The following is a 71,599-nucleotide window of genomic DNA, read 5'->3' on the forward strand; positions in this document are numbered from 1 at the left end:
CAGGACTGTAAATAAGATTAAGGTAAAATGTTCAAGAGTGCCTAAAGATCCTTAATCCCAAGTGATTCTCTATGAGATTTAGGTTCCTAGATGCCTAAATCACTTTTAAAAATAGGACAGACACATTAGCAACTCCAAAAAGGTTGCAAAGTGGCCAAGACAATGAAGGACAGTCTACCTTAGGCACAGAGTGAAGTTCAAAACCAGAGCAAGGAAATGCTGGAGAGCAAGAAGTATTCCAAAATGAAAGTCTCAATCACCCTCTGTCCAGGCACAGATAAGTGGATGAACTTCAGTGAAAGATGTCCGAATGCATCCAATTTTATTAAGAATACAGAGTCTCTAAAGGTATTTACATAGGTTATCCCTGATGCTCTCAGGAAAAGGATCAGATGTCCTTGAGGTAAAGGTAAATACAACTCCCCTTCTGAAGGAGGTGGCTATAATTAAACACTAAGCTTTTGGGAAAGTGCTGAAGCCAGGTTGGAAAGTGGGGGGCAGGAGGGGGGGAAAAAAGAGAGGAGGGGAAAAAAAATTCAGAATCTGAAATGGACATACCTACATTTTGCCTTTTGGGATAACGCTAGCCCAGGGGTGGCTGACCTATGGTTCCAGAGCTGCATGTGGCTCTTCAGAGATTAATATATGGCTCCTTACCTAGGCACGGATTCTGGAGCTAGAGCTATAGATGCTAACTTTCCAATGTGCTGGGGAGTGTTCGCTGCTGAACCCCCTGCTCTGCCCCAAGCCCTGCCCCCACTCCCCCCCAGGCCCCTTCCCCTGAGCCTTGCATGCCCTCGCTCCTCACTTGCGCAGGAGGCTATGGGAGGGAAACAGCTGATTGCAGTGGGCAGGGGAGTAGGCGCTGATTGGTGGGGGCTGCTGGCAGGTGGGAGGCACTGGGGAGCAGATGGGGGGGCTGCTGACCTATTACTGTGGCTCTTTGGCAATGTACATTAGTAAATTATGGCTCCTTCTCAGGCTCAGGTTGGCCACCCCTACACTAGCTGGTAGGAAAAACAGAGAGAGAGAGATTGCAGATTTCAATGAATTTATGGATTTTGAAGTAGCTGTCCTAGATATTTGAAATTAAGTATGTACCATTAGTCTGCTTTATATAAAGTCAACTTCAAAAACACTCAACTAAATACTGCTTCTAGTCTGGAACTATTTAACCCAAAATGTTTTGCAGGACCATGAAAGGCATTTTGGGAGCTTAGGTTTCTCACTTTAGGAGACTTTAAAGCAGCCAGGGATAGCGAGATAGCTAGCTCCTACCCATGTCAAAGTGTGGATTCAAAAGCTCCTGCAGCCCCTCCTCCATTTTAAATGGAGAATCCCAGGCACAGTTGGGCTGTGCATATCACTGCATTGATGCCTCTACTTCATTTGTTGCTCACTGTGAATTTGTAGTGTTTCAAATTCCAGAGCTCAACAACTAAATTGTTGCGATAACAGTGGACACTAGCAGCTAGCACTAGCAGCTGACAAAGCTACTTAGCTTCACTGCAAACATTAAATTAAGGTACAGTGAAAAAATCTAGCACTCCCTCTAAATGTCCTCTATCATAAACAGGCAGGAATTGCTCATCAGCCCTGTATCTAAAGGCTGAATAATTTCTGCACTCCACAGCTCCTCCAAAATAAACTGCATTCAGGGGACAGAAGATGAAGTATAGGAGAGGATGCAAAAAAGACAAAAGAAAGTGGTTAAGAAATAAAATGGCAGACGGAAATATATTAGAGACAGTGGCGGGGAAAAAAAAAGAAAGATAACTTTAAAGAATACAATCACACCAACATTAAATTGGCAATTTTCCATTTTGGTAGACTGACCTACTTGGTCTTCCAATCCCCACAATTAGAATTCAAATGCTCATGTGAGTTTGTATTTTAAGAGATGTCATCAAGGGAAACTCCTATTTTCTAATTCTCCCATTCCCAAGCATAAAGTTTTCTCCTTGTTTCACCAGAGCCTGGATTTGGTGACCTCTAGAACATCCTGGAAGACCTGTTTTTCCCTCAGGCATCTCCAAAGGACATGGTTGGGAAGATATTGTAGATGATCTCTATTCTTTTTATGATTATGGGTCTAATTTGAGTGTTCTGTATTGCTATTTTATGGAAGCTTAATATTATAGAAATATTGGCAGCAACTCACAGCTAGGACTGGAATCTGAAACAGGTTTGAAATGGGGCATTAAGTAAATAGTTTCTCTATATGTAGCCTTTTGACAGCATTAGTGTATGAAAACTATTTTTCTATATAGTTACTTTGGTTTCTTTTCATAAATTTAATCAGTGTTTGAAATTGGTCTGTCTGAAACTTGTCTATGATAGACTGCTATCTACACAAGTTAGTAAAAAGGGAAAGTATCTGGTAAAACAAGTAGATTGGACTGAATTTTTAAAACTACCTTTTTTTTATTTTACTAACTATTCTCATAACCTTTCAGTTATCTTTTAGCAGAGGCTAGAGCAGGGGTGGGCAAACTTTTGGGCCTGAGGGTCACATTGGGGTTGCAAAACTGTACGGAGGGCCGGGTACGGAAGCCTGTGACTCCCCAAACAGCCTGGCTCCTGCTCCCTATCCGCCCCCCTCAGAACCCCCAACCCATCCAACCCCCCAGCTCTTGTCCCCTGATCACCCCCTCCTGGGACCCCTGCCCCTAACCGCCCCCTGGGACCACATCCCCTTATCCAACCCCCCCACTCCCTGTCCCCCCGACTGCCCCCCCGCCTCCCGACAGGCCCCCTGGGACTCCCACTTCCAACCCTTCCTGTTCCCTGTCCCCTGACTGCCCCCCAGAACCTCCGCCCCATCCAACTGTCCTCTGCTCACCAACTGCCCCCTGGGATCCCCCGCCCCCTTACCATGCTGCTCAGAGCAGCAGGAGCACGCCGCCTGGCCAGAGCCAGCTGTGCTCCCTGCGCTGCCCAGTAGGAGCTACAGGCCAGAGTGCTGCCTGCGCGGCAGCATATCTACAGGGAAGGGCCAGGGGCTAGCCTCCCCGCCCAGGAGCCGGGCAGGATGGTCCTGTGGCCGGATGTGGCCTGCGGGCCATAGTTTTCCCACCTCTGGGCTTGAGGATAATCCTTTCGAGACCATTCTTCTTTCAGAGAAAAAAAATCAAAGAATGGCACTTGATGGCCACTATCTCCCATTTTCTGAGCCCACAGGCTACTCTTAGTTAAGAGTATGACCATTTCCCTTCAATATGTGCAGGAGGCTCAGGCGCCCCTTAGTAAAGAAAGGCCAAAGGGAGTGCAATCAAGTTGCCCTCAGGGAAGTTGGCATCTGTTTATGCTTTCAAGAGATAGGTTAGTGTGAGGAGCAGGAGAATGAGAAGGGGACAAGATGGGAAACTGGGGGTGTGTATGTGCAAAGACTGTGGAGGACAGGAAGGGAAACAGAGACAGATGCAGGAGACACCCATTGAATACAGACAACTGAGAGCATGATGAGAGAGGGACAGTGTGGTAGGGGAAAGGATGAAATAAGAGGAAAGATGCCAGCTTAACCATTTTAGCTGTTGGGGAAATGGAAAGGCTCATAATTTGTTTAATTTAAAATTCAACCTGAAATACGTGATGATCACATGCTGGATCTGCATCTTTTTTCAGTCTGCTCAAAGTGACTTCCATCCATGTAGGGAACACCATGTCTCCACAATAATCCTTCCTACACAATACTCAGCCCTTGTTTACCAAGTCAGAAGTCAAAATCAGGTTTCTCTCTAAAAGGGAAACTGCAAACATTAGACACCAGTCTACTGGGACAACTTCCAGTTCAATATTTTGATGAACTGAAGACTAACTCAAAGCTCAACAACACTTCATATTATGTACCAGTTTTTTTTTTTGTTTTTTAAATTGAAGTATCAATATAAAGGAAGAATATAAAACTATTTTATTGACCACTGTTCACCAGTATTTACAATAAAGTAAACAATATACAGTATGATAACATTCAAATTACTACAAAGTTAGTTTTTACCTGGCCTCTTTGGGACTAAATTACCTCGAAGACTAAAAAGAATGATTCTACATGTTACGGGGCTAGGTTGCGGTAAAGAAGATACATGCACATCAATAGCATAGAAGACTATAAAACATCTGTGAGTTTGTTTAAACATTTGTTATGATTCAGTAATAACTATGGAGGATCATGAAGGTTTATAAAAGCCTTTACCTAATATGGAGGAAATAGTATCAAATGTTGTCCTTTCATTAATGAAGCAAGTTGCAGAAAGCCTTTATTTACTTGCTGTTGATGCAAAAACACACTACTGCAAAAAACATATCAAACTCAATTCTCATTAGAATGTAGAGGTTTCTAACATTGCTAATAAATCAAAAGAATAAAATCCAAATCCAGGTTTTAATATTCATATATATATATAAAAAAGCAATGCAAATGATTATTGTGCTTCATCTTCCGGACACGAATGCCAAGTTAGTCGCTCTTCATAAAAAGCAATTACAATCTGAGGACATTTCATGTTAGCTTCTTTGGCCAGCACCAAGTCTGCCTCATCCGAGTCTTTCCTAAGAGGGCAGGGTTTAAAAAAAAAACAAAAACAAACAAACACAAAAGTCTTGAGTTTAAGAGCTATTACTAAACCAGATGTGTTTGAAATTGATATTAGAATACATTTCATGATCAAGGAGCAGAGGTAGGAGTTTAAATTTTAGAAATATCTATCCCTGTTAATCACCACTAGCAACTTTCCAGAGGCCATCACTCTGAGAAGGTCCTCTTAAAAGGACATCAATTAAAGATCACAATTTTTAATTAATAGCAGTTTCAATACAGCAATCCCCAGTTTTCCCTGCCAATTTGTGTTTTACAGTCACATCTTCCCCTCAATAAAAAACGTTTTTCTTTTCTGTTTGAGAGATCCACACAGACAAGAAGGGAAACACTGCACAAAGAAAACACTGACGACACAATAACAAAGGATAACCTATCTAGTATTATGCATTGCTTCTAATCTCATGTAAAACTTTTCAGACAGGTGTCACAGACAGTTAAATTGACAGTGTCACTCTGGGTAAATCGGACAATCACAAACTATTAAATCCAATTGGAACATATGCAATAAACAATTTATCAGACTGCAATTTCTGATCCCGGGTCAGAGTGAGAGAAAATGCAAGACAGACACAGTTGATACCCCTGTATTTTAAAAACTTTTCCTGATTTCACATGCATGTTAGAAGTAGGCTTGTTGCATATAACAAAGCATAAGCTAGCCACAAAGACAGGAAATAAGAAAGAACAAGTTCTCTCATTTTCGTTGTATTTTTCTCTGGCGTTTCATTTCATAATGCTACAGAAATTCCAAATTGCAACAACCTGCATTTTATATACATCCCAAACTTCATGTATCCAATACTTGTGGTTTTTAAGAGGATGAGCAAGTGTCTTCTAAAGTGTAATCTTTAAGTGTCTCAATGTGGCAAACAAGTGAGACTCTGACATTTTTGGGGCAACTCAGTTGGACTTCATTGAGAAGAAACTTAGACATTTAAATAAAAGAATGGAAGCTACTATTGCACTGCCCACACTCCTCTGCAAAAAGCATAAATTCAATCTCTCATTAGTTTGACCAATGAATATTAGAAATGAGATTTCAATCTTACTCTTACCATTTGCTCAAGAAGGTTTCCAAACACAGAAACAAGTAAAATTGTCATCTTTCCTATCTCATTCCAAAAAGGAAAATGATTTCTTACCAGTTTAAAGACTTTGGATCAGAGTTGTCTGTACATCACTTACCATTTCATGAGAAACATAAGTTCTCCGCTGCTATCTGTGGCCCCAATTATCCGCTCAGGATCAAGACCTCTTGCAAACCCCCTTGGTTTATCAACCTATTAAAAAGGTTGAAAGTCACATCTAGTTTAACATTAATTTTACATAAATTTTAAGGCAAGTGTCAGACAAGTTACAGCTTACATCAAGTCAAGATTTATTTTGTCATTTTACGCTTTAGAATGAGCCACTGAATTAGTTAAATTTATATAATTAATATACACATTTATTTCAGAAAACTAGATAAGGCAGGAAGCATCTTTCTAGCGGAAGCTTAGTGTAAAGGTCAGGGAACATCGTAGCATCCCATAGTTCACCTGTATGATTGTATGAGTGACATGCAAACTGCAGCCAATTTCCTGAGTTTAGGAACGCGGCAATAGCTCTGAGTTGGAAGCGATTTCTGCAGAGAAATTAAAACCTAAGCCTGCAAACAGGTACTTTGTTGGGGGGGGGGGGGGGGGAGAATCTCAGTGATGTCAATGGTACCATGCAGGAATAACAGAGTATGCAGTCATTGTTTACACGACCATACCCTTAAGACTAAACAAAAAATCCCTCTTATTTTAAATTTCAATTTTTAGACTAATTTAATTTGTTTAACATTCAAATTTAAGGTTATTTTAAGAAGACTGCCTATCACATTATAAGTAAGGCTATGATTTACTAAAAACACCTGTCACTAAAAATCATGGACAGGTCACAAGCAATAAACAAACACTCACCACCCATGACCTATCCATGACTTTGCTGCTCCCAAAGCAGTGGCTGGTTCAGCTCACCCTGGGGCCGCTCCAGCTGCTTGGGCAGCCCTAGGGTCAGCCACACCGGCTGCTGTACAAGATATGGAGGCCCCAGAAAGACACGGAATCTGAGACTTCCAAGACCTCCATGAAAGACTCGCAGCCTTACTTATAAGATCTACACTATAGACCGGGGCGGGCAAACTTTTTGGCCTGAGGGCCACATCAGGTTTCCAAAATTGTACGGAGGACTGGTTAGGGAACACTGTATCTCCCCAAACAGCCAGGCATGGCCCGGCCACTGCCTCCTATCTGACCCCCCTGCTTCTCACCCCCTGATGGCTCCCCTGGGACTCCTGCCCCATCCAACCCCCCCTGTTCCTTGTCCCGATGGCCTCCCACTCCATCAACCCCCCATTGTTCCCTGTCGGCCCTGCTGGGACTCCTGCCCCATCCACCACCTCCTGCTTCCTGACCACCTCCAGACCCCCCACCCCGACTGTCCCCTGCCACCCCATCCAATCCCCCCCCCCCCAATTCCTGACTGCCCCCGAGACTCCTGTCCTATCCAACCCCCCTGTTCCCCACCCTCTGACAGCCCCAACCCCTATCCACACACCCCCCCCCCTGAACTCCCCTGCCCTCTATCCAACCCCCCCACCCCCGCACCACAAAGCACTGGATCAGGCTGTGGCTCTGCAACTGCATTGCCCAGAGCATTGTGCTGGTGGCATAGTGTGCTGAGGCTGCGGGGGTGGGGGGATAGCAGGACAGGGACCAGGGGCTAGCCTCCTGGACCAGGAGCTCAGGGGCCGGACAGGAGGGTCCTGCAGGCCGGATGTGGCCCACGGGCTGTGTTTGCCCACTTCTGATGTAGACAGTTTTACCAACTTAAGTGTCTCATGTCAAATAATTTTGTTTTATTGCAAACTAATGCCCACTGTGTACTTTTGTGCATCAGTAACAAAAGGTAAAGAACAGCTCTAGGAAAAGATGACCAATTAGCTTTTTCTCCCTTTGCCGGTCTTAAATGGCAATGGTATCTTTTCCTCTACCCCTATTTTCAGATGCAGACTTGGAAGGATTTTAGCCCAGTCATTACCCATGAGATAATTACTTTGAAATTAGGTTATTTAAGGCCTAAAATAATCAACAGCATCCCTTTAAAGCAGAGGTGGGCAAGCTATGGCCCGCCCAGTCCCAGAGCTCCCAGCCAGGAAGGCTAGCCCTCAGCCCCACCCCTGCAGCCTCAGCTCACCATGCCACCAGCGCTCTGGGCAGCGCGGCTGGCTCTGGCCGGGTGGCGTGGCTGCGAGCTCCTGCCACTCTGAGTGGCATGGTAAGGGGGCAGAGAGTTGGATAAAGGGCAGGGGAGTCGGGGACAGGGAGCGGTTGGATGGGGCAGAGGTTCTGGGGGGTGGCAGTCAGGGGACCGGGGGTTGGATCGGTGTTGGAGTCGGGCAGGGGGGCTGTCAGGAGGTGGGGGTGTGGACAGGCGTCAGGGCAGTCAGAGGACAGGGAGTGGGAGGGTTGGATAGGGGGTGGGGTCGGTCAGGGTACAAGGAGCAGGGAGGGTAGGAGGGGTCGGGGATTCGGACCAGGCTGCTTGGGGAGGCACAGCCTTCCCTACCTGGCCCTCCATATAGTTTTGCAATGCTGATGTGGCCCTTGGGCCAAAAAGTTTGCCCACCCCTCCTTTCAAGTTTGGTACATTTAGAAGATGTGAGAACAGATCCTGATATGCGAGTTGATTTCTTTGACTTTCAAGAGTTATCAACTTTTACTGTTTTAGTTCATAGGAAAATAGGAATTGCCATACTAGATCAGATCCAAGGTCCATCTAAATCCACTATGCTGTCAGACAATGGTCAATACCCGATGCCTCAGAGGAAGATGTAAAATCCCCACAGTAGGTAGACATAATAGTTACTTTAGAATCCTGTAAGACATTTACCTTTTCCCCTCCAATATGCATTATTTTGTACTTGTCAGTAATGAAATCATTCACCATCATGTTGCCCATTTTTCTAGTTTGTTTAGGTCTTTCTGAAATTCTTCAGCCCTCTCTGGTCATGACTAACCTAAACATGTTTTTCATTTGCAAATGTTAGTAGCAACACTCACCTCCCTTTCTAAATCATTAATATATTAAAACATTGGACCTAGGACAAAACATTGAGGCACCATAACCCATGATGAAAATTGACCATTTAATCCAGGTGTTCTCAAACTGAGGGTCGAGACCCCGCAGGGGGTGGTGAGATTAATACATTTGGTGGGGGGAGGGGGTGTCGTGAGCTGCCAGCCTCCACCCCAAGCCCCGCTTTACCTCCAGTATTTATAATGGTATCAAATATATAAAAAAATATTTTTAATTTATGGGGGGGCGGGGGGTTGCACTCAGAGGCTTGCTGTGTGAAAAGGGTCACCAGTACAAAAGTTTGAGAACCACTGATTTAATCCTATTCTCTGCTTCAATATCTCCTAGAGCCATAATAATATTCTCACCCAGGAATACTTAGCTTCTTTAGTGAACTGCAGCCAATTTCCTGAGTTTAGGAACGCGGCAATAGCTCTGAGTTAGAAGTGATTTCTGCAGAGAAATTAAAATCTAAGCCTGCAAACAGGTACTTCCTTGTGAAAAAAAGGAAGACGTGACTATTTATTCACTACTTTGTCATGTTCAAATATATTAGACAACTTTCTTTTGCAGAAGCCATGCTGGTTAGACCCTATCATGTCATGATCTTCCAGGTGTTTTGTTATTCTGTTTTTAAATTATTGTTCTAAACCAATTTGCTAGGTATAGATGTATGGCTTGTCTATAATTCCCTGGATCACTCCTAGAATTTTTTTAAATTTGGGTACAAACATTCAACATAAGAAAAAGCATTTGTATAGCAACAACTTCAAAATACTTACAGAATCCCTCTTTTTCTTTGATTTACTGTCATCAGATTCACTATCTGATAAAGATTTTCTTTTACCACCATCTGTTTTTTCTTTACCAGCTTTCTGGGAGTTCAGAAAGGCTTCGATTAACTCCGGACAATCTAAGTTTTCTTCAGGCTCCCATGTGTTGTCAGCACTGAAACATACATACAGCTAGCTCATGAAAACCTAATTTAGCCACGTAACTCACAGTAAGCAAAAGCTTCTTCCCCAGTACATAAAACAGGCTTCTTAAAGAAGAGGGGAGTCTACTTTATATTCTTAAATTACCTTGCAATCATCAGATATGCACTTAGAGTTATGCTCTATTCTGTTATTGCTGCAGACCAACTGCTGACAGAAGATACAGTACAGACACCCCCATTTTTTTTTAAATCCCTACCAACCCACCCAGTAGAAGCTGGCTGACCCTCAAAACTCTACTCTCTTCCTATTTAAACACTTTCAAATATCGATAGGGAACCATATAAACCGTCTGGGGGCATAAGAAGAAACTAAGTCTGAAAACTATACAAGTGTGCTTAGTTTTATTTGCTACTTAATGTCAAATCTATTAACTGTGTCCCTAGACAGTACAAGTGCCTTCTCAGTCGATCATATGCACCAGTAACAAACATTGCACAAACATGGGAATCCAAGATATTTTCAGTTACTGAAATATGCTGGGATATCTTGAGGCAAGTCCCATAAACATCCAGACTAAACAAGTTACTGCTATGTACATCTGAGCAGAATATGCACTTTAGGAGATGATAGTCACACTATGGCTGCCTGTCTATTTCGAGCAATATGCAATTATAACAAATGTATTACTCTTGAGGGAATTCTGTGCTACAAAGTAAAAATCCTGTGCACATTTTAAAATTCTGCAGTTTTTTATTAGTCAATATTCCCCAACTCTTTCCCATCCCCTTCCTAATGCCCCTCCCCAAGCACTATCCCCCCCGCCCATCAATCCCACATGCCCCTCTCCCAGCTCCTTCCTCCCACTCCATGCTCCCTTCCCCCATGGACACTCACTGGATGGCTCCCAGCACACAGAAGGGGAGCACAACTAGCACTAGAACCCAGGAGGCAGTGTCCAGCTGCAGAGTCAGCGGAGCCAAGCAGCACCCTCCTTCACCCGGCCAGTTCTGTGCTCGCAGAAATAGAGGGGAAGCAGTGGCACAACCCCACATCTTTGGGGGGCAATGCCTCAGTGAACTATGCCCATGGACATCCCTAGGTGCCCACCTTCCCCGTTATTTTCTGCAGGGAAGAAAAGAAATCTACAAAGGGACATGAATTCTGTGCGCATGCAGTGGCGCAGAATTCCCCTAGGAGCAATATGTGCAAGACTGTGGATGTGTTCTAACAGTAGGTAGGATACATGTTTAAGGGAAATTTTTTTTTTTTTGCGCAGCTGATGAAGTGTAATCTCCCACAATTAACACTGAGCAGAGTGATTCACTACTCAAGCAAGCCCAGAGTTCCTCGAGTGAATTTAGCTTAGTTATCCATGTCTTAACTATATGGGGTCAGAGTTTCTCTTTAGTGCTTTAGCACCAACTTAGCTATCTTTAAAAAAAAAAAAGAGTTAAATCAGTGCAACATCTAACGTGCATGCAGTTATATCAATAAAATGTGTTCATGTATACATCTATACTGAGAAACAGGAGCAAAGTACAACTATTAGTGAGGCCTTATTGAATATTACAGTTACTTCAGATTTTCTTCCACCCTGGTCTCAAAAAATCCTTAAGACGTTAAGTTAGAAGAATGAATACATACTTAAAATAGATCTGCTTGTTTTGAAATGCTATAGGCTACTGAAGTTTGATAAGCAACCAACAGAAGCTCCAGTATACAATATCCCTTTCCCTTTCCCAAGTTTAAAATATCAAGGGCATGGCTACACTTGCAGATGTAGAGCACTTTGAGTTAAACCAGCCTTCGGAGAGCACAGTAGGGAAAGCGCTGCAGTCTGTCCACACCGACAGCTTCAAGCGCACTGGCCTGGTCACATTTGCATCACTTGCAGCGGCACATTATGGACAGCTAACCCAGCACGCAAGTGACTGCAACATGCTTTTCAAATGGGGGGTGGGCGGAGTGTGACAGGGAGTGTGTTGTGTGTTTTTGGGGGGGCGGGGGGGCCGAGAGCATGTCAGCATGCTGTCTTGTAAGTTCAAACAGCAGCAGACCCCCTCCTCCACATTCCACACTAATGGCTTGCTTTGTTTCAGAGCAGATAAACAGCTGGCTGTCAGAAACAGAGCTTTCAGAGGGCATATCCACATTCCTGCTGCGATTCAAAAACAATGACAAGAGTGGCCACTTGACTTAAGGGATGTTTCCAGAGGCTTATTAACCTAGTAACCACCTCTTGGTGAGGTGGAGTTTTTCCATTGGCATAGGTAGTCTTCCCTGAAGCAATGCAGCTGCACCACTGCAGTGTTTGAAGCACAGAAAAGCCTTTACTTCGACAGGCAATAATACAGTGGAAAGTATCTAATGGATTTTAGGGGCTATGAGAAAAATATACATTTGGAATTCCTTACTCTGTAAATCCTTTCCATTTCAAGAAGTATTCAACCTTCCCATTCACTACACGTCTGTCCAGGACTTTCTCCACAACAAATTCTTCAGGCTCTGCTTCTTCAACTTTTTTACCTTTGCCATTCTGTTTCTTTCCCATTTTGTGCTAAAAAGAAGTTAAAATTATATTTATAATATATTTTATACTGCTTTATGTAGCTATTTCAATGATCCTTTACAACCTTTACTCACTACATAGCAGAAAAATGGCAACTTATTCATACTGGGTCCAGGGCTCAAATTCCTATTAGGTTAGAGCAGGTAATCTGAGTGCCATTTTTTGTAAGTTGCTGAATAAAATACCCAAAACTGAGAAAACAGTTCTTTTTAAAGGCATAATGTTTTGCCTATGCAATCAATGCCTCCTTTCCCTTAATTGTCATTCCACTCCTTCCTCTAGTGCCAAAGACTCAAAATTTACAAGAACTTCTAGAGTAAACATAACTGAACACCCACAAAAAAGGCAGTGGGTAAGGAACAGCATGAAGGCATACACAAAGAAGTAATCATTAAAGGAACTGTGGGGAGATGGACCAAACAGAAAGGGAATGATATTCTGGCTACTAAAGAAAGAAAACCAAAGGCAATTAATTACTACTTTTCTCTCACTCCCTCCAAAAAAAGGGAAAGTGTGGAGGGGAGAAGAGCTAAAGACATATTGCTATACCAATCTGGATGCCCAATAACAGCTGCCAGCAGAATGTGTTACTTGTAACATTCCATAGCTGCCATTCTCCCTCCATCTTTACCCATGGACCAATGTACCTTTCACTCAAACATATTACAGAGGTTCAAAAACCCAAGATAGCTAAGCTTAAAGAACAGCACTTAATGTATAAAATTTATCTTATTAAAACTTTACAGAGATGTTGTATTTAAGTGTACATTAGATATATTATTGTATAACATCCTTTAAATGCTTAAAATAAAAATTAATTACATCCACATCATCCTCAAGGCATTCCAAGTTCAATAAGGCACAATTAAAATGTATTAGAAGGACACAAGGTATTTTTCAAAATTTCCTTGTTCATAATCCTAAAAGGCTTGAAACAAGCCTAGTACTAGTTATAGAGTAGCAGCCATGTTAGTCTGTATTCGCAAAAAGAAAAGGAGTACTTGTGGCACCTTAGAAACTAAACACATTTATTTGAGCATAAGCTTTCGTGAGCTACAGCTCACTAATGCATCTGATGAAGTGAGCTGTAGCTCACGAAAGCTTATGCTCAAATAAATGTGTTAGTCTCTAAGGTGCCACAAGTAAGCCTAGTACTGTCACATTGAGTGTTTGGAGCTCTATGGGATTAAGTGCAGAGTTTTGGTTGCCATTTTGGATGCGCTCCTTATGGGAAAGCATTCAAAACGGCAGAGGGACTTTGAAGCTCCCACAATGCAGTCCTATGGGAGCATTAAAATTAATTAATGCTGTCACATTTCCCTTACCAATGTATTTTCCTACTGAGCACAGGCCTGCTATTATAGCATTGGTCATGAGTACTATCTGCATTTTGAGAAAGCAATGAATCAGTTTGTTTTGAAACTCTACATAAGAGTTAGATAGACTTTCTAGAGTTTGAGGAAGGGTGGGTGTTTTGTTTTTTAAAGGGGATATCATCAAGTATGTCAGGCTCAAAGTTAGTTCTTTCCACTTTTTGTAATTCTTTTCAAAAACATATGTAATCCTTGAGGATCCTTTTCCTAATTAGCCCTTCCCAAATGCCACCAACTTCAGACTCCTGGTTAGAAACGTACAAATTGAAGGTTCATACAGCAAAATACAAAAAAGGGAATAGGTTTCAAGATTTCTATTCTAAACAGTGAGTTTATACATATAAAGATACCAAACGTGGTGTTTGTTTGGGGGATAGGGGGATTTAAAATAGAGCAAGCATTTACAGTCAGATTTAAATCTTTATTTGTATGTCCCAGAGATGATATTTTGAGCAAAGCACCAATGTCTGAAGAGCGCCAACTTAATCACAGGTATTTTTTGGCTGAGAGAGAGAGAGAGAGAGAGAGAACACAAAAAGAGAACAAGGATGCAAGAACAAGACAGAAAGAAAGGAAAAATATGAAGATGTCAAGCTATCCTGTGAAGGCAGTTTCCTTTAAAGGAAAGAAAGGAGTGGAGGACAGAAGAGCGAAATAGGTAGAGATGGAAAAATAGCAAAAAGTGAAGAACAAGTGAAATAATGCTCATAGCACAATAGTAGCAACATTACAGTTATAATTGATGAGTAAACATGTATTCAAATGAATATAACTTTCTGAAAGATTCTCCTTTGGGCTTTGACTCAGTACCAAGGGAAATTATTTTGAGAAAGTGGAAAAAAATTAATTCACCCTCTTATTCTCATAATTTAAGTACAAATGCTTTTTAGACCTCTAAATCAATTAAAAAACTTAAATTTGGCGGGCACAAAGCCTTCCATGGAAGCATACGAGCTTTGTTTTTTTAAAAAAAGAAGCTTGCTTGAAAAATTGTCATGAACACTTGAAATTTACTGGACATTACTGATTTAAGCATGCCTCATATGTACACGAGGACAGATGTTCAAACTTGTCGTCTTGGCCCTCACTACATCCTATTATGCCTATCTGACTGCATGGCCTGAAGAAAAATTGTGCATTCATCTCAAATTTTGGATGCTCTGTGGATGGATGCTTCTACATGCACTTCTCCCAACAAAAACACACGGTATCTGAAGTTGTTAATGGAAAGAATTGTCACTAGACCCATTTGGCCTCTTTTTCCGAGTCCCATATCTGAGAACACCATATCCTGGGCATTTTAATGTTGCATGTTCGAATAAAGTGTACTTTGCTACTTTCCCATATTCAAAATTCACATAAGTAGAATACACACATTTCCTTCAGTGTATCATCACTCACCTTTTTAAATTTTATACAAATGAAAGATTATAACATTAATGTAGCATTGTGGTAGATGGTTCAGATATACAAAAGTCAGAAACATCAAAGTTACAGTTTCAAGAGAAACACTAACTGTCCCCCTCATACACTCAGAGAAGCATGGTTCCTATGGAAACCATTAGCTGATTTTCCTGACCTGTGCAGCTAAGTTCCTAAAAAAAACACCACTGACTGCATTAATAGGTTCTCTTCCCCTCCTCTGAGCATTTCGGACCTGATATTACTCTCCCTCATGTTAGAGAGTTGGGGCACTAACTTGTAATGGAAGGTTCTTAGCTTGATAAAGTGTTTGCAATGTCATTGCTTACACTGTCACAGTCCAGTGGGGGGGGGGGGGGGGAAATGAGGCAGTTAAGGGACAGGAGGTGATGATATTAGTATTTAATTTGTCTGGATATGGGATAAATTAGTATTTATTGACTAGTAATAAGTTTAACAGCAGGCTTTTTTTTTAGTAAATGTCATAAGAGTACACAATTCTCCCTCCTTCCCCACATTTAGGCTACATAAAAATCTGTTTGCCTATTATTTTTCCACCAAGTAAACCTAGCACTAGAGTTCTGCACTTCTGTCCTTTACAAACATGTACTGCCATTAGGTAAATGCATATTAGAGCAACTACTGTGACATCCATTTGTCCTTAATTTCAGAGTTTTTTGGCTCATAATTTAATATCAAGAAGTTTCACAGTAACTTGATACCTGTCAAAGCCCTGTTATAATGGCCCAGGTGGGGGGAGACATTTAATAATCTCTGCTCCTCTGAAATCGAAGTGAATTGTTATTTACTAGTAATAGTTCCAACAGCAATTCTAACTATGCCCCGTCACATCAGTATTAGGTATTAGTACTGTTCCTGTAGTTGCAATATTTTTTCCCTGAATGGCTACGGAGAAGTTAAAAATGAATATGTTTTTGCCCTTTTTAAATACACAATGAATTACATTGGGTGCTGAAAGGAGGCTAAAAAATTCAAAAGTGTTTTCTGTTAAAGGTTATTAAAACAATCTTCACTTTAAGTCAGAGAGCTGAACTGGAGCACAGACCTCCATTATAGAGAGACATTCTTTTGTTTTGTTTGTAAGATGGCAGTTTTATTTAAGCCAAAGTTAATGTCCTTTCTATTAGCCTTACTTTCTGGATCTGAGATTTTAGTCAGAATAATGCTGGGGAGGAGAGATGTGGATGTATCTTCTACATGGAGATGCCAAGTTATAGTTTTGAAGAAAAATACTTCGCTTAAATCCTTATATATTTTAGTGCTCATGAACTTACCAATGTAGTTTTATTGGAGGCCATTTTTATTGCAGACTTGCAGAGCTTTTACTAGAAAAATGCATGACAATTAAAAGGAAGTTTACATTACTCAGTGAAAGGCATCCCAATACAATAATGGTCCTTGTTCCAACCCCCATGTGTTCACTGCACATAACATTTGAAGTGTGGATTAAATCCAGAGAACTAGATTACTAGTTTCTCCGACAACCCACAAACACACCATTATGCTAGCCATCACTCTTGCTACTGATTGTGTAGGAAGGGTTACAAGAATGTCCTTCCACCAGCATAAAGCAGAGATGTTTCAGAGAGAGGCTGGGAGAACCATTAGGATATACATTTCCTTAAACCCAAACGGGAAAAAAGTGTTCGGATTCTAGCAGTTAACCAAGAGATATTTAAAAGCACTTTCAAGATGCAAAAGTTAGATTTTAATTAGCATCAGCTAAGTATCTGTAGTGTAACATAGTAGTGAGTTACCAGTAACCCTGACACAGCAAGAAATACATATAAACTGCAGATTATGTTAAAGCAATTGTAATGTTGCAAATTTAAGGATCAGAAGGGAAGAGTTAAGGCTAATACAGACATTAACTCTGCCAAATTGCACACATTGTATATTGAAGACTAAAATGCTTAATTAAGAAATATACATTTCATTAACCTAAACAGATTATACAAAAATATGGTCTGGATGAAGCAAACTCATCCCCTTTCCCATACAATTTCTCACACTAATCACCTCTGGGCACAGATTTCACCACCCATCTCTGCAAACTACAAAATGAGCAAGACAAAGGTAAACCTTTATTAAAAGGCCAGAAGAGGCCTTTGACTCAGCAATCCCGCCCAATTCTCATCTCCTAGCAGCCAGAGAGGTGGTATTGTAGCCAAATCCGGTGGGGGGGGGGGGGCAGGCAAAGGGTGAGGGTTGGGCCCTGCTGCTGGGCACCTCATCTTGTCTCCATTGAGATGAGGGGAGGGAAACAAAGGCCCGTGGTAGAGGAATGAAGGAGTAAGGCTGCACCCACAGGCTTGTGGTGGGTGCACATAAAAGGCCTACGTGACCTAACGGGACTAGGCGAGCCAAATCCGGTGGTTTTGCCCCGAGTAGGGCCAAGCCGCAGCCCAACATAGAGGGGGAAGCCCTGCGCCCCTTTCCCCTTGTGGGGGAGGGAACCGCTGTGGCCACACGACAGCCGGCCCCGGCAAGTCATGTGCGCTGCCCAAAGCCGCCCGCCACCATTTCACACAGCCACCCTGAAGAGAAAGCGACGGCCCCTTCCCAGCGCCACGTTGCCCCCTCGCCAAGCACGACCATTGCGCGCCAAGGCCAAGCCAGGCGGACCGCGGAAAAAACCGCCCCCCATGCGGGGGGGGGCTTCGCTTTGTCTACTGAACGCGCCCGCTCCGCCTCCACGCTGGGTGCTACCGCGTCTCCCCAGGCTGCCCCCCAGCCCCAGCGACTAACCGCTCTCCTCTCCACCCCCCTCGCGTTGCACCCCGCCGGGGCCCGAGAGCCTTCCTCCTACCTCGGGGGAAGAGGCACCCACTAGAGATCCCGGGGCTCAGCTCCCTTTTCTCCCGCCCAGCGCCGCCGCCACTTCCTTTCAGCTGGGGCGGCTGCTAAAGGCGGGCAGCGGTGGCGGCGTTGGGGGGGCAAGGACCGCTGCAGTTACACCAAACACGAGCCCAGCTGCAAGGGATTTGGGGCGCTGCCCAATTCACGGCGAGGTTAAATTGGAAGCGAGAGAAAGAGAAGGATACAGACTTCAATGGTGCCCGGCGGCTCGGGTTTCCCGTCTCCTCCTCGCTCCCTGCGCGCACTGAGCAGCAGCAGCGACATCTGAGGGGGGTGGGGGCAGCGGCTGGGGCGGCTACTGCGGGGTGGGAGCGCTGAGCTGAGCTGCGCGCTGGCTGGCGGCGGGGCACAGCGCACAACGCCGCCTACACGCTCGCTGCAGCCTCCTGCCGCCGCCACTGCTGCTACCGCGTCGCCAGTGCGGGAGCGAGAGGGGGGCCAGCCAGGGCTTCTCTCCGAGACGGCAGCTTGAAACACGGGGACGCGGCCTCAGCGAGCGCCTGGGCGAAGCAAGATGCCTCGCGGAGACAGAGAGAGCGACTGGGTGAGTCCCGGGCCCCCATGAGAGCGCGCTATGGCCGCCTGGCGAACGGCCACCGCCGGCCTCTGCCTGGGCGCGGCTCCGAGCCGGGACGGGCCCAGCGCCCGAGCGCAGCGCCGGCGGGGGAGAGGCCCCGCGTCGGCCGAGGGTTGGGGGTTCGGTGACGGAGGGGAACGTGGGGGCCGGTGGGGCGAGGCGGCTCCCGCGCGGGGAGCGGGGGAGGGGGGGAGGCAAGTAGAGGAGCTCGGGGCCCTTCACTCCTTTGCCCGGTGGGGGGAGGGGGGAAGATGGGGCCATGCGGCCACTTTCCCGAGGGCGGGCGGTGGGAGAGCGCGGCCATTTCCCCACTGAGCTCGCCGCGGGGGGGGGGGGAGCCGCCGAAGCGCCATTTCCCCGGCGAGGCGGGGGCAGCACTCACCCTTTGTGGCGGGGTCTGCTCTTCTCGCTCGCTCTTGGGCCTGGCTGGCGGCGTCTCAGGGCTGGCGCCCAAATCTAGCCACTTCTCACTTCCTCCCAGGCCGCCAGAGGCGACGGGGCCAGCCTGCCAACAAAGGGGATCTCGGGGGCGCACCACCCAATGCGCTCCGGGTTTGGCCCACGGGCTCCTGCCTGCCCCACAGGTGGGGAAAAGGAGGCCTTTGGCTAATTCTCTCTCTCTCTTGGGGCGAGGATCAGTCTCCGGGCAGCTTCGGCAGTTTCCGGGGAAAACCCGAAGCGGGAGCAGACCCCCGAGCCGAGCAGCTTCGGCTTCGTTCGGCCACCAGAGGCTCGGCGGCTTTTTTGCCGGAAATTACCGAAGAAGCCATTTTAGGCGAGGATTCCTGTTTCGGCTCTTCCCGGAAACTGCCGAAGCGCAGCGGATCACGGTCTGCGCCAGTTCGTTTTTTTCCGGGCAGTGCCGACGTGGAGTAGGTCCACGACGACGCCTGCTTCGGCCTTTTCCGGAAAAAGCCCTCGCTAGCGGCGTTGCTGAATTTTTACTACGTTATTGAAACACAAAGAAACATCCCGCAGAACTGCGGGCGCTCTTGGGGGGGGGAGGGGGTGTTTAATTCGAGTCGAGGCCAAAACAGCCGGAGACTATTATGAGTGGGAAGGGGAGCGAGGGACGGATCAGTGCGTGGCGATGCATTTAAAAAGACGTCATAGTTAAGGCAGCCACTACTGGGAAGGTTGGGTCGTATTCTCAAACAGGGTTACGTAGCCCACGAGGTGTATGGCACGCAAAGTCGGGTTGTCCAGCCGCGAAAGGTGCGTTTTAGTTTGTAGCATTTAGTACATTTGCGTAATAAAACGCTTATTCGCAAGCCTGTGCGCTGTTAGCGCAGCTCTGGTCGTTGGAACTTTCCCGTTAGCGGATGCGCTTGGTGGCGCAGTGGGCGAGACTTGGTGGTTTTCCGTAGCAGAGACGTTAGAGGGGAAGGAAGGTTCTGGAAGCGCCGGCGGCGGTTGGGCTGGTGCGCGGCACAGGGAGGCGGGGGTACGCGCTGCGGCAACGGCGCAAGCGGAGGCGAGTCCTAGAGCCGCCCGACAAACCGTTTAGCCGAGCTCCCGTTGCGCTAGCGAGCCGCGCGCGCCCTAGGGGGGACCATGGAGGGCAGTAAGCGAACCGGGTCTCTCTCCGGCCCTGCGAAGCGCCGGGATCAGGCCGGGGAGGCACAGATGGTAATGGCGCTAACGAGGGGGAGGGGTGAATGGGCCGGGGAGGGAAGGGAAGGCGGCTGGGTCCTGCGGCAGGGAAGCTCCGCCGGGAAATAGCTAAGAGGGGTGGCGGGCAGGGAGAGGAGGATGCGCTGAGTGGAGCGCCCCCGTTACCTGGTGCTGCATCTCTCCGTGGCGGGAGGGGTGGGGGGTGTCTGGGAGCAGGTGGGTTGGCCGAGAAGGGCGGTAGCTAGTTCTCCTCCGGCCCGAGGGAGAGCGGGGGCAGCCGGGGGCCCTGTTCCCGAGGGTGGGCGGCTGGTGGAGCGGCCCTAGCCGGAGAAGATTTTCTCCTCCTCCTCTGCGGCATCGCTCTCCCCGGCGTGGGCGCGCGCCCCAAAGCAGCAACCATTTTCCTTCTCCGTCCACGGGCGGCTGCCCCTGCCTCCCGGCGCTGCCACATGGCGGGCTCGGCGCGGCCGCCGCTTTGCGCTTCATGATCTCGGGCCTTTGCGGCGCCAGTCCGGCTGCCGCGTTGGGTGGGGGCGCCGAGGAGGACTCGTGGAGTCGCACACGAATACGACTAGCTCCTTTTGAGCAGAGTCTGCGCGGTGTTGAGGGAACGGGGAATCTGACCCCCTCCCGCATCATCCCGTAGGGGCCTCGTGGCTCGGCGCTCCCTTTTTTTTTTTTTTTTTTTGGCGGGCACCCAGTTGTCGGATGTTGAGTAGAAGCGTCCGCTCTCCTATCTCTGGCCGCCATTTTTGCTGATTATGATTTTTAACCTGCTTGAGTTTGCAACAGTTCTTTCCCTGCCTCTGTAGCTGCTGTTCTGTAAAACACATTCCTTGTCATTGGACGCCGTCCTCTCAAATAGAGATTTCTTCACCCTTTGTAAGTTCGTGGGACATAATAGAAGCTCAACTGGCAGACTCCTAAAAAGAAAAGCAGTACTTGTGGCACCTTAGAGACTAACAAATTTATTGGAGCATAAGCTTTCGTGAGCTACAGCTCACTTCATCGGATGTGAGCTGTAGCCCACGAAAGCTTATGCTCTAACAAATTTGTTAGTCTCTAAGGTGCCACAAGTACTGCTTTTCTTTTTGCGAATACAGACTAACACGGCTGCTACTCTGAAACCTGGCAGACTCCTAGTCACTCATTCAAATCTTACCCATCATTCGCTCCTGTGAGGGGAGGATGCATTATGGGAAGCTTTAAAGACCACTTATACCCTATTTTTCTATTATAATTTGGGGGGGGGGGAGTTTTCACCAAGAGTATCTATCATAGAAGGTGGGAAAACCATCAGATGGTTTGTGGCATGTGTATTTTATACCAATTAATGTTAACTTTGGTATTGATGGTATTTCATTTTACCTGAAGGACTTCTTTTAAGTTGCCCTATGAGACTCTTAGGCCTTGCTTTTCACTACAAGCATTAGACCAGTGTAGCTATGCTGACTGAGCTCCCTAGTGTAAAGAGTCTACTGGTGGGAAGTGAGTTTCTGTCAGCAGCAGAGTAATCTGTGTGCTCCTCTTCCCCCTTCATTCCCTAGAAGTCTCAAAACTCCAAATCCATGTGCTATCCAAGGCAGGGCATGGCACAGAGTCAAGTATTTGAGCAAGTCAGTACTGTACTTTGGGTGGGACATGTTATTTTTGATGTACTACATTGCAGTTAAGAGTTGAGACTCCAATGGCAAACTTCAGAATATTATTTCTGTAGCTCATCCTTAATGGAAGTGTGTGGTCACGGTATGAAAACTTTAGTACTGAAACTTATTTTATTTTTAGGTTGCAGCATACATTTTTTGTTGTTTGTTTTTTTTTTCCTTTTGGCTGAAACAGTTCTTTGCATATAAGGTTCTCAAACTTAAATTGATGTTTACACAAAGGAACAGGGGGACTAAGCTGTTAACTGGGCTATCTCCTTTTTCCTTCCTGGTCATGCTGCCTGCCTCTTGTCTCAGTAACGTATTGCTTGTATGGTGAAAATATAACAAAATTATATATAATTTTTAGCTGTTCTGCAAGAAACTAGTTACCAAGTGTTCTGCAGATCACTAGAAGTTTCATGTCATAGATTCTAGTAGGTAGACAAGGTGGGGAGGCATTATCTTTTATTGGACCAACTTCTGTTGTCTTATCTCATCTTTCTAATGTCCTAGGCCCAATATGGCTACAACAACACTGCTTATTTCAGTAGTTATTTACAGGGCTTGAAATACCTTCTGAAGATCATCTGTTGCCAATACATGTAACTTAAAAATACCTGGTTTGGTAGTCTGCTTGCATGCCAAATGATAGTGATTTGATCTGTTTCATTAGTATTCCATTTCTGCCAAATACAGTCTGTTTTCTCCCCCCAGTTAAGAGTTTGAGGTAAGAGGATGTTTTGTGAAAAATAAAATGTTTTATGCAAATATCTTGTATCATAATATAGTGGCCCAAATATTCCCATTCACTAATGGTAGATTCGGGTCCTTTATCTTCCCTTTCCTTCTCTTTTAATTGTTCGCAACTTGAGGATTGTGGGGTTTTTTGTGTGCTTTTGTTTTTTAAGGGCGAGGATTTTGGGGGCCTGTATATGGGTTAGTATTGACTCCGCTTTTGATAACTGTGTGCCTGTTGCTTTCCTCAGGCTTTGCAGATTGTTTTGCAGCAGTGCAGTAAAGTAACTAGAATGATAAAATTGAACAGTAAAACTTTTTACATCATTGATGCAAACCTATGTACTGACCGCAGAGCCTGAGAGAGGCAGCAGGATATGCAGCTATATCAAAAGCAGATTTGGTATTCTTTCTCCAATTTCATTCAGCTATTGGGGCACACTATGGAAGTCTTGCTTTAGGCAAGATCAAGAAGCTTTTATTGGTCAGTGTGAAAATTCAACTGGAAAAAAAATTAAAGGGGATACTGCTTTTAAAACTATTTGGGAAAAAAAATCTTATGTAATTTTTTCAAATGCTCAATGTTAGTTTTTGATTACCTGTTAGACTACCTTTTCTTTCTCTCAACATGAATAGTGAAACAGATTAGCCAGCTACGCTTTTGTTGTTAATCTCGTTCTGTTCAATATTATTGGGTTCTTGTACCCTAGTCTAATGCTCCATTGTTAGCAGTATAATATATACAAGTTGTTTTTGAAGCTATTTCTATTAAAATAAAAAAAATCGAAGTATTCGTGCATGTGTGTATGTAAAATCTCAGTTTTTACAAATTCTGTATTGGAGCAAATTTGACCAAGCCAATCCTCTCATGTTCTTGAAGACTTGAAAATAACCCACTAAAATTTATCAGTATTCCCAAAATTTACCATTAATAAGTGTCTCTTCATCCTAAACATGATGATTCTAAAGGAAAAAGAATCTAGCCTTTCAAAATTACTTACCCAAGTGAGTGGGAAAGCAGAATATTGTGAGGAAATAATTAAGTAGCCAATATTGGGGCAAACAAGTGTGACAAGGCATTCATTCCATCTTTTTGGTGGTGTTAACTGCTCTGGAAACTTTTACTGACTTGAAATTTCTAATTGTGCTAATAGCTGCTTCCTTTCCAAGGTAGTGATTCTTCTCCAATTTCATAATAAACTCTTCAGTTGTTAATTGAGCTCTTCATAACTTTGGCTATTTTGTGGTAGCATCTTGGTATCATCATGCTAGCCGCAGTCACACGCAGTGAAAATTGTCCCTGATTCAATAAACTTCAGCTATTGGCCGTTTTGTTAAGATAAATTGCTTTCATTCCTCCTCTTTATATATTGCTGTTTCAGTATCATACAATATTTAATGTACTGTATACCAGGGTGGCCAAACTTACTGACCCTCCAAGCCACACACTAGAATTTTCAGAAGTTTGAGCTCCAGGCGCACCTGTCTAAACCCCACTCCTACTGAAGCCCTGAGCCTTGACAGGTTTTCCCACAGGGCTGAAGCCCAAACTCCCTTTGCCCTAGTCTGGTAGGTGGAGGATGGTGGGGGGCTCAGCAAGCTGCCCTTAGTGCAAAAGTGCTGTATGAAGCTTGTGAGCCTTCCTTTGGACATCCCGGTATATACCTTAGTTTTCTGATATCCTTCATCACCTGACGAGCAAAAGGTAAACTTGTCTTTCTGAAGGCTAGATTTTTTTTTTTTTAAACTAAACTATTGAAAAGCTGGTAAAATAAAATATATTGTATAAGAGCTTACTGTTGCTTAGAACTACAAAACATAAAATCTGTTTGCCTTCACGTAACTTTCCCAGAAAACAGCCCCTATATCTTACTCTAAAATACCTACTTCCTTTATTGTATGCCTGATTTTGAAATTTTTTTTAACTGAGTATGTATCAGGTCCTGCCTATTGTAGAACACTAGTTCAGAATATGTAGTCTCCTTTTTTTTTTTTTTTTTTTTTTTTTAAAGTCTGTTTTGTGTAAATTTTGCCTGGGATAGGCATGGCCACAACTTTCAAGCCTCTTTTGATACAAAATAGACCTCAACAGTAAATGTTGAAAATAAATAAATGTTTGTCTTGGAAGAGTACTTAAGATACAATGAGGAAAGAAATGGTAAGCTGCTTCCCACTTGGGGCCTGATCCTATTCATATTAAAGTCATTGGCAAAACTCCAATAGCTCCTTAATATGCACCTCATGAGAGCTTTAATTGTCCATATGTGAATGAATTGATGAAAGATACTTAATAGCTTAAGGTTTTTGGTGTCTGAGCCTATAAGTTTTTATTTTATTACAAAAGATGCTCCCCCCACCCCCATTTTGTGTATGCGTCATATAGAAGCTTTCAGAGTAGCAGCCGTGTTAGTCTGTATTCGCAAAAAGAAAAGGAGTACTTGTGGCACCTTAGAGACTAACAAATTTATTAGAGCATAAGCTTTCGTGAGCTACAGCTCATGAAGTGAGCTGTAGCTCACGAAAGCTTATGCTCTAATAAATTTGTTAGTCTCTAAGGTGCCACAAGTACTCCTTTTCTTTATACAGAAGCTTGTTTCTCCTTTTTCTGGTTTGTATTGGTGAACATCAATTCGAGCACAAACACTTCTTTATATTTAAAAAAAAAATAACCTGCGTTTTGGAATGAACAACATAAATCAATATCTTCTTATCTGGTCTAGTAAAGAGACCACAGCTCATCTATTATAATCTATGGGGGGGTTTTAAGACGATGCTATTGCAGGGAGGAAAACTTGATGGCATTTTAGTGGACGTTTCTCCAGTTCTAAGAGTACTTAAAACCTAATTTTAATTTTTAATGTATTTATGAGGGGAAAGAAGGTAACTTTAAAAAACACTGAAATTGTAAAGAGCTACTTTTATAATATATGGGTCTGTATTGAATGGCAATAATATAACTTCAAATAAGCACAATCTTTTGTTGAAAATGAGTATTTGTTGACATTTTTGAACATGTCTGAAGACTTAGTCTGACTTTAAACAGTAGTATGGGAGAATTGCAAATGACATCAATACTATATTTTCTAAATTAGAGAGAAAAGGAGCAATTTCGCAAACTGTTCATTGGTGGCTTGAGCTTTGAAACAACAGAAGAAAGTTTGAGAAACTACTATGAGCAATGGGGGAAACTTACAGACTGTGTGGTAAGTTGCGTGAACTAATGTATGCTGATAAAGTGGACTTAAAAACTTCGTAAAAATTGCATACCATTTTCTGAAGTATTGGTATAGCAGTAGATTACTGTTGTGACATATGTTGAAGTATTTAGAATTTTAACTGAAAATATAAATTGGTGGGTACTTACATAACCCAGACACCTGAGGCTCTTGGCCTCAGTCTTGTCTTTTTGCAGGAGATCCACAAGTTAACTTCGCATTATGCATGTTGGGAAGGGTAACATTTTAATAAGAGGGCAAATGGAAGCATTTAGTTGATCCCTGTATGCTTCATGTGAGATCTTTAGAAAGCTTTATGTATAAATTGCAGTTGAAGTCAACAATTTCATGAACAATATGCATGATGGAGGGTAAAGCCAAGTTTTCACTGTATTGCAGAATTATACAGTTCAAATACTTACTTTAATCATATGAGTAATTGGGTTAAAACATCTGCTTTTGTGTAGAAAGCAGGAAAAATCTAAATTAAAGATATGTAAACTTATTCTGTTCAAGGCCCCATCACTTTTGGTTTTTATTTTGTTTTAAATTTCTCAGAAATCTATTGGTGTTCATTACAAAATATACAAAAGGGGTAAAAATTGGTGCAACCCTCCCCTGCCCCTCAAAACTGAGAATTTAAACTTTGGGGGATAGGAGGACAGAAAAAAGGGGGGGGGTGGGCAAATAGAGTATTTATTTGTAAGAGTATTTAAAGTAAAACAGATTTGATCTCCGTCTGGAGCAGGTTGCCGGAGCCGGAAGGTTCTGACTTTTTTTTTTTTTTTAGGACTTGAACACACACGGAGAGAAGCAGGTGTTAATCTTCCACTACATTGCCTTACTTTAACAGACAGCTTCACATTTACAGAGTCCTGGTCTACATCTAAAATTAGACTGACTTAACTACATTGCTCATGGTGTGAAAAATTTTGTGCCCCGTGAAACATTTACCTAACCGCCACTATAGATGCAGATAGGTCAATAGAAGAATTCTTTTTGGAGAGGTTGATTAACAAAATCAATGGAAAAACGCTTTGGTTGATGTAGGAAGCATCTGCACTAAGGCGCTATAGTGGCACAGCTGTAGCATAGGCCTACCCTTCGATTAACTTATTAGTAACGCATCTACCTAATGTATTGCGTTTTCTTAACATAACCAGTATTTTCATGTACTTGAGTGGTCCAGTAATTAGGAGAAAATTTATTAAAAACCAAATAGCAGCGTTTGTAAAACTGGGAAGTTTTTTAGTAAAAATTTGTCAAACTGAAAACGAAGTGCCTTGTTTATACTTAGCAGTAGTATGAAAACTTAGTAGTGAAACAGTAAAACTTCCTGATTTCTTTTTGCAGGTGATGAGGGATCCTGCAAGCAAACGATCGAGAGGGTTTGGTTTTGTAACATTCTCCTCTATGGCTGAAGTTGATGCAGCAATGGCTGCAAGACCTCACTCAATTGATGGAAGGGTAGTTGAGCCAAAACGAGCAGTAGCCAGAGAGGTGAGCAAAGTACTGAAAAGCAAAGAGGCTTTTTACATTCTGAAAGATTAATGTCTCTGATTTGGTGAGAAACTAGCTTATTCTTACTGATAGACATTTCAGTGCTTACTTTTTTGTGTAATTAAGAGTCTCTGGTTAGGGGCACGTGCCTTTTTCCTTTCTCCTTTAGCTTGTTACCACTTTTAGAAGCTTTACAGCAGTACACATGTAGAAGTTGACTTCTGCCAGTTTGAATTTAGGACTTGATTGACAGAAGCCATTTCAGTTTTTTAGGTTGAATGACTGCTGCATTGCTGGGGGGTTAAATATCAAAAGTTTAATCCCTACTGTTGTAGGTTGGATATCCTAGTCAAAGAAGAAGCGTTTGGGGAGCTGTTCTTTTTGAGACTACAGATCAAGGGTGAGATTCTGGCCCCATGGAAGACAATGGGAGTTTTGCTAGTGACTTCAGTGGGGCCAGGATTTCACCTAAAGTTATCTGGCGCTTAAAAGATGAAGTTGTCTGGAATGTGAATATAATCAGTTAAAATGAAAAGGACCCAGTCAGTTTATAGATCACAGTTCTGTCTGGAAAATTTGTTCCTTGCTATTCTTGAAAGTAAATGAGATTTCTCTTAACTTGTCAGTTTTATCAAAATATATTGATCTATTTTTTTAACATATCTTTTGATTACACTTCATGTATAATTTTCATTCTTTCTGCAGCATAGTCTGTTTCCCCTCTTGCTTGTTTAGAGCTTTTCGCGTAGCAACCAGAGGTAGTTGCTTTAAAAAAATAGAAAATGATTGTAAAATTAAAAAAAAAAAAGGCAGAGGCATTCCAGATAATACGCTTTACCTGAAAACACTATAAACTAGCTTCTTGATACTGATTAGATTTCAAGTTGACTGTCTTTTAAGATCTTGAGAAAGAGTCCATATGCAAAACTTTCTTCCACTAGTAGTTTTGGAAAAAATATTTTTTAATTCTTTCAAGGAATCTGGAAAACCTGGTGCTCATGTTACTGTGAAAAAGCTGTTTGTTGGTGGAATTAAAGAAGATACTGAGGAACACCACCTTCGAGACTACTTTGAGGAGTATGGGAAAATTGACACTATTGAAATAATTACAGATAGACAATCTGGCAAAAAGAGAGGTTTTGGCTTTGTTACATTTGACGACCATGATCCTGTGGATAAAATTGTATGTAAGTAAACTTCATTCAACAATTTCATCTAACAATATTGCTACTTAAGGTCCCGATATAGAGAACACATAAGCATGTGAGTAAGTTTTTTTGAATGTAATTTGGATTAATTCCATGCATAAATGTTTGTAGGAACATGGCCTTAGTTTTGAATCTTCCATTTATAAATTTGATGGGATCATGCAGTAATACTACCTGAAATTATCCTCAAAAAGAAAAGGAGTACTTGTGGCACCTTCTGGATGATTGGAATTGGTATTGCAAAAATGTGAGGAGGGAAAAATTATTTTATCTTTGGCAATTTAGCCATTCCTGAGTTAAACTCCAGAAGCAATGTTTACTGCATGTAATTTCTTCTTAAATTTTTATGATTTACAGTGCAGAAATACCACACCATCAATGGCCATAATGCAGAAGTAAGAAAAGCTTTATCTAGACAAGAAATGCAAGAAGTTCAAAGTTCTAGGAGTGGAAGAGGAGGTATTTGAGTTTCACTTCATGCTCTTAGGTTCAGTTTTCCTATAATACATACATTAACAGGAATCTAAAATCCATCCTAGGTAACTTCGGCTTTGGGGATTCGCGTGGAGGTGGTGGCAACTTTGGTCCAGGACCAGGAAGCAACTTCAGAGGTGGATCTGGTAAGGCTACCAGGCTTATCACTTTTTTTTTTTCTTTTGGATTTCAGTTTGCTCTGTAGGTTACTACCATCTACTGTAGTATTGGCAACAAAAAAACTTCTTTTAGGAAAGACTAACAAACCTCTTATTAAAAAGAAACTAACCTTTGTTATTAGAAATAACACAATGGAAAAGAATCTATAAAATATGAAGTCAGTGTTTTTGAGCTGTTAGTTCACGTAATACAAAGAAGCACTGTAACCTCGTCTGAAGTAGTCAGAAGTTTTTATAAAGAAAAAAGCAAAAGTGGTCCATTTTAGAGAATGTATACAAAGTAATATAACAGATTGTTAGAGTAAATTATTACAATTTCAGAGTGAGCTTTTAAGTATACAAGTAATTGGCAACCAGGAAACTGCTACCTTGACAATCTTCAGTTTGAGTCCAGAAATGCAACTCCTCTTTAAGAGAAGAAGATTATTTAAGGTGATGGTTGTATGCTTTGTTTCTGACAGATGCACAGTTCTTGGTTTAGGGTGCATATGTCTGAAGTTTTAAATTCAAATGACCAGAAAGCTTAAAATATTTTCTTAAGTCCATTATACTTTTCTCGTATAAACCCCCTAGAAATGGCTGTAGGTCAAAAAAAAAATTAAGGTTTAAAAATAAGAGAAATACCAGTCCCCAAAGGGATTTTATTTATCCTTGGAGAAGGTTAGTCACAGTTTGGAAACTACAGTTACATTTTGAAATTTGTATTTCAGATTAATACAGCAGTTTATAATAATGAAAGTTCATGATCTGTGTTTAGGGTATTAGGTTTCTCCTGCAAGAGTGGTGTCACAAATACCATATTTGACATCTAGTTTTTGAAACGGACATACACAACTATAACTTGCTTTAAATTTTTAAAATTGAGGTGACATCTTTATATATTTTAAAAATTCCACCTTACTATTAAGAGTAAACTTTTTTCTAGTTCCGTACAGATGAACTAAAAGAAATACTTATTTCCAACAGATGGATATGGAAGTGGTCGTGGATTCGGTGATGGATACAATGGATATGGTGGAGGACCAGGAGGTTAGTGTAGGCTAGTGGATTTTTGTAACTTCTCATACTTGAAAAGGTTCTGTATTTTCTGTTACTAATCATGTTAAGCAGTAGAGCCATATTGATCTGGTTCAGGAACAATAAATAACTGCTGATGTGTTTTTAATCCTTGGTCTTTAACTGTGTGGTTTGCCATGCATCTAGGGATGACCATGTCTTCCCTCATTTCCTGCCCGTGAAAACTTGGTGGTCCTATCTGCAGTTTTTCTCATTTTCTTTTTCAGCCCTAATCTCCAGTGCTAGATTGTTCTACACCCAGATACCTGCACTTTCTGATTAATGTATGCAAGCATAACCAGTCTGGTTGTTTTCCCTAAGGCCTTCTTGCATTCAAATCCATGTTTCTGATTTTGGAAGTATATAATACTGTTGCCACACTACTCAAAGTAATTAATTCATCCTGATGGCTCATGCTTATGTACAGTTTACTCCCCCATGCCAGAACCACACACTCAGTCTTCATCCTAGTAAAAAATCATGTCTTACACTGTGGTTTTTCCTTTCTATACTAATGTTTTGTTCTTTTGACTTTGCAGAAAGTCTGTCAAAAGAATTGGTAAAGAAAGTTAGTGACTTTTTAAAGACTTGAAAATGTGGTACTAGCTTCGACTGTGTTGCTCAGCAGTGCTTTTCTAAACTATTAAGCTTTCTGAAAAATTTAGGATTTATGTAAAGAAAACTCTTTAGACCTAAATATTATATATTGGTAACATTTCTGTTTTAATCGTTAGGCAAAAACTGCAGTTAGGCTAAACAGTTAAGGGGGAGTATATAGCTTTAAAAACTTCAATTATTTGTAGAAATCGCCCTTCAAAACTTCCTGTTGGCCTTTTTGGCCTTCAGTAGACTGATGCTGAAGAAAATTAAAATCTTAGTTTTGGCAGAACACTGTGCGATCTGAGGAATAGTACAACTAACTTTTTATAATGTAAAGTTACTATTTAAAGGCTTATTTCATAATAGGTGGCAATTTTGGAGGTAGTCCTGGTTATGGAGGAGGAAGAGGAGGATATGGTGGTGGAGGACCTGGATATGGCAACCAGGGTGGGGGCTACGGAGGTGGTTATGACAACTATGGAGGAGGTAATACATTTGCTTAAAACATTTAAGTGAAAGTTTAGTTTTGGACTAGCCTGAGCAAGATTATTGACTTGAGAACGTTTCACTTCATAAGTGTTGTCAAAACCAGTATGCCATTTTCTATGGTCAGTGAAGAAAAATAATTGACTTTAGTGACACATTCCTCTTTCTTTCGTTTTTTTATCTTGATTTGTTGTGTTTGTAATAACATAGAGAAATAATTCTTACATTTAGCTCTTTTTGTGTCAATAATATAGGCAATTATGGAAGCGGAAACTACAATGATTTTGGAAACTATAACCAACAGCCCTCAAACTATGGTCCAATGAAGAGTGGAAATTTTGGTGGTAGCAGGAACATGGGGGGACCATATGGTGGAGGTATTGTATATGTCATGGGTTGAATTGGGACCAAACTTTTCAGTGACCTTTGATCCATTGTAGAGACCAGGGGACACCTACCAATTAACCTGTGTAGAGAATTGCTGCATAGTCTTTTATAAATCCAACTTGCCAGCAGAATTTTAGAGCCAGTAAGCAGTAGTGCAAAGAGTGGTGGTGGTGGTCTGTGAGTGCGCCCAAAAGAAAAGTAAATTGTCTGTCTGCATTAAAACAATGTGGTGGTTTCAAAGATCGCTATTTGGTGTGATGGCCAGTTTTCTTAGAGCTGGAACAGTTAGGTTTTTTTGTTTGTGTGTGTGGTTAAAATTGTACTTGGGTCAGGTATGAACTCTGTTATCTGATCAATATAGAGTTTGTTTTTGGGATACTAACTTCATGTACATTAAGTCTGTTTGTAAAATATGATGTAATATCACACTTCTTCCCTGCCTCTCCCAAATTTTAGTGTTAGTAAATGTCATAGGGATATCAGTCAGACAATAATTTAGTTTCGGTAATGGGTTAATAAGTCTCCTATTTAAATTCTTAAGCATTAGTTAGGGTGATGTGAACAAATTATTTACTACGGTAGTAATTATCACCAACTCGTTACTCGCCACTAAACTGTTTTTTCTCTCACATATTAGGGTCATTATAAAATTTTTGCTTTTTTTTTTTTTTTTGGTCAGCAGCTTCTAAGCAGTAATGCTTTTATATGTGGAAAGCACGCAAAGGGAAAGTGACTTCAGACCAGTCCTTCTGTAAGGTGTAGTGTGTGGGTGGACTGCTAAACCCACATAATACATGTTGCAGGATCAGGCCCCAAGAGTGCAGCATTATTTTCCTTATTTGATTATATGTTTAAACCATTGGAATTTCTCTTGCTGCAAGAATCTAGTGTTCTGTTTTCAAAATGTGGTTACCATGGCAGTTCGGGGGGGGGGAAGGGGGAGAGGAAATAATCTCTCATACAGGACAATGACAGGTTAGCTTTATATTCAAGATGGTGCGCACATTGTCATCTTGAGTTAAACTGAATATAAATCTTCTTGTAAATGTACAGTAAATGTGCCTTTAAAAAATAAAGATGTAAATGTCCTCTATCCTGTTCCACAAATGCAGGAAACTATGGTCCAGGAGGCAGTGGAGGAAGTGGTGGATATGGAGGGAGGAGCCGTTACTGAGCTTCTGCAAACTTGCCATGGGTAAGTATCTTTATAAGTGCTAAAATTGCAGTGTTTCTTGAGACTTAGCTGCAGGAGTAAAAGCTTTTTAGGATCATATTATCTTTCCTTTAAAAATTCATTAGATGGATAATTTCATAACCTATTTTTTACTCTTTACTTCTGTTGAAACAGGCTTCACTGTATAAATAGGAGAGGATGAGAGCCCAGAGGTAACAGAACAGCTTCAGGTTATCGAAATAACAATGTTAAGGAAACACTTATCTCAGTCATGCATAAATATGCAGTGATATGGCAGAAGACACCAGAGCAGATGCAGAGAGCCATTTTGTGAATGGATTGGATTATTTAATAACATTACCTTACTGTGGAGGAAGGATTGTAAAAATGCCTTTGAGACAGTTTCTTAGCTTTTTAATTGTTGTTTCTTTCTAGTGGTCTTTGTAAGAGTGTAGAAGCATTCCTTTGATAATGTTAAATTTGTAAGTTTCAGGTGACATGTGAAACCTTTTTTAAGATATTTCTCAAAGTTTTGAAAAGCTATTAGCCAGGATCATGGTGTAATAAGACATAACGTTTTCCTTTTAAAAAATTTAAGTGCGTGTGTAGAGTTAAGAAGCTGTTGTACATTTGATTTAATAAAATAATTCTAAAGGAAATACTGTGTAATTATAGATTATTTTTTTTAAAAAAAAATATTGTAAAATAAGGCAAGGAGTGGGTAGTATAAGGTCCCACAAATAATACAAAGCTGTTTGTTGTACATGTAAAATTAAATGCTGGTCAGAAAAAGTATGTTGTCTGTAAATTATCAGGTTTAAAATATCTAGATAACTTAAGGGATATCTCTGCAAGGAGAAACACCTTTTTAGATCTTTTAGATGCTGCTTCTTCAATGGCAAGGAAAGGAAATATCCCCAGCGAGGTACTCTTCCAGGGACACAGGTCTAGTACAAGAGAACTCTTGAAAACGGCACTAAGTTCAGCCAGTCTTAAAAAGCTGTGCTGTATTTCTGCAAAGCTTTAACTACCGTAGTTTTATAAGGATGCCAACGAAGGCTGAGGGTGTAGAGCAAAATAGTTCTAAGCTTCAGTTAAACTTCTTTAGGTAAGATCTTATTTACTTTTCCTTTCTTAATGTTCCAAAAACAAGAAACTAATACTATATGACAGTCTCTTTCAGTATAGTGGTTATCATATGTAGTTTAACATAGCAATGAATTGAGTTAACCATTACCAACTGAAGAGAATTTTGTGAATCTTATATTTTTTTTCTTGTATTAAATTTTGACATCACATTTTCTTAAATTTCAGCTACTTAACATATTTTTTTCCTACTGGAATCTAGCTTTGATATGAGCCATGGACAAGCACTGCTACTGTACACTGCTACAGTTGAACAAATGAGACCTGCAAGTGTCCATTAGTAAAGTTTTGCAAGGGTTCCATACCCGATGTTGGTAGTTAAAATGGTAGGTCGCAAGTTAATTAAATCATAAAATGTTCTTTACACTTTGAAATCTTTTTATTTTTCTTAGGGATTTTGATGGTTACAAGTGCAATGAAGATAAGAGTAGTTGTACAATAGCGTTAATGGTGTTGGAAGTGAAATGTACTGCATATGTCTATTTTGGATACTGTATTTTATGTAGCGCATTGCACCCTGAAGGATCCCAAGAAACTTTAGATTGTTTATATAATAGAGAATTTTCTTCGCTACTGAAATGCATCTACCTCTCGTAAGCAATATGAAACCCATTCTTCTTTAATGCTGCATGTATTTCTTTAGGAGGGCAAGAGGAAAAAAGTCTTCAGTTGTGACTACAGGTGGAATTTTATATACTGTATATGCAGACTGTTATTACCTAAATTGGAATTTGGCTAGGATACTGAGGTTTCCACTGTCTTTTATAGTTCTTACAGCTAATAACTCTTAACACCAGATTCTGTCACCCTTACACTCTTCTCATTGAAATCAGGAAGATTTTACATACATATGCACCTTGGCATGTGTAAATTGGTAGAATCTAGCCCCTAGTTTATTTTTTGTATTGGTTTCATTGCCTGAAACAGGCTGCACACCTAAAGAACGGGTATACAACTAACCAAAGGTGTATTCGTTTTGTGTTCTGCACACTAATGAATTGTTTATAATTTTTGAAACTGCTGAAGTTCTTCCATAGGTAATATGGATAGACCTACATGATAAACATCTTCAGATACACTTTATTTTTTTTTTTTTTTTTTTCCTTTGGCAGGAAGGTGCCATGCTGCAGGTAACAAATGAAGAAGTGGTCAACCACAGACATGCTTCAAGAAATAAGATATTCTGAATCATCAGAAAATAATTGCTTTTTCTGGCTTCATTAAAAATCTATAGGTTAAATGAATCCTGATAATAAAACATCTCAGTTAGTACAGTCTCCTGTAATGCTGGGGTTTTTAAAAATATAAAATGATAGTAATAACTGTCTGTAAATCTCTTGAATAAAATTCAGCAGGCTAGGAAAAGCAGACCATTAATGTTATGAAATAACAAATGTTATGTGAATAGAAACATTAAATACATATTTTCATAGCTATAAAATAAAATATTTTTATACCAAAGTAGTTCTAGTGTAATGATTAATAAGCATAATGTGTTAACACTGTTCCTATACAATTAAGTTGAGCCTTTGAGACTTTTAAAACATACATTTCATTTTGAGGGAGATTAAAACAATTTGACAACCATATTGATATAATTTGCATATCTGAGTAATCATTCACATGCGTGTACTAGTTCTCTGCTGGGAGAAACAGCATTTACGCAATCAAGAAGCTACTTTGATTTTGGACAAACTTTTTTCATTTGTTTCTAAATAAGTAGCTTTTTGGCTACAATTTTTATCACACTGAATGAAAGTCTCTTCTGATTGTCTTTGAAAACTAATTGCTTAAGACTATTCAGATTAGTCAAAACTTGTTAAATAGCTGTCTTATTTAGAAACAGCTTTGCATTTAGCATGTAAGATGTAATGCAAAACTGTGATCTACTAAAACCCAAGATGACTTTTTTTGTTTGTTGCTTACGGTGTATAATATTACACCTGGGGGAATTCTGTTCCACTGCGCGCGCACAGAATTCATGTCCTCTGTAGATCTCTCTATTTCCCTGCAGGAAAAATTTCCTTTCTGATGGGGAAGCAAAAGGAAGCTACAAGAACTGTCACATGACCCCTCCCCAGCAGCCAGGGTGAATTGTTTCAGGTGTCCAAAGCAGTCGGTGGAGAGAGAAATCACTGCGAGGCTGGTGGCTCCTACCCTGCCCGGGGCTCAGCTGCTAGTCCTGGCTGGGTTGGATGGGACTCTCTCTCTCTTCCCTTGCAATGAGGGGCTGGGGCCAGGTCAGACCCACCACCAGAAACATCCCTCAGCGGCATGAAATTCTGTGCACACACACCCTCTCCCCCTTCACCCCACTCTCCCTCCCAAGTTTCTGTCCACATTCTTCCTCAGACTCCTCCACCTGCAACTATATGGGGAGGTGCAACCCTTGTGCATCCAGGACTCCCATCCCCCACTGAGCCTCACCCTCTATATCCAGAGTCCAGTTGCACCTGCACCACCCCACCTAGCTCTCTTCCCCCCCCCCCCCCCTGTTCTTGAACCCCTATCCCACCAATTCCTATCACCCACACCACGCTGCTGAGCCCCTCTGCTGATCTCCAGCCATCTTCACCTGGGCCCCCTGCACCCGGAATTCCCAATGAGACTTTGTGCATCCAGATCCCTCTTCTGAACTACCTGCACCCAGATTGACCCAGCCCTGGATTCTTCCACACATGGATCCTGCCAGGCTAAGCCTGCTTACCCTGCCTCTGGATCAGGGGTCAGGGCTGGCCATGCATGCAAGAGACTTCCTCTCCCATGCCATTTTGGTGCACTTGGAGTGGAGGGGCAGGGCCAGCTATTGCACCTCAGAGTCACCATGGCGGAGCTGTAGAGTGATCTCTCACCTCTGTGCAGCCAGTGGTCTGTGCTGTCCACTGTCATACTGGAGCCTCCACATTTATTGACAAAATATGCAGAGTTTTAAATACTGTGCATGGAATTCTCTCATGAGTATAACGTGTATCCTCTGAATTACACATAAGAGGTTGAGATACGTTCCAGCTTAGAAGTTACTTGGAAAGCAAAGCATTTCAGCCTTGTATTGTTTGACTTTCCACTACATTGAGTTTAAAACAAAGTTGGAAGCTATTATGCTTAGCTTTTCTATAGTAATAGACATTGTCTTTATGCATTCTTGAAAATTATTAAAATGATGTTTTGAGGCTTTAGTATAAAATTCCTTTGGTAAAACAATGTAGCAAACCTTGAATTGCATAGTTAATTGCGGGGCTGCACAGAAGACAACAGCTAATCATGATTGACCTAGGTCAGACCTGTAGTCTCTTGATATGCTTTCTAATTACTCAGGAGGCTTCCTTCCCTGCTTGGACATGTAACATGATTTGAGCCTAGTCCAGTTTACAAAAATTGTTTTGCGTTTAGCAATTCTGTATTCGCATCTCAACTCACTTGGCAGCTTAAGGTGCAAATTGGAAGAAAAACATTTTGGGAGGAATTATGCATGCCACTGGGGAGGAATTCTTGTGCCTTTTGTGTTTGTATGACTCCTATTTTCTATTTGATATAAAAAAAAAATATACCAGTACTTCAGCATTGTGTGAATTTAGCAAAGGCGAAAGCATGATCTGTGTTTCTCTGTGAGGCTATGCCACTTTCCCTCCCTGTAAAGAGAGGGGTGGGGGGCAGTGGTGACATAAATGGGGAAAAATGCTAAGACTGTGGAAAGCTGCAACATTTTAAGGTGTCTCACTATAGCATACTTCATTTATTTAGGGATATTCTTAAGAATCTGGACAAACAAGATTCTTGTGTTCAGTGGCGAATTTAGTGGAAAGTTGTGGTTTGTAGTCAACATAATACTAATTCTAGTAATTCTCAATAAGTCCTGCAATGTGTGGTTATTGATCCTCCTCTATCTTTAAATAACCAGTCTTCCTTTTTTTCCGTCAAACTACTATGAAGTCACTTTTTTGCAGAGTAAATCTTCATTTAAAAATTATTTTGCCATTCAAGATACATGCTATGTCTCAGTAAAAGTGAGTATTACAGCTGGTACTTAGCTTTCATAAAACTGTACAATAAAGAATAAGGCAAGATCATATTCATTCACTTACATCAATTTCTGAAATTACCTGTGTCTGCCAAAGAACTTCCAATATGCTGCAGACAACTGAGGACCTGGTTGTAGATTTTGCGATTGGGTTACCCCACAAAACAGGAGGCATTTTAATCTTAAAATGGTCAAGAGTAAGTCTTTCCTCCTTCATTCTTCAAGGTGGAGGTGAATGAGTGCATTACTTTGGATGGCTGGAGGACCAAAGGAAAGCAAACTCCTACATTGTGCAGGAGTGTAGCATAGCAGTGATCAAAATTACAATTGATGGAGAGCCTGGCGTGTAGGCAGAGAAGCAGGAATTTGAGACCAGTTGGCCCCTCTCTTTCCAGCCTCCTCTTCTGTGTACCTCCTAAAAGATGAGTGGCATTCTTCAGATTCTCAACTACCCTTGCTCTAAAGGATGAAATTTACAATCTGGAGATCTGACTTGGGATCCTCTGCCACACATAAGCTGGTTGGTTGAGCAGCAGCACAAGGGGGGTTGGTCTGAGCTGCTGGAGAAAGTCAGCTGGGAATTCTGCTCAGCCCCTGGGTCTGCTTTTGTGTGCATCCCACAGGCCCCTAAAGTGAAGGTTCTGTGGTTCCAGTTCAAGGGTTGAAATAGCAGCAACCCCAATCTGGGACCAATGTGGGGTGAATTTTTGCCTGTAAATAGTGAGTTTGGGTAGGGAGTTCACTGCATAATTCAAATCTATTGTGCTATGTATGGCATATGCACATTGGAATATGTTAGTGACAATTCAGATTTCACATCTGTTCCTTTTTAGGTGCACTATGTTTCTATCTAGGCTAATATTCTGGCAACCTGATTGATTAGGAGAGGCAGATATTGGATGGGAATGCAGTGAGGCCTTAGGTGCTCCTTAAAGTGTGAAGCAAAGTGTCTGCAAGTAGAGGCACTTCCATCCCAAGGTGCATTGGAACTCAGTTATGTACTTCACTATAAAATTATCACACTGATATTTGAAACGCTCTTTCCCATAGAGGATACATGTTGGCTCAACATACCTTTACTTTGTCTTCAGGTTCAGGTAATAGTAATAGTCATTGTTTTGGTAAAATAGGGAAAAGAAATTACTGGAGTTGAAATTTAAGAGACACTAAGATTAACCTCTTCTAAAAGTGGTATAGGTAGTCGGCACTTTATTTCAAAATATCTGTATGACCTCTTCATTTCAATACTCCTTTGTTGCAGAAGTGAACAAATGAGGCATCAAAGATGGGCACTAGAGGGAAAGGAGCCCTAAGAGAATAGGCTAGAAACAGTGGAAAAGGTGAAGACATGGAATCTATGATCACTATGTAGTATACTTGTAAAACCAGATTTCAAATAACCATACTAATCTAGATTAGCTCATAGCTACCAAATAGATCAATTATCTACCATAAGAGATGTCACTACCTGATCAAGAAGGGGTTAAAGATTTAAGGGATAGAAGAAGCAGGTTAGTTAGATTTGAGGTGCAAGGGCAAACTTTTACAGAAGCTTGCTTGCACTTGTACTTAAACATATTGGGTCAGGTCAAATAAACCATTTTAGAACCTGACAGCCTTACCATTTTCCATGAAACTCCTAGGTATTTAATATCTGCCAGTCAGATTTTTGGCAAGCAACTACATTCTCCCTTTAAGATTCCTTTCTTCTGTGTGAATTTAACTTGTAATAAGTGTGTTTAAAGGGATTAGTCAGATTAAAAACTACTATATTGTAGGTACTACTGATAACTCTTTAAAAAGAGAAACCAAGTGTTAAACAATGAATTTAGCAAAGTAATAGTTACTAATGTTTCTATTTTGAGCTTGGCATTAGCCTTTTTCATGGTATTCTACTGAATTATACTAGGGAAAAGATAGTTCTCAGTGAAACTGGTTGAAGCCCAGAGAGAATTTCGTATATGTGTTATGAAATAAAAAGCCTTGAGAGACTTCAGTCATATATCCTCTTAAATGTTAATACGGGTTCCAGACTAAAATGGCAGACTTTTAAAGATCTAAAAGGGTAAAAGTTGTGGGTCTGTACACAGCTATTTTTAAATCGTATGGTGTGCCAATTAAATTCCTATTGCTGTGATCAATGCCAGTGATTAGCAGAGACTAAGATTTAATCTTCCTAACATTCTTCAACCCTCCAAAGTTTTTTGTCTTCAAGGCTGGATCAAATCTTAATCATTCCTTCAGAGATGCAGAATGGGACTCGGCTAATAAGTCACCTTTTGAGAAATGGAAAATACTTGTATAGGAGGAAGCGGCCTGTTTTGTCCTTAATGTTAGATCTTGCCTAGGAGCCAAATTGCTGCTGGCCGCTTCCGGGGCGCAGCACAGTCGATGGTGACAGGACAGGCGGGAAGCCTGCCTCTGCGCCCCAGCTGCGCTGCTGACTGGGAGCCACTGGAGGTAAGTGTGCCCCAATCCCCAGCCCTGAGCCTCCCCAAACCCCTCATCCCAGAGCCTGCACCCCAGATCCCTGACCCCCCTGTGCCAGCCCTGAGCCCCTCCTGCACCCCCAGCCCAGAGACCTGGCCCCCAACCTCTTGTCCCAGCCCAGAGCCCTCTACCACACCCTGAACTCCTCATTCCTGGCCCAACCCTGAGCCCCTCCCACACCCCCAAACCCTTCATCCCCAGCTCCGTTGGGTCACGGGCATCAACAATTTTCTTCAACTGGGTCCCCAGGAAAAAAAGCTTGAAAACCACTGTTCTAGGAGGTGTGACGGTTGTCCACTAAAAACTTGGACATGTATAGAAATCTTTTAATGCACAAATACAGTGTGAATGGAGCATTGTATAGGAGCAGACTGTTACTCTGTCGGGTAAGTTTTTTGCATTATGAGGAAAGTAGGTACTTGGTTAACAAAATATGAATGGATAGCCTTGCATCTGCTGCTCTAATTACTGTAAACATAGCTGCAGCAAATTTAACACTGTAGATTCATGCCATGATAAATGGCATGCCTCGTCCAATTTTTCTTTGAAATAGAAGTTATCTTGGCATTTCCTTTGTATGTACAGCATCTTACATGTTTCATATAGCACTTTTCTGAGTTACTGGACACTGCTGCTGTGGTGTGCTTATACTATTCTTGGTTTATTTAAATAAAAAAAGTCCCAATTTTTGTGTTAGGATACCAGCTAGCCGCATAACTACATTCTGTATCAGATGCTTATAATACTTAAAAGGTAACATTTTTGGTGTAATGACAGGTTTCAGAGTAGCAGCCATGTTAGTCTGTATTTGCAAAAATAAAAGGAGTATTTGTGTCACCTTAGAGACTAACAAACAAATTTATTTGAGCATAAGCTTTCATGAGCTACAGCTCACTTCATCGGATGCATCCAGTGAAGTGAGCTGTAACTCATAAAAGCTTATGCTCAAATGTTAGTCTCTAAGGTGACACAAATACACCAAAAATAAAAGGAGTAAGTTCTTTTCTTATCTCACCGCTACATAGTTGTTTCTTAAAATACCTTTTCAGACCTGTTTTACGATATGTATAAGAAAGGGAAAGTGATCTATTGTGAATAAGGATGTAAATACCTTTCAAGATTTCGTGGCACAGATAATCTAGTATGTCTTCATTCTAAGCAATCATAAGGCAAGTAATATAGTACAGTTGATTTTACCTGGAACGTTTGAGAAAACTCTTGGCAAATCTGACCTTTAATTTGTTTTTAAACAGAATTTTTAAGGTGCTTACAAAAGAATTTAGAACAACCTAAAAACTTAAAAAAAAAAATAATAATAATTTTCCTTTGGATAAAAGAGAAGAGTCAAGTTATCCAGACTGTAAAAAGACAGTAGATAGTACATCACATATTTGAAAACAAACAAATCATAGGAAGTGTCTGATTCACCACTGCTTTCTTTCATGTTTACATAGAAAAATGAATGGTGTTATACTGGCGTAAGACTAGTGTAACAGATTGTACCTGCTTCAATAATTTCAATATGTACTTAGAGGAAAAAAATGTCAAAATAAGTATCAAATTAATGAGCAATCCTAGTTTGTTTGAGACTATAAGTGTTTGTGTATGTGTGTATATATCTTGTGGGAGAGAGGAAAAGTCTGAATACCCTCCAGGACCTCTTCAGAAAACTAGTACAAAAAGTATAATTTATACCTATAGAAAAGAGACATAAATTAAATACATAAAACCACACACAATTTAAGCCAAACCTTTGCAAATCTAAGTCTTCTGCTTTTTAAAAAAAACTCTGCCAGTGCTAACAGACTCAATCAAAATTTAAGGCCACATTACCTTCCAAGAGTCATGTACTTAGGAAGAAAAATACGTTTTTCCCCCTCCATTTGCAACTCATCTCAATTTTGTACCGACCCCCCCTTTTTTTCACATTGATCCTTCAATTTCTCTACTAAATAGGGAGAACTCTCCTAGTTCCAACTGTGACAAAACTTGTATACCTGTCTGCCCCCTACAACCCTTTTTCCATACAATTATATCAATGTAATATTTATTTGCAAATACTGTGTGCAAACTCATTTTAAAGGCAACACTAAGTAGAAATTATACTTCTGCTGGTGGCCTGGCATCCTCCAGTAACTCTAATTACATCTCAACAGCTCAGTCAAACTAGCAGGTTTTTACTGCTGTAGCTTCTAAGTGTTCACAATTTACTATATTTTTATATGTAAAAACTTCCTAGTAATTAAAGATGCAGGCCACCTGCACAAGTCTCAAAATACTAGTTTGGGTCTCTTTTTTTTTTTTTTTTTTTCTTTAACATGTTCATATCCCCCCCCCCCCCCGTCATCAGAATGAGTTCTAAATAATGTAGCGATCTTATTTTTGTTTCTGTTCTGATGTGACCAGTCTCTTAAGTATTATCAAAACACTGCCATTACTACTGCAATGAAGAGCATACTGGCTTGGATTAACAGGTCTGCCCTGGTCATCCCTTAACCTATTGAAAACTACATGATAAAGGCCACTTAGTTTTTGCTTCATAAAGCTAATTGATTTATTGCACTGAAATTTCTGCTGCGTAAGGTTCTCTTTTTGGGCATGAAGCTTACACACATCCTCTTCCAAGTTCAGGATCACATCTAGTTTGTTTGCGGCAGTTCTGAACAGCAACCTTGTTTTTTCCTCTTCGCCTTATGTCATGTATAAGTGATATTTGAGTATCTGTCAGATAGAACTTTGATAACATGTTGTTGAACGCATCAATAGGCATGCTCACAATTTCATCTACAGAAAATGGAATTCTCAGGGCTTTGATATGGCATTCATCATGGCTAAGATTATCTGTGTTATTGAGGCACCTGCCCTTTATTTTGTTTGATTTCCCAGATGATGAGGAATGATGCTCAGAAGTGGATGCTAATTCATTTGGCAGCTGCGTGTAAGTGTGGTTATGAAGAATATGTTGAAGTGGGGATTCCCCACAATAGTTTGAATCGCTTTGATAGTCCATATGGCAATGTTTACTATGCTCTAGGTAATGACCCCCTACAGCTCCTAAGCCATCATGGGAAGTATATTCTATATTGCTACTGTATCCAACAGTACCTTCATTGCAGGTTGAAACAGATGATGAATCACAATTGCTTGAAGAGGTTGTGCTCTGGCTTGAAAGTCCAGAATCTGAGTCAGGTTTTTCAAACAGTTGAGAGACTTCCCTAGGATCAAAACCTTCCAATGCTAATGCCATTAGATTTATCTCATCAAATATGTTCTCATCAAGGTCTGAAAGAAGATTCTGGCTTGTTAGGTTCCTAATGTCAACAGATGTAAATAACCCCCAATTAGTCCCATTAAGTAATGATTCAGGGTTTATGATGCTAGAATTTAACTGCAGAAAGGACTCTTGTCTCTGTATATTCCTTATTTCTGGATTTACCCTACTGCTGTGGTTTGATCTCAGTAACATAGCTTCACGGAGGCTGATGTCATGGCTAATAGCCTGGATCAAATTTACAGGGTAGTGAGAAGATGATGAATTCATGCCTCTACTACTACTGCAAGCAACAGGTTGAGTAGCTCCCAGTGAAATTTCCTAAAAGGAAATGGAAAAAATATACAGAATCAGCAACTTTTCTCACCTCCGCACTCGCGCGCGCACACGCTTTTTTTTCTTTCAGTATTCTCCCTACTATTAGAATCTACAATACTACTAAACTTTTCTATTATCCTACTTGCACACAGGGTCTATCTAGTCTACGACTATAGAATTTCCCACAGACTTCATCCTTTAGCACAGAATTGTGCTCTAAAATTTAAGATATTAGAAACATGAGCAGAGTCCAGCCACTACAGTGCTGTCTTCCTAAATCTATCGACAGCTTGAAACAAGCTGTGTGAGTTATGAACTACCCCATTCAGCATAATGGCTTGATAAATGGTCCTGTTTAACTTTAAGATGTCAACATTAGCTATTTTAGTGATCATGCTGGAAGACATTCCCTAAGAATGAGAGAGAAGCACGTTGACTGGATATGTTCTCATTGCAGAGATAACTCAGGTGAGCGGTACCCAATAGAGCCTAGCCCAGGAAAGAGCAGCCATACTGCAAAGCTTTAGTCAAATTACTGCGTCCTTACTGGTGCTGCACTCACTTATGTGTGTTGCTGGGACTTCTGGGGCATGTCCCATAGTTCTTTGTGCCTTAGCAAGCTGAGCTACTGAGTGTTTCCCAGTGAATGGTGGGAGAACGTCTCCCATTCTGGACAGCTTGGGGAGGGAGTTGTGAGAAGGCACTGAAGGTCTACCAGCATTCTAGTGGCTTAGCTTGAGTCTTCCCTGCAAAATGGGCAGGGGTCCAGCCTCAGTGAAAGCATCACTTGGATTTCATTCTATACAGAAGGATGGACAGCTAGCCCGGTTTGAAAGCACCATCACACTTGGGTCAGATAGGGGGGGGTGTGTGTGTGTGTGTGTGTGTGGATTGTAAAGGTGTTAGCGGTAACACCTGCGTAACAGTGTGGGTTAACTGTACAGTAAAGACACACCTTTAAACTGCCTTCCTTCTCATCCACTAAAACAGTTTTCTCTCTCCTACTGTCAAAACCTCTAGGTTACGGTCTCCTTCAACATTTATATATAAAACTTCTAGAATTTCCAGCTAATGCAAAATATGGGGAAGCAAGATTGTATTACTCATCATATTGAATTCATTATTTTCTTTCAATGTAAATGAAGCTGCTGTATAACCTCCAATTTCCAAGTGCTAGTATGCCAAAGAAGCCAGGACCTTGTCATGGCATTTAAATCCACACTGTTGCAGAGTAGACAGGCCTTGGTTATATTTTGTAGCTCCTAACAGTACAAAATAATTATAACAGATTGTAATGTTCTGTTTATTGACTCAGCCTCTAGCACTCAGTGTAGCTGCTCTGATTTTTATCAAGTCCAAGGTTCAAACAATAGTCTTAAGAATAACTAAAAGCTAGTTGAGTTTTTTTTTTTGTTGTTTTTTTGTAGATGAAGTAGTTTTAAGCACCAGCCAAAATCTGGCAAATGTCATTTTAAGCCACATTTTCTTTCTTGGGTGGGCGGGAACAGCTTGCTATGCAAAAGACACTGGCAAATGGGAAAGACCACACTGCAGTCTCACTGCACACAAAATACTATCAAATGCACAAATTAAAAAAAAAATTGAAAAAATATTTTCCCCCTTTAATCTCTGTTATGTGCCAAATGTTAGTAACATTTATGGAAAGTCAGACAAAATATACTTTGAAATGTAAAGTAAGGTTTTAGAATTTAGATAAACTTTGATTCCTTTACAGCTTCATTTGATGAACAATGCTTCATTGTGAATATATCACAGTACATAAAGATAACACCTTTTTAGTAACATAGGATTTCTAAAACATTTAAAAATTAGCTGAGAAGTGGGAAGAGACCCTTTTATCAAAAAATGAGGTTTTAATATTTTCAGATGTCATCTGATATTCAGATTTAACTGTTTACATGCTGAAGCTATGCCTGTCCCAATATTTTGCATATTGTGAGGGCCTATTTCTGCTTAAGTTATGCAACTTCAACCCCCTTTGCAAACAGATTTACAAACACATAACAGAGCAAAATTCGACCTACCGAGCGGTTCACTAACAGAACCAAGTCTGGAGCCAGAAGCTGGATTTAAAACAGAAAAGTATTATAAATAAACTAATGAGCATATAACAGGTCATCTCTACCAGAACAGGAAAATGTTAGGTTATGAAGTTCTATCTGATGGTTATTTAGGGGGATGGTAGGAAGGATTTGTTTAAAGTCAGATGACAGATGCTTGGCTCCATCATCTAGCCAGAATCAAAGATGTTCTGTACCAACTGTGAAGTGAATGGCAAGGTGTCCCCACAGTTAAATCCTACATATTTTCACTTACAAAGGGGCTTATCAAACTGCAGCTCAGTAAGCAAATAATCTCAGATGCACTGGCACAAATCAGGGGGTGTGTGTGAGTGAAAATGAGTTCTTCTAAAAAATAAAGTTCTCTACTACACTTTCCTGTAACTCAGGTGACAGGAGAAAGTCTTGCCATATTTCTTCTATGGAGTTATCCCATATTAGCCCTGCTGTAGAGTGGGAGATAGAGCTGGTGTTTTCAATTATGCCCTTAAAAGAAACACAAGTTTTTTTTTCAAGATCAAGATCAGTTTTTTTTTAAACTGTTAGCAGTTAAAAGGCCCACAGTTGCTAAACACAGACTGTGAAAATACTGTCATAAGTATCCTGTTTTATATAGATAAACTGTCTTGTTGTGTATTACCAAGGGGCACTGGGAAGAACTGGAATTTTTAAACAGTTTTCAAATGATAAGTTGTATAATTTTACAGATTCAGGAAGCAGGTAAGTAATGACTATGTTAAAAGTTAATGACCAGAGTAGCTTTTTACAACAGAGTTTTCAGATAAATTACTGAACTACTTGTGACATACTCCCTGCTTCCTCTTTAATTAAATGGACTATCCCAGTTATCCAACTATGCCAGTTATAATCCATTGTTAATACAGCTGGGAGTTTTCTTATTTACCTCTAGTGCATTTTCTGTCTGTGATGACAGCAGCAGCAAATAGTCTTCCAAGAAGGGAGAGGAATCTATGGAATTTCTGTTGCTCTGCAGTGGAGGAAACAAAAACACTTTGAAAAGCACAATTTAGAGAAAAACAAGCAGTAAAGTAAGAGGTGCGGGGGAAGGGAGCACAGTCCCGTCTCTGCTGAAAACAGAGGGGAGAGCTCCCTCTCCTCCCACTCTGGTTTCAATCCAGTTGGCTCTAACCATCAGACACAAATGCAGATTCAGTGGTTTGTAATTTTAAGCAAGGGTCTGAAATATGCAAAAACTTAAGCAAATTTTGGCTTTCTATCACATCCCCACCATCATGCAGATCCCATACTAGCAGTCAGTGTATCTCTAGGTTGAAGTGTTAGGTGGAACACTAATCCCATTAAAATTTAAAAAAAGAAAAGGAGTACTTGTGGCACCTTAGAGTAACAAATTTATTAGAGCATAAGCATAATGCATCCGATGAAGTGAGCTGTAGCTCACGAAAGCTTATGCTCTAATAAATTTGTTAGTCTCTAAGGTGCCACAAGTACTCCTTTTCTTTTTGCGAATACAGACTAACACGGCTGCTACTCTGAAACTTAAAATTTAAAGTGTCTCTCAAGCCCCTGAGGGGGCTGCCAGAAGTACAAAAGAGCACAAGTGCTCTCCTTAGCTTGCTGCTCCCTTGAACCAGTGCAATATAGTGAAGAGCACTGGAGCTGTTAACCCAGTTAACATCTTCATCATTCACCTGCTTTATCTTCTCCCCATCTTGCGATTCTGATTGTTCACTTCCTTTATTCAGATAATAGTAATCCAAAGCTTCCTGACCAGTTTTCAAGTCTACATCCTGAAGAGTCAGAAAAAGTATATTCATGCCAAAAATAATCTTTAAAAAGACACCCCTGCTTAATTCAGCCATATTATATAATTTCCAGTGAAACATATATCTGATCATATTTAAATGTCATAACATGACAAGCTGAGAATAGGACTGAAGTAGGATAGAATCCTGCATGTGTAATACACTAATGTATGCTCTTTATCTCCAGTTTTATATGGGGATACTGAACCTCCTTATGGTATAGCTAGACATTCTTCTGCTTCACTCACCAGCAGGGGATAGTTGAATTGCATAGAGCTGCAAACGATGACCCACAATTGCACTGCATATAAAAGCAGACACTTCCATAATTTTTTAATATACAAACATGCTAAGCAGTGACACACAACTTGCATGAAATTGTGCTCATGGTGATATGACAGGAAGGGGTTTGCAACTGCAATTACAGTAACTATTTTGTTTCCATGTAGGCAAAGTCCAGGACGGAGGGGGTCAGAATAGTTACTTTTGTAATTGTCTACATATAACTTAAAACTCCATTGCACAGTAGATACATTGTGACTATTTTCCATCCCAGTGTGTTATTGTGGAATGACATCCAGAAGACACTGAAAGCAAAAACTTTTCAATATTCTGAAATCAGAATAATGTTGTTTCTGGTGTTTGAGACAAATGGATAGCAGAAGCAAACGTACTGGAACTTTCAAATGAGAACTAAAAAGATAATGTCTACAATGGATAACTCCATTCTCTAGAATGGAATGTTCTTCAACAGCAGAAAAGATAGGTTCCAATTGAATATCAAATGTTACCTTCTCTGTTCCAAAATCGTATGTTGGAGCACCATGAATTTAGGCTTCAGGCTTTGTTGATCTGCAGACATGAACTGTATAAATTCTCCAACTTGAATCAGTTTCTCTCCTATATAGAGCTTTTTCTGAACTTCAAAAAGTGTCTGTTTTTTTTTAAGTACAACTTGATACAAAACACAGACTCAAAATCATCAGAAATGTCAAGAAAGCTAAAAACATAGAAAGAAAAAGTATTTTAAAATATACTAAATGTTCTTTGGAAACAAAGTAACTTAGGACCCTAATTTTATTATACAACTTTTTCAAAAGTCATAAGGGAACCCTTAATTTTAAAAATAGACTTTTCCAATGGTAAACAGGCATCAAGTGCATTAATCAATTCATCTGATGCAAGTCTTTGCAGTGTAGATAATGCAAAGCTTTTGAAATTGCATTAGCCTACAATGGACATGCAACAGCTGATAACGTGCTATAAGTCTATTGTGTAGTTAGGCTAGCCTTTAACAGCTGTTCCATCATCAGGAAGACAACTCTTTTCTGATGCTTCAGAATGGTTAGTTCCTTTATAAGGGCAAAACCAGTGGTCAAATATTTCTACAATCTATAAAAGTCAGTAGTTTTCATGCCTTTACTGTCACCACCGGTTCAAAGATAGGAAAGGATCTGAAAACTATCACTTCAGGAGGCCAGGACCAGTTTAGGCTTTAGCGTTCACATCCAATGACATCAATGGGGTGGGAAAGTTCACACTTCTCAGAGCCATTGGTTCAGATTGTCCGCAGACTCAGGAAGACAACTCTGCAGAAGGCAACATTCAGTTCATATTTGGAAGATTTTCTATACAACCATAAGAGCTAGAGCCATATAATATTGCCTTTATATAAATCCATGGTATGCCCACATCTTGAATACTGCATGCAGATGGGGTTGCCTCATCTCAAAAGAAAAAAAAAATGTACTGGAAATGGAAAAGGTTCAGAAAAGAGCAACAAAAATGATTCAGGGTATGAAACAGCTTCCACATAAGGAAAGTAAGCATAAATATTAATATAATTCATTACTATCTATTATTACTTCAATAAGACTGGGACTTTTCAGCTTGGAAAAGAGAGGACTAAAGGGGGATATGATAGAGGTCTATAAAATCATGACTGGTGTGGAGAAAGTGAATAAGGAAGTGTTAGTTACTCCTTCTCATAACACAAGAACTAGGGGTCACCAAATGAACTTAATAGGCAGCAGGTTTAAAACAAAAGGAAGTATTTTTTTATACTACACATAGTCAACCTGTGGAACTCTTTGACAGAGGATGTTGTGAAGGCCAAGACTATTAACGGGGTTCAAAAAACAACTAAAGTTCACGGAGGATAGGGCCATCAGTGTCTATTAGCCAGGATGGGCAGGGATGCAAAACCATGCTCTGAAGTGTCCTTAGCCTCTGTTTGCCAGAAACTGTCAGTGGATAACAAGGGATGGATCACTTGATGATTACCTGTTTTGTTCATTCCCTCTGAAGCACCTGGCATTGGCCACTGTCAGAAGACAGGATACTGGGCAAGATCAGTGGTTCTGATCCTATTTATCATTGTGGGCCACATATGCAGCTCTCTATGTATTATGTAGGCTGCATCCACACAATATATATACTACCTGTATGACCCTGAGGATGTCACATGGGCCACAGCTGTGTGCTGATTGGGCTGTAAGCGGTCCGAAAGCTGGAGGTGGAGAACCACTGGGACAGATGGACCATTGGTCTGACCCAGAGTGGCAGTTCTTATGTAAAGACTTACTCTAAAAACAAAAAACAAAATAAAAATACCCTTCAGATCTATAGGTTTTAGAGTAGCAGCTGTGTTAGTCTGTATCCGCAAAAAGAACAGGAGTACTTATGGCACCTTAGAAACTAACAAATTTATTAGTTAAGCTCACGAAAGCTTATACTCTAATAAATTTGTTAGTCTCTAATGTGCCAAAAGTCCTCCTGTTCTTTTTTCAGATCTACAGGTTCTGAAAATGCTGCATCATGTTGAACAGGTTGAATGTTTGACACCTCTGGATTAGTGCACTAAGCACAATGTTGAGAGCCAGGGAATCCCAAATTCTATTCTCACCTCTGACGCTTGTTGATTTGAATTACACTAGATGATAGAATTTGGGAGTAAGTTTGGTTAGTGGATTAGGCATCAGCCTTGCATCTAGGAGGCCTGGGTTCTTAATCATGGTTGTGGCATTTGCTTGGTGTGCAACCTAGGACAAATCACTTAAACTTTCAGCTTCAGTTTACTAATCTTTAACATTGAAGTAACAATATGGACTTAGTTCATAACTAATGTTTAAAGAGTGCAAAGTATTAAGACACAGGTGGGAAAGAGGTCTCATCTCTAGTAGCAGCAGACAGTACAAACCAGCATTCACTGCCTTTCCACCCATAATTGCTTCAGAGCATGCATTTCACAGTGAGTCAGACGTTCCAAACTTGACCCCCAATTATTTGTGGACATTGTTTTTATTGCTGGTTATTCGCTTTCCATTATATTTAGTTTTAAGCCTGGACTGGAAATACTCACTCCATTGTTGTTGTTAATCTGTGTGTTGCTTTGCTATAGATGTTAACAGATTTCTCAAGCTACAGCTTGCTCTTAAGCTAACATGCATTCTCTGTCCTGCTAAATTGATTTTTTCACTAAGTTCTCTACACTTTAAACAAAGTCAGATTGCACTTTACACAAGTTTACACCACACAGTACAAGACAGACCTGTGCAAAAGAGCTACAGATATTGGTTACACAACCAGCAGTGTCTATTTTACTATGCTTTGATTAAGTAATAAAAATATCTAGTTCTTATACAGCTGCTTACTATCTGATTACTGCTGCTATTTGTCTGTGTACTATCAAGTCAGTTCTCTACATTCATAATGAAACAAAACATCCTTTTTTTCCTCAGACACAGATGTTGGATCATATTAAAGAAGTTCTGTATTAAAATCACAAATGAGTTTGATTCCCCATAGTTTAAATTCCAGGGTATTACTAATTAAGAGGGAGGTCTCTTGGTTTTTGGCTGCTAATTGTGTTAGTATATCCTAAAACAGGGTCTGTTCTCAAAACAATACTTTGTAACCACAACAACTCACACAGAGAGAGACTCAAAGTGATACTTTGTAACAACAGAAACAGCACACAGAGACTCCCCGCCCTTTTGTTGTATTTATCTCGCTTTGTTAACAATTGTGATTAAAATAGAGATAGAGGATGGATGGATGCTTGGTGTGGATAATAAATGAATGATCAGGGAGGTGCCAGTCTAAGAATCCAGTGTCGATCAGCCGAAGAAGGCGTCAAGTGGAAACAACTAGAGGACCCCCCGGAGGGCAGACTGGAATCCACCCAACAGCCTCAATGATGGGAGAACCAAAGAACCAGCTAACATCTGGCAGCATGGAGCCGTCAGGAATGTGCCATGTGCTGATTGATTCAGCAACAGCATGATGAAGCAATTCCCATAGACTGGCATAGGAATAAATTCCTATAAAAATGGACTCTAGAAACTGAGAACTTTGGGGTCCAATTCTTCAAACCAACTTCAAGGAGCATCAGATGAGCATCTGACAAGGCCCTGCTCCCTCCGCATGTCCAGGCCACCTGGCCAGTGGCTTGGCACGAGCAACTCTAAGGCTGGTAACTATGATAACAACCTTGCAGAACCTCTGTGTGTGTGTGTGTGTGTGTGTGTGTGTGTGTGTGTGTGTGTATGAATGAATGAATGAATGTGAATAAATATGAACTGAATGTTATAGCTATAACTAACTTCTTACTGGTTTCAGAGTAGCAGCCGTGTTAGTCTGTATTCGCAAAAAGAAAAGGAGTACTTGTGGCACCTTAGAGACTAACAAATTTATTAGAGCATAAGCTTTTGTGAGCTACAGCTCACTTCATCGGAAAGCTTATGCTCTAATAAATTTGTTAGTCTCTAAGGTGCCACAAGTACTCCTTTTAACTTCTTACTATGATTCTTTCTGTATTCACAATAAATGTGGCATTTTTCCTTTTCCCCTTTAATAAGATCCTGCTGGTTTTTATTTTATCGGTATAACACAGACGTTTAAAGTCCTCTGAAAGGGACATTATCCTTTGAAATATAATCACAGTTTAAAAAGTTTGGAAGATAAAACAGTAGCATGGGAAATATCAGGATTATGACAATCAGGCTGCCTTGGATTACATATTTTATGTAATGCCATGTCTAGGCATTTTATTAAGAGCCTAAATAACTCACTTGACTAATTTTAGCAAACTGAATATTACATCCATGGTTTCAAATGCTGCACCTGTCTAAATCTATTATTATTTTCAGTATCTCAATCCTGAAAATTTACTCTGGGCTGCAAATAGGCATACGCTATTGAAGATACCCTTGTTGGCTTCAGAACAGTCATGACAGTCTATTGGATCAAACACACTTGCGGGCTGGGGCGGGGGGGAAGTATTTACAAAGCACTGGGTCTATGTCAACCATCATGTTTACTTGAAAACACACTATTAAGTGTGTGTATGCAATATATCACACACATTTATACATACGACTCCTCTCCCAGAATGCAAATAGTGATGGACAGAATTAGAAGCAAAATACATAGCGCTATGGTATTTTTATTAACTTACTGCAGATGTGTAAACTACACAAATTCAGTTACCGTACAGTTCGTGACTTGAAAAATCACTGACATCCCTTTAAAACATTCAAAAATTAGTCTTTTAATGCATTTCTAGAAAATATTTAATAGACCTTTAGGTTTTCAGTCAAAGTGTTTGGGGCCACCCGGGGGGTGTGGTGGGGTGTGTGGAAGTAGGGCCATTTGCCCCAGGCCCTGGGCCCTGCAGGGGCCCCCACGAGAGTTTTCGATGGCACTTCAGCGGCGAAGGGTCCTTCACTCTGCTGAATAAACCCGGAGTGAAGGACCCGCTGCTGTTTCTTCTGCTCCGGGTCTTCGGCAGCAATTCGGCGGCGGGAGTCCTTCTACTCCATGTCTTTGGTGAAGTGCCCTGAAGACCCGGAGTGGAAGGACCCCCACGCCGAAGACACCAGGCCCCCTGAATCCTCTGGGGGCCCTGAAAGTGTTTGGCCCTGCATTGGCTCTCTACACCATGAGTTAATTTCAGCCTGAAGGAAGAACTAGTAATAGAAAGGATGAAGTGATGTGTAAAATTGATTTTGTTCTGTGTTTGTGCAGTGCCTAGCTCATTAGGAGTCATGGACCAGGAAGCCAGGTGCTACAGTAATACAAATACTAAATAATAAACCTTGTGAACTGTACAACCACTTGTTTATTTACTATTCTCTTCTAACCCACTGATGCATTCCTTCAAACTGTATTCCCTCCAGAGTTCTCTTCATCCACTACCTATGACCAAATCTGCAATAGAAACTTTTGCCAGTATAGCAATGTCAGTTAGGGGGTTGATTTTTGACAACATTTCTATTCTAACAAAAGCCCTCATGTAGTTGCAGTTATACCAGCATAAGAGTCTTTTGCGACTATAGCTTATTTTGCTCACCGAACCGGTTTAAGCTATACAGGCTTCTATATGCAATTTTTTGCCAGCATAAGCTGTCCACATTTCTAGTGTAGACCGTTAATCCTCACTTTCCCATCTACAGCCCCAATGCCCTCCTCTCTCCACCTCCACAGTCCTTCTGCAAGTCGTCTTCTCCCATTTCCTCAGTTTCCTCTCCTCCATCTTTCTCACTCATCTACACTTTGACTTCCAGCCTGTTGACTCCTCTAAGGCCATTCTCACTAGGTTCTCTGCCAAGTTCAAAGACCTTTTCTCTAGCCTTATCCTGCTCAAGCTGTCTGTTGCCTTTGACTATCAGTTACTCAATCCTCCTTGGGCTTTTGTAATTCTGTGCATGACAGGATTCTTCTGCTCTCTTTCCCTTGGTAGCTTCTCCTCTCTAATAGAGTCTCTCAGGGCTCCCTCCTATTCCTCTTCTACAACACCATACCCCTGAGCAACCTCATCCATTCTCATAGTGCTAATTACAGTCTCTATACTGAAACTCCCATATCTACCTCTGTTCCCTATCCTCTCCCTCTCTGTTCAGTCCTACATCTGCAAGTGTCTCTGGACATCCTGGAAGAAATATAGTCCTTCCCTCAGGCTGACCAAGTGAACAAGGATCTTCTCTTCTCCTTCACCTGTCCTCCTCTCCAAAAATACCCATCTCCCCAATCCCCTTTTTATCATGGTCAACAATGCCCTTGTTCTCCCAGTTGGTAAATCACACAATCTTGGTGCTATATTTGACTGCTCTCTTTCCTTTTCCACTACTCCCATCCACACTGTCACTAAATCCTGCCAGTACTTTCCCTATAAGAAAAACATCCAGGCTTTCCTTACCATCCTTACTGCTAAAACCCTGGTCATTTCTCATGTTGGCTACTGAAGTCTCTTTCTTTGATCCTTTCCAATTAGCAGTGTATCCTCCCAAGTCTATCTAACTTGCTGTAGAAAAGTCCTCTTCCCTGATCACTGCTCTAACTGGGTCACCTTCTCTTTGAATCACTGGTCCTGACTGCTGATCCGCTTCTACATCAAATTCAGACTTCTTTGACCTCACCTTTGCTCCTGTCTGCATTTCATTTCCTGCAATTTGCCCCCTAGCCTCTGCCTCCCTGGTAAGCCTCAGCATTTCCCTGACTCTCTCCCATAAATGCCTCTTATGGACCTCCCACACCCAGAGTGCCCTCCCACATTTTTGAGGTTGCATTGCACACATCAAGACACTTCCCAAGGTTTAGCCCTCCAACTCTGACCCCCACTCTACTGTTCTGGCCCTATTGCTTCACTTGGCTCTTTCAAGCCCTAGACACATTGCGGCTTGCTGTAAGACGCACAATCAGAACACACCATCACCCACTCTTGGATCCAGCATTAATCAATATTTTCATTGATGGAACAGAGAGCATGCTTATAAAATTTGCAGATGACACTAAGATAGTAGAGGGTTGCAAGCACTTTGGAGGACAAGATTAGAATTCAAAAGGACTTTGACAAACTGGAGAATTGGTCTGAATTCGACAAGATAAAATTCAATAAAGACAAGTGCAAAGTACTTCCCTCAGGGAGGAAAAATCAAATGCACAGCTACAAAATGGGGAATAACTGACTAGGCAGTAGTTCTGTTGAAAAAGATCTAGGGGTTATAATGGATAACAAATTGAATATGAGCCAGCAATGTAATGCAGTTGTAAAACAGCTAATACTCTGAGGAGTATTAACAGGAGTGTCATGTAAGACAGGGGAGGTAATTGTCCTGCTCCACTCAGCACAGGTGAAGCCTCAGCTGGAGTACTGTGTCCAATTCTGAGTGCCATACTTTAGGAAAGATGTGGACAAACTGGAGAGAGTCCAGAGGAGAGCAATGAAAATGGTAAAAGGCTCAGAAAAATCTGACCTATGAGAAAAGGTTAAAAAATGGTATGATAGTCTTGAGAAAGGAGGACCGCGGGGGAGGGGGTGGGGGGAAGAGGGGAACACCTGAAAACAGTCTTCAAATATGTTAATGGCTGATATAAAGAAGATGACACTCAACTGTTCTCCAGGACCACTGAAGGTAGGACAAGAACTAACAGGCTTAATCTGAAGCAAGGAAGATTTAAGTTAGATATTAGGAAAAATGTTCTAACTATAAGGGTAGTTAAACCCTAGAATAGACTTGCACGTGTTTGCAGTGTAGAAATCCCTATCATTGGAGGTTTTCAAGAACTGGCTGGACAAACTCCTGTCAGGGATGGTCTAGGTTTACTTGGTCCTGTCTCAGTGCAGTGGGCTGGACTTGTTGACCTCTTGAGGACCCTTCCAACCCTGCATTTCTATGATCATATATTGTTACCAGCAATATGAATTTAAGAATTGCATAACAAAAACTAAATCTGCATTACTTCACTGAAACGACAACACTCATTGGAAAAAGCAATTATACTGTACAATTCAAGTAGTTCTAATTCCATGTAAAGCCTTTCAATAAGTTTAAAATTAGGGGTCAGGCTATATCCTTACAGTAGCTTAGCTCCCTCAACTGCTCTTTTCTTAAAAAAAGATAGCAGATTTTACTGGGCACTATTAACCAGCCATATATATGCATCCAATGAAGTGAGCTGTAGCTCACGAAAGCTTATGCTCTAATAAATTTGTTAGTCTCTAAGGTGCCACAAGTACTCCTTTTCTTTCAGCCATATATAATTCCCTTAAAATAAGATCCCCAAACATGGACTTGTAGACAAGTATGAAAACAAACAATAACATTATTGAATTAGCACTTGCTTCCTTGACTTTCATAATTTATAAACAATGTAATTAAATTAATAATTAAATCAGGCATTTTAAAATTGTGTGTGTGAATTCAGTACTTGCATAAGGTACCAGACAAACACAGCCCTGGAAAATGGAGCTAAACTACACAGCAAATCCAGCTTGGGTGTAGGATACAGCTTTCCCAGCACTGCCAATGTGCCTCACTCCTGAGTTGGAAAGAGTTGCATACAGGAGTGAGTCAGGAGTTCAGCTTCAATGCTCACTCAGGTCTTCAGCATCTCTTCCAAGACTGCCAGCCATGGTGCTGATTAATGTCATCTGTAATACTGGTTTCTGTGATGTTGACCACATAGGCAAGTAATACAGCTATCACAAGGCTCCATATCCCATTACCGGTCTTCTGACCCAAGCAGTCCCCACCTGTTTCTCTTGAATGAAAAACAGCAAACCCCAATGCCTTGGAAAGGAAAGTTCTACTCTAATTCTTACATCCCACTCCTGCAAACACTTACATGAGAATACCTTATGTATGTACACAGTCCCGTTAAATTCAGTGGGGCAACTCTCATGCATAAGTCTTTGGAGAACAGAGCCTTAGATTGTGAACTTCTTTCTTAGACTGTAAGTTCCTTGAGGCAAGGATTGTGTCTTCCTGTGTGTTTGAGGATAGATGCTATTGCAACATGAATAATAAAAATAACACCATAACTTGCTGTGCTAAGATCTTTAAAACTCCATATTCACATCTTTTAAGGTGTTTTTGGAAAACGGGTCTGTAGTGTTACCTGATTAAAATATGGCCATATAGATAATTGTTGCAACCACTGATATATATTTGCAACAAATCTTGTACAAAATGTGGCATGTAATATGTCTATAAAATGGTTATAATTTGCTGGTTATGATCATGCTATCTGTATGCATGTATCGTTTTTGTATTTGAAGTTATGAGTATTGGCTCTATACCTGAATTTCAAATGTTTGCTCTTGGGGTAACACCCACAAAGTAGTTAGCCAGCACATCTTGGAGGGACTATGTAAATTAGGTGGCCCATCAAAAGAACACTTAACTCACAATGGACCACGGGAGATACCCATCTACACTGAATGGACTTTTCTGTGAACTTTTCCATTTGAAGTATAGGTAATGGTTCCCTGCAATGATTAAGCAAAATTATGCATGGACATGTGACTTGCTCATGTGACTCCAAACCCCATCTTTTACCTGTAATTTTCCACTACGTGCTGAGGGCTTTGTTTGAAACAATGGGTATCCCTCCACATGGCAGAAGCTATGAAAGGCCCTGCAAACACCTCCATTTTGTCTCTTTTCTGCTCAAACCTCTGAACTATGGACTTCTATTAATAGGAGCATTCTAACCAAGGGACTAAGGTATTTCCAATGATTTTGAAGCAACCAGAGACTTATCAAGCCAGCAGTTTATTCCATCACTGCTACAAGCCTAATGGAAGAACTTTGCATTTATTTTATGTATTTGATTCCTTTAACCAATTTAACTCTCATCTTTCTTTCTTTTCAGAGTAGCAGCCGTGTTAGTCTGTATTCGCAAAAAGAAAAGGAGTACTGGTGGCACCTTAGAGACTAACAAATTTATTAGAGCATAAGCTTTCATGAGCTACAGCTCACCTTCATCGGATGCATTTGGTGGAAAAAACAGAGGAGAGATTTATATACACACACACAGAGAACATGAAACAATGGGTTTATCATACACACTGTAAGGAGAGTGATCACTTAAGATAAGCCATCACCAGCAGCAGGGGGGGGAAAGGAGGAAAACCTTTCATGGTGACAAGCAAGGTAGGCTAATTCCAGCAGTTAACAAGAATATCAGAGGAACAGTGGGGGGTGGGGTGGGAGGGAGAAATACCATGGGGAAATAGTTTTACTTTGTGTAATGACTCATCCATTCCCAGTCTCTATTCAAGCCTAAGTTAATTGTATCCAGTTTGCAAATTAATTCCAATTCAGCAGTCTCTCGTTGGAGTCTGTTTTTGAAGCTTTTTTGTTGAAGTATAGCCACTCTAAGATCTGTGATCGAGTGACCAGAGAGATTGAAGTGTTCTCCAACTGGTTTTTGAATGTTATAATTCTTGACGTCTGATTTGTGTCCATTCATTCTTTTACGTAGAGACTGTCCAGTTTGGCCAATGTACATGGCAGAGGGGCATTGCTGGCACATGATGGCATATATCACATTGGTAGATGCGCAGGTGAACGAGCCTCTGATAGTGTGGCTGATGTGATTAGGCCCTATGATGGTATCTCCTGAATAGATATGTGGACAGAGTTGGCAACGGGCTTTGTTGCAAGGATAGGTTCCTGGGTTAGTGGTTCTGTTGTGTGGTGTGTGGTTGATGGTGAGTATTTGCTTCAGATTGGGGGGCTGTCTGTAAGCAAGGACTGGTCTGTCTCCCAAGATCTGTGAGAGTGATGGCTCGTCCTTCAGGATAGGTTGTAGATCCTTGATGATGCGTTGGAGAGGTTTTAGTTGGGGGCTGAAGGTGATGGCTAGTGGCGTTCTGTTGTTTTCTTTGTTGGGCCTGTCCTGTAGTTGGTGACTTCTGGGTACTCTTCTGGCTCTGTCAATCTGTTTCTTCACTTCAGCAAACTTCCTCGTGGCTGGACTTTACAAAAACTAGACAAGCCATTTACAAAACACACTTTGCTTCTCTACAAAAGAAAAAGGACACTAAGCTATCTAAACTACTATATGCCACAAGGGGCCACAACAATGGTTCCCGTAACCCACCCAGCAATATTGTTAATCTATCCAACTATACTCTTAGCCCAGCAGAAGAATCTGTCCTATCTCGGGGCCTCTCCTTTTGCCCCTCCACCCCCACGAACATGATACAGTTCTGTGGTGACCTAGAATCCTATTTTCGACGTCTCAGACTCAAGGAATATTTCCAACACACCTCTGACCAACATATTAACCCACAGAGACCTTCCTGCCAACACTACAAAAAGAAGGATTCTGGGTGGACTTCTCCTGAAGGTCGAAACAGCAGCCTGGATTTCTACATAGACTGCTTCCGCCGACGTGCACGAGCTGAAATTGTGGAAAAGCAGCATCGCTTACCCCATAACCTCAGCCATGCAGAACACAGTGCCATCCACAGCCTCAGAAACAACTCTGACATCATAATCAAAAAGGCTGACAAAGGAGGTGCTGTCATCATCATGAATAGGTCGGAGTATGAACAAGAGGCTACTAGGCAGCTCTCCAACACCACTTTCTACAAGCCATTACCCTCTGATCCCACTGAGAGTTACCAAAAGAAACTACAGCATTTGCTCAAGAAACTCCCTGAAAAAGCACAAGAACAAATCCGCACAGACACACCCCTGGAGCCCCGACATGGGGTATTCTATCTGCTACCCAAGATCCATAAACCTGGAAATCCTGGACGCCCCATCATCTCAGGCATTGGCACCCTGACAGCAGGATTGTCTGGCTATGTAGACTCCCTCCTCAGGCCCTTCGTTACCAGCACTCCCAGCTATCTTCAAGACACCACCGATTTCCTGAGGAAACTACAGTCCATTGGTGATCTTCCTAAAAACACCATCCTAGCCACTATGGATGTAGAAGCCCTCTACACCAACATTCCACACAAAGATGGACTACAAACCGTCAGGAACAGTATCCCCGATACTGTCACGGCTAACCTGGTGGCAGAACTTTGTGACTTTGTCCTGACCCATAACTATTTCACATTTGGTGACAATGTATACCTTCAAATCAGCGGCACTGCGATGGGTACCCGCATGGCCCCACAGTATGCCAACATTTTTATGGCTGACTTAGAACAACGCTTCCTCAGCTCTCGTCCCCTAATGCCCCTACTCTACTTGCGCTACATTGATGACATCTTCATCATCTGGACCCATGGAAAAGAAGCTCTTGAGGAATTCCACCATGATTTCAACAATTTCCATCCCACCATCAACCTCAGCCTGGACCAGTCCACACAAGAGATCCACTTCCTGGACACTACGGTGCTAATAAGCGATGGTCACATAAACACCACCCTATATCGGAAACCTACTGACCGCTATTCCTACCTACATGCCTCTAGCTTTCATCCAGATCATACCACTCGATCCATTGTCTACAGCCAAGCGCTACGATATAACCTCATTTGCTCCAACCCCTCAGACAGAGAGAAACACCTACAAGATCTCTATCATGCATTCCTACAACTACAATACCCACCTGCTGAAGTGAAGAAACAGATTGACAGAGCCAGAAGAGTACCCAGAAGTCACCTACTACAGGACAGGCCCAACAAAGAAAACAACAGAACGCCACTAGCCATCACCTTCAGCCCCCAACTAAAACCTCTCCAACGCATCATCAAGGATCTACAACCTATCCTGAAGGACGAGCCATCACTCTCACAGATCTTGGGAGACAGACCAGTCCTTGCTTACAGACAGCCCCCCAATCTGAAGCAAATACTCACCATCAACCACACACCACACAACAGAACCACTAACCCAGGAACCTATCCTTGCAACAAAGCCCGTTGCCAACTCTGTCCACATATCTATTCAGGAGATACCATCATAGGGCCTAATCACATCAGCCACACTATCAGAGGCTCGTTCACCTGCGCATCTACCAATGTGATATATGCCATCATGTGCCAGCAATGCCCCTCTGCCATGTACATTGGCCAAACTGGACAGTCTCTACGTAAAAGAATGAATGGACACAAATCAGACGTCAAGAATTATAACATTCAAAAACCAGTTGGAGAACACTTCAATCTCTCTGGTCACTCGATCACAGATCTTAGAGTGGCTATACTTCAACAAAAAAGCTTCAAAAACAGACTCCAACGAGAGACTGCTGAATTGGAATTAATTTGCAAACTGGATACAATTAACTTAGGCTTGAATAGAGACTGGGAATGGATGAGTCATTACACAAAGTAAAACTATTTCCCCATGGTATTTCTCCCTCCCACCCCACCCCCCACTGTTCCTCTGATATTCTTGTTAACTGCTGGAATTAGCCTACCTGCTTGTTACCATGAAAGGTTTTCCTCCTTCCCCCCCCTGCTGTTGGTGATGGCTTATCTTAAGTGATCACTCTCCTTACAGTGTGTATGATAAACCCATTGTTTCATGTTCTCTGTGTGTGTGTATATAAATCTCTCCTCTGTTTTTTCCACCAAATGCATCCGATGAAGTGAGCTGTAGCTCACGAAAGCTTATGCTCTAATAAATTTGTTAGTCTCTAAGGTGCCACAAGTACTCCTTTTCTTTTTGCGAATACAGACTAACACTGCTGCTACTCTGAAACCTTTAAATGGTTGAGAAAACAAGCTGTGCTGAATAGAATGTATGTTCCTGTTTTTGTGTCTTTTTGTAATTTAAGGTTTTGCCTAGAGGGATTCTCTGTTTTGAATCTAATTACCCTGTAAGGTATTTACCATCCTGATTTTACAGAGGTGATTCTTTTTACTTTTTCTTCTACTAAAATTCTTCTTTTAAGAAAACTGAATGCTTTTTCATTGTTCTTAAGATCCAAGGGCTTGGGCCTGTGGTCACCTATGCAAATTGGTGAGTTTTTTTACCAAACCTTTCCCAGGAAGGGGGGCGTGCAAGGTTTTGGTGAGGATTTTGGGGGGAAAGACGTTTCCAAATGGCTCTTTCCTAATAAAAAACCCGGTTAGACGTTTGGTGGTGGCAGCAAATGTCCCAGGGCAAAAGGTAAAATAGTTTGTACCTTGGGGAAGTTTTAACCTAAGCTGGTAAAAGTAAGCTTAGGAGGTTTTCATGCAGGTCCCCACATCTGTACCCTAGAGTTCAGAGTGGGAAAGGAACCTAGACAACCCTTGTCTTGGTCCCTTTTCCAACTTTGACTTTTCTCCCTCTCTGCATTCAAACCCCTCCTTACTTACTTCTGGAGCAAATTTTTCAGTAAGAATCCATGGGACGTCAATTTATAATTTTTGCATTGCTACAATTTTAAGTCTTCTGCCTATATAATATAATCTTATGTGTGTGATCCAGGAAAAAAAGACGTAAACTTGTTTAACTTTACTCATGTAAGTAGTATTGTACAGTGAACAGCCTACTCACACCTAAATAATGTCACTTTTAACATGCTAAACATAGTTCCATTAAGTTTACAAGGCTATTAGTCATTTATACCATATTTTACTTTACAAGCCATATGTTTTATTAGTGTTACTATTTGATTGGTTTGATTAGTAAGGCAACAAAACATTATTGTGAAGCCTATATTTTATTACAAAAATCAATTTAATGACAGCCTGGTTCCACAATAGTACATACCAAGGCTATGCTGATCTCAGTTTGTTGCGTAACAATCTAATGCAGAAACACATATACAGCTCTACTTGTTCTTAAAGACTGACCAGCCTCCATAATACTACTCTGTCTCTTCTCAGAGCACTAAAGAGAAAAACAGGTCAAACTGTACTATAAATGACTGCATGTCCAGATAGGACACATCAGCAACTGTACTTTTCATTTACATTTTTACATCCATTTGTCTCTCAGGCCCATGAATATCGAGTTCCCCAAAACTGATAAAAGAAAAGGAGTACCGGTGGCACCTTAGAGACTAACAAATTTATTAGAGCATAAGCTTTCGTGAGCTACAGCTCACTTCATCGGATGCATTTCCGATGAAGTGAGCTGTAGCTCACGAAAGCTTATGCTCTAATAAATTTGTTAGTCTCTAAGGTGCCACCGGTACTCCTTTTCTTTTTGCGAATACAGACTAACACGGCTGCTACTCTGAAACCTGTGATTATCCAAAACTGATATTGTCTGATCCATGAGAATCCACAGCATGAACTTTGCTGGCAACTCCATCCCCCAGTGCTGGATGAACAAAGTAAATCCAGTTGTTTTTCCAGTCAGTAGTTACCTAAGTTTCTTGACTTGTTTTTAAAACCTTACTAAACCAAACAAACAACAAAATACTTCCTTAAATCCCCTTACCTAGATTCCAAGCTCCAGTCCTGATTTCTGGTGGGGAGTCTAAGGCTATGTCTACACTGCCACTTTCAGTGCTAAAACTTTAGTCATTCAGGGGTGAAAAAACACGCCCCCTCCCCCCCCGCAAGCCACAAAAGTTTTAGCACTGAAAAGCGCCAGTATAGACGGCACTTTATAGCTGGGAGCCCAGTTCCTGGCAATAAAGCTACTACCGCTCGTTCAGGGTGGGTTTTTTTTTTTAATCGCTAGGAGAGCTCTCCCCCGGCGATAAAGCACGTCTACACTGCCCACTTCACACCGCTGCCATGGCCGCACTGTAACATGGGGAGTGTAGACATACCCTAAGAGTGGGAAGCTGCCAATAGCACTGGACTACCTTTCATGAAAGGCAGAAGTAAAAGCTACAAATTAGCTGAAGTGCCTTGTAATCCTATTTATTACTGCAGCCACATTTTTACAATACAGGTGGCCTTTATTTAAAGGTATGGAAATAATATTTTGTAAAAAGGCTGAAACTTCCCTTCTGTCTTTCACTTTGTGCGCAAGTGCTAGCCTTGAAAAGACAGCAGGAATTTCCTTAGAGGATTATTCAAAAACACATTAACAAAAGAGAAGATGACCATACATACTATTTTCAATATGTGAGAATGTCCCCAAAATCTGTCTGTTTATTAAGGTAACTACCATAATAAAATAAATATAAAGAGAAAGGATCTTTAAACCTATGAAAGAGTTTCAAATTACAATACATTTTATGCCTGTTAATTTATTAGGAAGCTAGATAATTTCGTGGAGAAGACACTAGATTTTTCATTCTAGGAACCCATTTATGTTTCAACTGAAGAGCATTGAGATTTGGGATTCAGTTTACTAGTCTCTCTCTCAACCACACTATACTTTAGGGAAGTAGGGCTCCAGAAAGGTCCAGAGCTAAATTAGCACAGAAAATGAATCATTCCTCACTCCAGTACAAGTGATCCCTTTAGGTTAGGGTGGAGAAACTAGTTCTGCAACTACCTACATAAATAATATCAATACAGTACAGAATCATAACCAAGGTAATCCTTGTGCAAAATTGTAATATTAAGAAAAATTAGGAGAGGTTTTTTTACAATATAAGTATTCTTAATAATCAGACAGCATCAGTTGCTGTTGATCACTGAACTCAAGTTATTGAAAAAATCTTAGCCCTCAGAGATTAAAATTTAGTATGCAATTAGTAATTTAGTATTATCATGTAAGTATTATTTTACTTTAGATTGCAAAATATGTCAAATATGTTTGCACAACTTAATGTTATTATTCATCTACGTATCACTGCTTGCCACCATGGTATTAGATAGTGGGTTTATAAATTATTTAAAAATCAAAGCACTGATTCTGCAAAAATTACACGAGTAACTTTACTCCTGGGTGTAGTCCCGTTAAACTGAATGGCTCTACTCACATGCATGAAGTTACATGCATGTTTAACTGTTTTGCAGGATCAGGGACATGGATTAAATAGGTTGCTGAAGTTAGTATAGGGACACATATTGCATGTGTCTATAATTGAACAATCTAAGATAAACTGATCATGATTATCAGGTACAACTATATGTTTTGACCTGGTTTATGTCACTAATCAACTACTGTAATAAACCAGAGACAGTTTGAAGTGTTTCATCTAGCACTGGTGAAGCTAGAGTTCAGCTCTGGCACAATAAAATGGCCGAGATTTATGGTGACAGTATTATAAAGATATTGACAAAACCAGCTATTAGACAGTGATGTACATATGGTCCACCACAAGTAGTACTGTATAGTGCAGTCCCAGTTTTGATGGATCATGGATAAATTACATTTAAAAGTGTCCATGTGCACACATTACGAAAATACTTAAAGCTCAGGCCTTAATCCTGCAACCCTGATTTCAATAGAATTTAAAATGAGTAAAATTAAGCATATGGTTAAATCTCTGCAGGATTGGGTCCTCATGGGTATTCATAAGTTTCAGAGTATCAGCCCTTTTAGTCTGTATTCGCAAAAAGAAAAAGAGTACTTGTGGCACCTTAGAGACTAACAAATTTATTTGAGCATAAGCTTTCGGAAGTGAGTTGTAGTTCACAAAAGCTTATGCTCAAATAAATTTGTTAGTCTCTAAGGTGCCACAAGTACTCCTTTTCTTTTTATGGATATTCATGTGTCCCTGATTATTTTGTTAAAAACTGTAGTCTGCTTGCTGACCCAGTTGTTCATCAGTTTTTGTTAGATTATAACCTTTGCAGAGCTAAAATTACTTATTTATTTGGTCTACATTACTTATAATCAGTGTGTACAGTTATGGTGCTAGAGTGAATAAAGTAGATAATGGAACCTTGTTATTGGTATAGACTTTTTTAGCACATACCCAAGATCATTTGGAATTGAAGGTCTTTTTACAGACAGCAGAAAAGTCACCCTGTGTCCTCACTTCTTGAAAAAGCTCTGACAGTTTAAGAAGCTGCCTCCTTTTCCTTCCCTTTCCTCCTTTTGTTACAGGATACACAGTATTATGTTCAGATTAAACCTCTGTCTCCTCCTCAGCTGGGACATCATGAAAGAAAGAAGCATTTTGAGATCTAAGCTTCCTGGCAGTTCGGCATGGGTGTATCAGCAGCTCAACATTTAGGATTTGTCACATTACAGGGGCAGGTGCAAGTTGGGGCATTCAGATCCAAACCCAAACCACCTCCTGCCAAACTTTGTTTTGTGGAAGGCAGGGAGGCCAGCTGGTCCTAGCATTCCAGGCCCCTCCCCAGCAGTTCTGCAACACGGTGCAACACCCAGTTACTTCATATGCAGAAAAGGGGAAAGTGTGAGGAGCATCTGCCATGGATGCATCCTCGAGGTAAGGTGGGGATGTGTGTGTTGTCCCCAGCCTCCTTTATGCTGGGGTGTCCCCTTGGCAGGCGGGATGCCTTCTCCTCCTCTCCGATCTGCAGATACCCACTTTCACCTGCAGAAGGTGCGCGAAGGGGAGGCAGGTCTTCTCCCCACCTCCCCAGCCTTGTGGGTCCCCACGCTACCTCTGGACTCCAAACCCCAGGCGGGGTGTGATGTTCTGTGTCCTCCCCTGCCCCTCACCTCTAGGGCAGGGCAGTCACTTCCCCCAGGGCTGGGCTCGGCTCCGAGGGCCGCTGCAGATCCTCCATCCCCTTCCTCCTGAACCTGCTGCTGCAGGCTGCTCCCCCGGGCGGAGCAGGGGCGGCTGGGGCTCTCGCTGGGGGCATCTCCCCCGGCGCCACTGACTGGCGAGGAGGGGAGCACCCCATTCTCCTCACCGGCCATGGCGTGCACCAGCCAGCCCCCAGCGCCCGCACCTCCCGGAGCAGCAGCAGCCGGTCCTTGTCCCTGTCCCTTTCCGGGCACTTGGGGTGCGGAGGGCTGCTCCCCGCATCCGCATGGAAAGCGCCCAGGGCCCTGCGCTGCGGCAGATCCTGGTCCAGCCGCAGCCCCGCCAGGCTGAGCAGGAGGGCGACCTGCAGCAGCAGCCCCTCCTCGGAGCAGCAGCGCCTAATCAGGGGCTTCATCCGCACTCGGGCAACTCCCCCAGCGGCTCGCAGCAGCCGGCCCCAGGGGAGGCCGGGGCAGCACTTGTCTGTGCTGGGAAGGGAAAGAGATCCATAAACCTGGAAAATCTGGATGCCCCATCATCTCAGGCATTGGCACCCTGACAGCAGGATTTCTGGCTATGTAGACTCCCTCCTCAGGCCCTACGCTACCAGCACTCCCAGCTATCTTTGAGACACCACTGACTTCCTGAGGAAACTACAATCCATCGGTGATCTTCCTAAAAACACCATCCTAGCCACTATGGATGTAGAAGCCCTCTACACCAACATTCCACACAAAGATGGACTACAAGCCATCAGGAACAGGATCCCCGATAATGTCACGGCTAATCTGGTGGATGAACTTTGTGACTTTGTCCTCGCCCATAACTATTTCACATTTGGGGACAATGTATACCTTCAAATCAGTGGCACTGCCATGAGTACCCACATGGCCCCACAGTATGCCAACATTTTTATGACTGACTTAAACCACCGCTTCCTCAGCTCTCGTCCCCTAATGCCCCTACTCTACTTGCACTACATTGATGACATCTTCATCAACTGGACCCATGGAAAAGAAGCCCTTGAGGAATTCCACCAGGATTTCAACAATTTCCATCCCACCATCAACCTCAGCCTGGACCAGTCCACACAAGAGATCCACTTCCTGGACACTATGGTGCTAATAAGCGATGGTCACATAAACACCATCCTATACCAGAAACTTACTGACAGCTATTCCTACCTACATGCCTCCAGCTTTCACCCAGATCACACCACACGATCCATTGTCTACAGCCAAGCTCTACGATACAACCGCATTTGCTTCAACCCCTAGAGACAAACACCTACAAGATCTCTATCAAGCATTCTTTTAACTGCACTACGCATGTGCTGAAGTTAAGAAACAGATTGACAGAGCCAGAAGACTACCCAGAAGTCACCTACTACAGGACAGGCCCAACAAAGAAAATAACAGAACGCCACTAGCCATCACCTTCAGCCCCCAACTAAAACCTCTCCAACGCATCATCAAGGATCTACAACCTATCCTGAAGCCATCACTCTCACAGATCTTGGGAGACAGGCCAGTCCTTGCTTACAGACAGCCCCCCAACCTGAAGCAAATACTCACCAGCAACCATACACCACACAACAGAACCACTAACCCAGGAACCTATCCTTGCAACAAAGCCCGTTGCCAACTCTGTCCACATATCTATTTAGGGGACACCATCATAGGGCCTAATCACATCAGCCACACTATCAGAGGCTCGTTCACCTGCGCATCTACCAATGTGATACATGCCATCATGTGCCAGCAATGCCCCTCTGTCATGTACATTGGTCAAACTGGACAGTCTCTATGTAAAAGAATAAATGGACACAAATCAGACATCAAGAATTATAACATTCAAAAACCAGTCAGAGAACACTTCAATCTCTCCGGTCACATGATTGCAGACCTGAGAGTGGCTATCCTTCAACAACAAAACTTCAAAAACAGACTCCAACGAGAGACTGCTGAATTGGAATTAATTTGCAAACTGGATACAATTAACTTAGGCTTGAATAGAGACTGGGTATGGATGGGTCATTACATAAAGTAAAACTATTTTCCCATGTTATTTCTCCCCCCACCCCACTACCCACTGTTCCTCAGAAGTTCTTGTTAACTGCTGGAAATGGCCCATCTTGATTATCACCACAAAAGGTTTTCCTCCTTCCCCCCCTCCTTCCTGCTGGTAATAGCTCATCTTAAGTGATCACTCTCCTTACAGTGCGTATGATAAAACCCATTATTTCATGTTCTCTGTATGTGTATATAAATCTCCCCACTGTATTTTCCACCGAATGCATCCAATGAAGTGAGCTGTAGCTCACGAAAGCTTATGCTCAAATAAATTTGTTAGTCTCTAAGGTGCCACAAGTACTCCTTTTCTTTTTTGCGAATACAGACTAACACGGCTGCTACTCAGAAACCAGACAAAGGAGCCCAGCGCACAGCAGCCGCTCCGGCTCCTGCAACGAGCCACAAAGGGACCGGCTCCCCCACCTTCACAGCCCCAGCCACCCCAACCCGCCCTTCCCTAGGATGGCGAGCGCCAGGGGGCGGGCTGGGGGCACCCGGTGCTGGGGTGCTGCCACCCGCCCACGCCTGCCCGCCGCCACAGGCAGCTGCGCTGGGCCACCTGCCCCTGGATCGCACCCTCGAGCCCTGGCCGTGGAGAGAGACAGCCAGAGTGTGGGGCGGAGCCTCCCCGCTTCAGGCCGGGACACAGCCCTTGGAGCCCGCATGTGCTCGGGGGGTGATGGGCAGGGACTTGCCCCTCCAGCGGCATGTGCTGGAGGCACTCAGTCATTCCGGCTCCCAAGAGCCGGGCAGTTCGAGTCATTTTCCCGGCTGGGGCCAGGCTCCACGACTTGGCGTGGGAGGATACTCTGCAGTCAGACACTTTGTTGTTCTCCTCTCACTGTAACTCTGTCCTGCTGGCACAGCTCCAAGAGCAAGTGAGCAACTGAGGCTGGTTCAACTGGCGAGGCTCCAGGTGGAGCTGCGGAGGGGGGGAAGAAACAGGCCTCCTGTCTGTGTATCCTAATGAAAGGAGGAGACGGGACAGGCCGGCGACCGGGGAAAGACACGCAAAGCTCTCTGACTTGCATAATAGGTTTCAGAGTAGCAGCCGTGTTAGTCTGTATCCGCAAAAAGAACAGCAGGACTTGTGTCACCTTAGAGACTAACAAATGTATTTGAGCATAAGCTTTCGTGAGCTACAGATCACTTCATCGGATGCATTCAGTGCATTCAATGCATCCGATGAAGTGAGCTGTAGCTCACGAAAGCTTATGCTCAAATACATTTGTTAGTCTCTAAGGTGACACAAGTCCTCCTGTTCTTTTTGCAAAGCTCTCGGGGGATTGAGGTCCTCCTGCCCCCCCTTTTTTACTCTTCATCGCCCCTTCCACAGCATGCAACTCTCACAGCTCTGTGACTCCACTGGCTACTCCCTGCTCATGTGCCACTGTCACCTCACCCCGTCCTTGTACTTGCTGGGTTCTCACTTTTCCAATTCCCATCAGTAGTGCTCATTGGTTCAGCCATATTGCAGGTTCTGTAGGTTAATGTTGAATTCAGCCCCACACCTAAACCGCTGTATACATACTGATTTAACCCAGAATAGAAAAATACCATGTGAATTTAATGAAACAGAATTACCATGCTTGTTGCATAACACTTTCATTTTCTGACAGATATTAAGATTGCATGCTTAATATTGCACTAAAGGATTTTATGCGTTGCATTTCCGTTTTTAAAAGCAACGTAGAAAATAATGAGACTGTGCTTAATAATGTTAGCATGTTAAGGCCTAGAATCTGCTCTGTGTGGTAGTCCCCTGTGCCCGTGCCACGCCCCACTTAATTCACTTGGGCTTTTGTGCAGTTGTAAGGGTCCGCCTGTGTACAGCAGCTTGGTGAATCAAGTCCTTGGATTTTACTAAAGATGTTTATTACTAAGGAAACACCTACTTATGCTACATTTTAATGCTAATACTTTGTTCTTAATGCTAGACCTGAAAACTGGACTCCAGGCATATCCCCAAGGAGAAATTCTGAAGAATTCCATAGTGTGTCACTCTCTTCTTTGGCTCTCCAGCTAAGCATTTCTCCCATCCCAGCACACAGTTACTTTCCTTCCCCCAGGGTTAACAGTTTTCAGTCATTCAAACCACAACAGATAATTTATAATCCTACTCTAACCAGGAAAAACTCAAAGAAATTCTCAGCTTGCCTATGAGCTGCATTGTTCTACTGATTATAGGGCAATCATTTATGACCCTAATACAATAATAAAACTTAATGGTATATAGACACAGATTTTAAATACAATTCATTTGGTACCTAAATATCCTCAATTGTTTAAATTCCCGCCCCCCCCCCCCCCGTGTGACTATAATTTCAATAACTATCTACTTTGCACTATTTTAACTCACTTTGGGATTTATATACCTTAGAGTAGTTTGCTATTTTTGCTTTTTCCTTGTAATTACTTTGCTTCT

General features: G+C 41.7%; 3 protein-coding genes across 23 annotated transcripts; 1 reads left to right on the top strand and 2 right to left on the bottom strand.

The window, feature by feature from the left end:
• Nucleotides 1-3,892: 3,892 nt before the first annotated feature.
• Nucleotides 3,893-18,981, bottom strand: CBX3 (chromobox 3). 10 transcript variants are annotated; one of them, XM_043509153.1, is made up of 7 exons: nucleotides 18,843-18,981; nucleotides 16,299-16,349; nucleotides 13,767-13,838; nucleotides 12,054-12,196; nucleotides 9,484-9,649; nucleotides 5,783-5,877; nucleotides 3,893-4,548 (listed from the first exon to the last, which is right to left on the bottom strand). In XM_043509153.1, exons 2-7 carry the CDS (start codon nucleotides 16,320-16,322, stop codon nucleotides 4,422-4,424), a joined length of 627 nt encoding a protein of 208 aa, XP_043365088.1. In that variant the 5' UTR covers nucleotides 16,323-16,349; nucleotides 18,843-18,981; the 3' UTR covers nucleotides 3,893-4,421. The 10 variants fall into 10 exon arrangements, with proteins under 10 accessions (XP_043365088.1, XP_043365087.1, XP_043365089.1 ...); XM_043509152.1 differs by lacking the exon at nucleotides 18,843-18,981 and adding an exon at nucleotides 18,073-18,220; XM_043509154.1 differs by lacking the exon at nucleotides 18,843-18,981 and adding an exon at nucleotides 17,834-18,056.
• On the top strand, nucleotides 18,287-35,341 carry HNRNPA2B1 (heterogeneous nuclear ribonucleoprotein A2/B1). 12 transcript variants are annotated; one of them, XM_043509145.1, is made up of 13 exons: nucleotides 18,287-18,427; nucleotides 25,548-25,658; nucleotides 27,024-27,170; nucleotides 28,147-28,357; nucleotides 28,736-28,837; nucleotides 28,918-28,998; nucleotides 29,998-30,060; nucleotides 31,054-31,173; nucleotides 31,428-31,550; nucleotides 32,673-32,755; nucleotides 32,909-33,842; nucleotides 34,083-34,206; nucleotides 34,993-35,341. In XM_043509145.1, exons 1-10 carry the CDS (start codon nucleotides 18,398-18,400, stop codon nucleotides 32,732-32,734), a joined length of 1,050 nt encoding a protein of 349 aa, XP_043365080.1. In that variant the 5' UTR covers nucleotides 18,287-18,397; the 3' UTR covers nucleotides 32,735-32,755; nucleotides 32,909-33,842; nucleotides 34,083-34,206; nucleotides 34,993-35,341. The 12 variants fall into 12 exon arrangements, with proteins under 12 accessions (XP_043365080.1, XP_043365079.1, XP_043365081.1 ...); XM_043509141.1 differs by lacking the exon at nucleotides 18,287-18,427 and adding an exon at nucleotides 19,754-20,089; XM_043509144.1 differs by having other exon boundaries at nucleotides 32,909-34,206.
• A 7,423-nt stretch (nucleotides 35,342-42,764) lies between these two features.
• NFE2L3 (nuclear factor, erythroid 2 like 3) lies at nucleotides 42,765-67,601 on the bottom strand. The gene is given in 8 exon segments (XM_043507129.1): nucleotides 42,765-43,035; nucleotides 43,037-43,980; nucleotides 46,023-46,061; nucleotides 46,437-46,544; nucleotides 46,963-47,046; nucleotides 47,705-47,827; nucleotides 67,072-67,292; nucleotides 67,295-67,601. Coding segments are annotated over 8 exon segments (2,013 nt in total). The 5' UTR covers nucleotides 67,518-67,601.
• Nucleotides 67,602-71,599: the final 3,998 nt, after the last annotated feature.

The sequence above is a fragment of the Dermochelys coriacea genome, chromosome 2 (assembly GCF_009764565.3).
Source record: "Dermochelys coriacea isolate rDerCor1 chromosome 2, rDerCor1.pri.v4, whole genome shotgun sequence".
Lineage (NCBI taxonomy): Eukaryota > Metazoa > Chordata > Testudines > Dermochelyidae > Dermochelys > Dermochelys coriacea.

Bases quoted from the DNA above. Each gene is read 5' to 3' on its own strand.
- CBX3 (XM_043509153.1), bottom strand. From the start codon at position 16,322: ATGGCCTCCAATAAAACTACATTG. The intron at 13,839-16,298 runs GTAAGTTCATGA...TTCAATTTGTAC, and splicing joins CCTCCAATAAAACTACATTG to GTTTCTAACCAGGAGTCTGA. The intron at 4,549-5,782 runs GTAAGTGATGTA...CTGCCCTCTTAG, and splicing joins CTTATGTTTCTCATGAAATG to GAAAGACTCGGATGAGGCAG.
- HNRNPA2B1 (XM_043509140.1), top strand. From the start codon at position 20,015: ATGGAGGGCAGTAAGCGAACCGGGTCTCTCTCCGGCCCTGCGAAGCGC. The intron at 27,171-28,146 runs GTGAGCAAAGTA...AATTCTTTCAAG, and splicing joins AACGAGCAGTAGCCAGAGAG to GAATCTGGAAAACCTGGTGC. The intron at 31,551-32,672 runs GTATTGTATATG...CCACAAATGCAG, and splicing joins GGGGGGACCATATGGTGGAG to GAAACTATGGTCCAGGAGGC.